The sequence below is a fragment of the Sceloporus undulatus genome, chromosome 2, assembly GCF_019175285.1.
Source record: "Sceloporus undulatus isolate JIND9_A2432 ecotype Alabama chromosome 2, SceUnd_v1.1, whole genome shotgun sequence".
Lineage (NCBI taxonomy): Eukaryota > Metazoa > Chordata > Lepidosauria > Squamata > Phrynosomatidae > Sceloporus > Sceloporus undulatus.
The window spans coordinates 213,225,639-213,288,531 of NC_056523.1; the positions used below are offsets into that span (position 1 = coordinate 213,225,639).

At 38.6% G+C, this 62,893-nt stretch overlaps 1 protein-coding gene across 3 annotated transcripts; it reads right to left on the reverse strand.

Moving 5' to 3' along the window:
- Window positions 1-7,532: 7,532 nt before the first annotated feature.
- HOOK3 (hook microtubule tethering protein 3) lies at window positions 7,533-59,163 on the reverse strand. 3 transcript variants are annotated; one of them, XM_042449770.1, is made up of 22 exons: window positions 59,078-59,163; window positions 52,556-52,628; window positions 48,551-48,601; window positions 47,553-47,685; window positions 43,765-43,832; window positions 39,149-39,211; window positions 37,179-37,262; window positions 34,820-34,983; window positions 33,146-33,286; window positions 31,978-32,179; window positions 29,950-30,060; window positions 26,376-26,463; window positions 24,037-24,106; window positions 23,467-23,607; window positions 21,922-22,009; window positions 19,456-19,461; window positions 16,788-16,822; window positions 16,242-16,324; window positions 14,650-14,750; window positions 13,394-13,498; window positions 12,134-12,205; window positions 7,533-9,361 (listed from the first exon to the last, which is right to left on the reverse strand). In XM_042449770.1, the coding sequence occupies exons 1-22, from the start codon at window positions 59,098-59,100 to the stop codon at window positions 9,221-9,223; spliced, it is 2,043 nt and encodes a 680-aa protein (XP_042305704.1). In that variant the 5' UTR covers window positions 59,101-59,163; the 3' UTR covers window positions 7,533-9,220. The 3 variants fall into 3 exon arrangements, with proteins under 3 accessions (XP_042305704.1, XP_042305705.1, XP_042305706.1); XM_042449771.1 differs by lacking the exon at window positions 19,456-19,461; XM_042449772.1 differs by lacking the exons at window positions 48,551-48,601; window positions 52,556-52,628; window positions 59,078-59,163 and having other exon boundaries at window positions 39,149-39,227; window positions 47,553-47,572.
- Between the last annotated feature and the right edge of the window lie 3,730 nt (window positions 59,164-62,893).

Genomic DNA, 62,893 nt, shown 5'->3' on the forward strand with positions numbered 1-62,893 from the left:
GGTATCCCTACAGTCGATGGCAGCAATGGCTATTATCCTGACTCTCTTTCAACCTGAGCTAGCAGCAGAACCAACCTGAGCCCTGTCCTGGCTTTGCTTCTTCCTCCCACTTCCCTGCAGCTAGGCAAGGCGTGTAGGGGGACGGGGCAAAGGTTTTTGCCATAGTCCCATCTGCACAGCAGTGAGGGATTCGCTCAGAGCTAATCAGTGATATGCAGCATGTGTGCGGGAAGTTACAGACAGCCGGTGACATCCACAGAAGAGGGGCGACACCTGGTCATCCCCACACAATGTCTCTGTCCTCATAAATACGCTAAGCTTTCCTCATGAGGAGAATGAGCCAATCACGTCGAAAGCACCTAACATCAGGGACAGGGAGCCACTGGGCTAAGAATTGATTCCACGAGGAGAAAGGGGTCTTTTAAATCCTCAAATCTAGGTTTCAAGAAACCTGTCTAGAGTTAGACACTCGTAGTGTTCAAAAGGAGGAAACTCCCATTCAGCCATGGCCTAGGTCATCCATCCTGCTGTTTGCCCGCAACAAAAGCAAAAAGCTTCAACCTGCGAACTATATTCCCCTCTTGCCCCACTGTTCAAGACAGGCTATGACTTGCATGACCAAAGGGTGTAGGGCTTCACCAGAAAAGGTCTGCTAAGCAAACCACAGTGCTGGTTCCAGTTCCTTCATATCATCTGAGTAGTGGTCCAAGGTGGAGAACCGTGGCCCTCTAGGTCTGGAAATAATACAGCTCCAGTTTCTCTCACTCTTGACCAGGCTTGCAGGAGTTGTCAGGACAGTCAAACAACTATTAGGCCAAAGTTTCTCCGCCTCAGTATGATTCCTATGGCTTAAAAGTAGAAGCAGAGCTCCCAAGGAAACAACTTGTCCCCCTTGCCCCTCCAGAGCATTTAGCTGCCAATACAGAGGCAAGGGCACACAGGGGTTGTGTGTGTTGTGTTGGCTGTGACAATGGGATTGGCTGCCATTTTGAAGGATTACGGGGGCTGGCTTGCTACCTTCCAGCTCTTCCTCAGTGCAGTCCTCTCACAACTAGTTGAGGACCAGTGGTTTTAAAATGCTCCTTCCTAACACTGTGGGGAGGGAAACATAACAGTAATGATACAAACACGTTCACAAACAATATACTTTCAAGTTGTTCTATCAGAGTGCCACATTTCTACATCTGCCTTAACACAAACTGAACCTACACCAGCACAAGCAGATACATAAAGAGCATAACGGAAAAAGAGCAGCTTTAAAAATTAAAAGGCAGTACAAAGCATTCCAAGTTATACTGTCAACAATTGTATATGAAAATAGCAATATTTCATAATAAGAAAGACCATTAGTGCAATCTGAAAGGAAATTAAAAGGGGTGAGGAGATGAAATCTGAGATAAATATGGATAATAACTCAATAGTAACTAAAAGATACTAGGTATAACACTGAAGTCAAGGAAGAACACTCCTTTGTATTAGTGATCCCATTCATGATCTTTTAAGAGCTGCTTGTATACAATAAAAGGTGGAAAAAGAAACGGCTAAAGCACTGCACAAGTTTGTTAGAGAGATGGGGAAAATGCAAAAAGGAGTTTATGCACATTAAGACATTATGCAACATCAATAATAAAATATGCATAGGTGTCAAGGCTTGGCATTTTAAATTTAAAAAAGCGGCAGGGGTCAGGCACCACTCCCTATCTGTTTCTCTAAAAGAAAAACGTCTCTGGACTTTGCAGGGGGAGAAAAGAATACATACATACATACAGCATTGAACAACATGGCCCTCTAGTGCACTTTTAAAATGTAACAGTAAACAAAGGGCATTAATAAAACAGGTTAAGTTCAAATGTTTCTAATTTGAGCACACGGAAGTGTTGCAAGGCTTGCATGTTAATACGGTTTGTTGGGGAAAATGTGTTAGGAGAGTAATGCAGCAGCAATGAAAGTTAAAATTTTAAGTGCTATAGGAGCTTCACAACCACCCACACCTTTTTTCTAAAAAATATGGATATGAAGACTCAGTGCCTTGCTGCCTGGGAAAGATTAGGACGTTTATTACTTTGGAGGGGAAAAAGGAAGGGCAGCAAGGTTGCACCAGACCTAGTTTCTTTGCTAGCAATTCCTTTCTTAGATGGGTGCCCAGGAATTTTGCAATGACAGCTTTAACTTCTTCAGAAAAAAGGCATGGACTGGACAGCCCTTGTTTGATAAACAGTATGACCCGGAAGACAGCCATCACAACAGGTTAAAATATCAAGGGAGTGAAGTTGCATTCATGTTGTAGGTAGAAGAAAGAAAGAAAGAAGAAGAAAGAAGAAGAAACACAAATACCAACACCCGTTCAGAATCATTATATGCTTTAGCAAATCTGTACAATCTATGAAATCTAGCTATCAATCAGATTTGTAAGCTGTAGATTTCTGATGGTTATGGAAAGGTTTCAAGCAATGCAGATTAATGCACTAAGAATTGAAAACAACTTTGCAAATATCCCATAATATCTGTCATGAATATGTTATAGCCTAGATAACTGCATCTAATCCAAGTAGCATATGGGCCATCCAATTTAAATCTTTTTGCCTGGTTGCTGGGGGGAATCTTACCACAAGTAAAACTTCTGCAAACTGCTTAATGTTCCAAAGAACTCTGATATAGAGTCGGGCCTTCATATCCAAAATTTTTTTTATCCATGGATTCAACAATCATGGCTTAAAATTAAAATTCCAAAAGTAAACCTTGATTTTGTCATTTTATAAAGAGACACCATTTACTATGCCACGTATTTAAAGGACTGAGCACCACAGATTTTGGTATCCAACAACAGGTCCTGGAATCAAACTCCAGTGTGCAAAGGCACACTGCACCTTGAAGAGGCAGAAAAAGTTAAAGATCACATTTGAGTAGAATGTTAAAATGTCCTGTGGCCCATGTTGTGCTTCTGCCACATCAATACCAACAAAGGCTGCCTCTTCTAGATGCATTCAAGCGAGTGATCTGCCTAGTAGGTTCTACAAGAGCTAGATCAAATTGACAGTTGCTGTATTTCGAGAATAACTTTTGTTTCCCTGATGCAGCACAATACACCAGCATGCAACTGAAATATGAAGACATTTTATTGGCAAAGCTTCCATAGACTATTTATTTATATCAGTAGTGTGTGTGTGGTGATTACGCACACACACTGGATTTATATCTTGCCTTTATCAAAATGGCCCATACAGACTGCCAAAATAAATTGCTTCAGGTCACTTTGGATGTATGGTGTTTCAATGATGCCTGCGTCCTAAGAGTCTGGAAGCGCACCAAAGCTGCACTCAAGTCCTTAGGACTGGAGCATGGCTTTGGTGCAGCTTCTGGACTTTAGGACGCAGGTATCATTGAAACACCATACAGTGGAACCTCGCCATAACGCGGGGATCCGTTCCGGATCCCGCCGTGTATGGCGATTTCCGCCTATGCTCGAGCCCCATGGTAAACAATGGGGTTTGTGCGCGCAGGCGCGTGCCCATTCAATTGAATGGGACACGCCACCCTTCCGACCCCGGCTTGAGCGCGTATGCTCAAGGCCCGCGTATGGCGAGGTTCCACTGTACCTCAAAGTGACTTGAAGCAGCTTTACTTGGCCTGTCTGTATCAGGCCATAGTGACACCATGTTCAAGTTGATCCATATTAGAAAATCAATGTAGGGACCGTACCACCTTACAGGTCAAGTTGAGCTTCAAGCCACAATCTCATATTAGAAATCATCTGTGTTAACAAAGAGGTTAACACTACTAGGGAGGGGACCTGAAGAACATCATGAGATAAATGTTGGCTGAAACTCTTAATATGTAAAATCAGGCTGAAACAGAGCATCCATACAATTCCTGTCTGCCAGTTCTCTTATGCAAGGAAAAAGGTGGGACATACAATCTGCTCACCAATTTAGCATGTGGCAATACACAGGGACAAGACATGGCCTTATGGGCTGGTGCTCCCATTCCAGCTTCAGGTCAGACAAAACATGGGCAATGGCATGCAGCAAATATTAATCCAAATAAATTATTCTTTTTAATATCATCTGATCTAAGGGTAAAAAGATTAAGATTTTCCTCACCTAATTAAATCTTCTTTTTGATTTGGTTTCTTTTCTATCCTGCCTTTTCCCTAGCATAGGGCCCATATAGGACACAGTAAATAACAGAATCAGAAATATCACACTTTTAGTGCGCTAGCAACATGTAAAATACCATCAGATGATATCGTGTTGGTTAATTACGAAGCCTATGAATACCAGGTGCTGTAGCTACATTTCAGAGGAAGGAAGTGGAAAATCTACCTTGAGTATTTCTTGCCCAGAAAACCCTGTGAAATTCCTGGAGTTGCCATAAATCAGCAGGCAACTTGAAAACACACACACATCAGATTTATGCCATCACAACTCAAACGTTTGGTCGCTGCAGAAGCTGAATGCACTACAGACTACACCCTGAGCTACATCCACCTTTTCTCGCTGTAGAAAATACCCAGATGTTTGTCTGCTGCTCCCTCCTTTTCCCACTGTCCTGGAAATGGCCAGCTTGAGGCGAAACAGCTGAGAAAAGGTGGGTTTGGGGCAGAATTGGATGGGAGACCATTGTAGTTCATCTATAGCTGGTCCCTCAACGTTGAGATTTGCAGCCTTGGTGGTTTTCTGATCTCATAAATATACTGTTCGTTTTAATTTCCAATATCCAACTGTAATTATGGCCAAATTCTATATCTGTAGTGGGTTCATGGAAAGAGTGTACAGAGGATGTGGACCACACTGGGTGACACTCCAAAGAAGGGTGACACCTGTTTTTGGACCCTCCCTGCCATTTAGGGCTGGAGGGGTGCATATGCACCTTTGCCAGCTGCTCTGTCCCTGGGCTTCTACTGAGGGCAGAAGCCGGGGCAGGAGAAACAGGGGCAATGTGCAACCTTCCTGCCCCGGGTGACACATAGTTAGTGATGCCATTGTATTAATAATAAATAATATAATAATAATAAAAAGTATGTCTGGTAATCAACATCAGTGGAACTGGGAATCACTCCCCTCCACCCCATTGGTCCCATGTCATGAAAAAAATCATCATGTTTCAGAGTCTGTTTTTTAGTGTTCAAAGGGCTGCAAGGTGAGATGGTTGCCAATTCTGGTGGAAGCAGAGGGACCGTAGAGGTACATAGCTTGGAGGTTAGTGTTTTAATTTATTTGACTCATAAAGATCTTATTCAGTGGGACAAAACGATGACATTTACAAAGTAGTGAACTGGGAGACAATACAAGAGGAAAGGAAATCCTGGATGGACAGAAAAGATATTACAAAATTGTGAAAGTTATCATATTTTAGGTGGTCAGTAAATTTTGTTCTCCAAAAGCTAACATACAAAAAGTAAATTTACTCTGAATAATTACAAGAGTACTGAGCCAGCTGTCATACAGACAAATGCAAACTACAATAGACCACTGAAGTCAGGTAACCAACCTGTATAACAACAGTTCTATTCAACTGAAGGGATACATTTACACATACTAGTATTGCTGAGAGATTTTCCTCCTATATATTCAAGTCAGAAAAAGATAAGAAATTCTCTATTTTAAACACTAGCCATTGCACTTGCCTGGCCTATTTTAACTTAAGTTAGAACTAGGGATGGGTGAAAAAAAAATTGGGCTTGCATTTCAAGTTCATTTACTAATTCTACATGTCTCATACCTAAAGACAATCAGAATCCGTTTGTGTCACTGAAATCTACAGATTTCTTTGTGATGCATATAGCTGATGGAAAAATATAGAAATATTGTTTTTCAGTTAAGAAACAAAGCAAATGTATACATTTGCAAAAGTGCACACAGCATGCTTTTAAAATGCCTTCTTTCAGAGTGCGGGCACAAAATTTTTGTGCAGACTAAAAATACAAACATAGTGTGAACATGAAATAAGAAGTGAAATCAAGCTTGACAGACTTGGCCATCCTGGTTAATGCACACTTTTGCAAAAAGTACAAACCAGCCACTAGCAATGATCTATCGCAGTGCTCCCCAAACTCTGGTTTTCCTGGGAGCCCGCAGTCAACTTTGCCAACACTCGGGAATTGTGGGAGCTGAGTCGAAAACATCTGGAAGACCAAAGAGGGAACCATGCTCTATCCAGAAAAATTGTGTTGTGGGATCACCTTATAAAATTTGTAAACAGAGTATCCATGGGATTTTCCATCCACCCAGAATAACCTTTCCTCTGTCTTGCCAAAAATCAGCACTCGAGGAAAAGCACATCATCCCAATATTGGATATTAATGGCACTTAATTTCATAACAAGTAACTTCCTATTAATTTCACTAGGTCTTTAAAAAACGGCTAACTTTTTCTGGATTTCTCTTGAAATGGATAATGTGGGAAAGCTGATTCCACACTTTTTTTACTATAAGAACACAGTCCATTTCTCAAATAACAAAGTAAAACCGAATGGAGCACTGAAGTGGAGAAGCCTTGATATTTCACAATGCTAGATTTGTAAAAGGTCCCTACCACTCAGTGTATGCAATTAACAAGCCAAAGTGGAAAAATTATCTGCTTACATACTAGGTGAGAAACACAGAAGAATGATAAACAAAATAAGACATGGAAAAGAAACAAAATAATTGCCAGCCAACACTGAAAAAAAGTCCAGAAAAGAATATATATATATATATGAGGAAGAGTTGGAAAAATAAAATGAAAGCTGATCTCAGACTTTTAAGGCAAGACTAAAACAGTGAGAACTGTTTTGTCAGATGTACAATAGACTGCAGAAAAAATATTACATCCCTCTGACTAAAAAAATTAATTGGGGGGGGGGGTTATGTAATAAAATCATGCGCTGAGAAAAATTAAGAATAGCACAACTTTTAATAACATAGAACTAAATCAGTTCTTGGAATAGCAGCTGTCATTACTGTAAAACAAATTTAACCTTCATGTGTCTTTATGTCACATTTGTTTGCCGGACCTATACAAACTAGCCTACAACGTAGGCATTCTGCAGCTTATACCAGAAGGGTTGCAAACATTTCCTCAAATTTCACCCATTTGCTATGTACAGAGTTTTCTCATTAAAACAAAACAAACAGATGGTTCAAAAAATGTCAAAACAAGTTTTTTTTTTGTTCTCGTTGTCAGGAGGTTGGCCCGTTTGGGGAAAATCAGAATTTCGTCCAGTTGATCACTGGAAAATGTACTGGGATCAGAAAATTCCCACAATACTTTGATGCATTTTAAAAGAAGACATTTGTAGATGATGGGTAAGATTAGCAGCGTGTTCTCCTGCAAACAGTGTACTCCTTGATAACTATCCAATTAAGCTGAAGGACAGGATGCCCATCTAACAATTTGCTAGTGTACACAAGACACTTTCAGTCTCCAGCCTTTTGCTATTAATTGTTACTGCATGGGGAAATGCCAGATTACCATGTGAATTATTCTAGGATTAAAAATATAGATTCATTTGCATGCTGGGGAAAAGGTGACCTACCTCATCAAAACCAAACCACACACAAGGGCCAAAAGTTGTACATTTTTACTTAATCACTGCTTTTCAAATGACTGGAATCAAAAGCCTTTTTTATATGCTAGCGTAGTGGTGAGTAAGGACAAAATTACCCCTTTTAAATTAACTAGTAGTAATGTGCATTCTTGCAAAAATTAATGTGAGAAGTTAAACATTTTACATCTAAAATGATAACATATTCCAGATGCACTTCCAGGTGAAAGGCATCTCTTCTACCCTTTCCCCTAAAAGGCTCTGGAATAATTTCTAAAAGTCAACATGATCACATTTGGAAGGATAACAGTTTTCTGGAAAGTTAGACATACAAAAAATATTTATAAATCGACAATTGTCAACAAAACCTCCCAGTTACTGTTAACAGTGAATCCAGATATGGAAATATCTTGAGTAATCCCACATTTCATTAATGGTGCAGTATCTGGAGCTCAATACTTGACAAGACCGGAACCTGAAGGGAAATGCTAGCCTTCCTTCACGAGAGAAATCTCTAACTGCACAGATAAGCATAAAAATTTGGCACAAAGAGACAGCAGGTTCTCATGTCAGAATCAGTTCACCTGGAGGCACTGATATCATCTGAAAGGCAATTAACAGAGTCCTCCTTACTGACCAATCAAAAAAAGTTGTCAGTGGTAGCCAGTAACCTAAAGACAGCACTCATGAAAATGTTTGACCAACATCAACCTGATATCTCAGGGGACGGAAACAGAAAACCATTTTCTACATGGCTGCTCATGTTATACTTTTCCTCATTTGTAGTATGTGGCAATATACTGAGTAGAATAATATCTATGGCCACATTTCCAAAGATTCTCTACCAGTTGGAGGAGTGTGTTAAGGTTATGGGTCAAGGAAAAGGATGGCTGCCTAGTTCTTGACTTGGTTAGGGTGCAATAGGAGGGGGAAAAGAAACACTAGCCATGAAAAAATGGTTGCCACGTTCCATCATACACCATACCAAGAATGGAAACAGATCTTCAGATGGTTTAAACCTGCAAAAGCTTAAATTAAAGAGAGAGGGGGGTGGGGTGGGCAAACGAAGACAAAAAAGCCTGCCTCTCTAAATTAAAGCTAAAACAAAAAGTAACCACAATTCAAGGCAAATTTGTGATCACGCTGAATCAGGTATGTGCAACCTCAGCTAGCATCCAGACCTTTGCAATTAATACATTTCATAATTATCACTGTTGCAAATTGCATTACATAATTTAAACAGTTCAGAAGGAGTAAGAAAGAAAAGGAGAGTAATTCCCTTTATACAATGGCAGCCTTGGAAAGAATGGCAACCACATTCATTGACAGGATATTTTAAGTCTGCTACCTAGCCATCCTCAGATTTCAGGTGAAAGATGACAATTTGTACAAATGGAGCAGAGGAGGAGAGGATTCCATTTCTGCACTTCACTAGGTGTTTTCCAACATTTTGGCACATTAAAAGGCAAAAGGAAGACTCCAAAAAATAAGACCGAAGGGAATTTAAAACACTGAAAAACTTTTCTTTACGTAAAAAAAAAAAAAAACCCTTCCTGAAATGAGAAGTTACGGTAACTGTAAGGACAGAGATAGAGAAAGGATGCTGGCTAAGTTTCCTGAAACGCTGTAACTTGTAACAGAAGAAGGTCTTGATCCCAGGATGGCTTCCTTTCAAAAGGCAAGGCAAGGTCTGCCTCTACCTCGCTGTAGCTGGCTGGACATGGCCAGGATATGCTCTCCTTGTGCTGGTGGCTTGCCTTTGTCTAGCCAGGAAGGACTGTCCTGAACCTGTACTAGCAAGTCTGTCCTCTGCTGCTTTTTTATGAAGAGTCATCCCCTGTGGAGAGGGAAAAAAAACAACATATATTAGGCTTACTTTACTCAGCTCTTTTCACTGGGATGAGCCATTGTCCTTACAAATAAAGGTGGGCACAGAGTGCTGAGGTGCAAGGATAACACTCACAAATTTTACTCATCAACATTTATGTAGCATGTTGCAAGAGTTCGAAGTACATCATTTGTATTATCTCTGAGAATCTCTAAGACCATCCTGCAACCTTGGTCAGCATGATGAACTGCATTAAGAGGATGTTGGACTCCTGCTCCCATCAGTACCAGCCAACAAGGACAATGATGCAGAATGATAGAAGCTGCAATCCAATAATACCTGGAAAGTGACACCTATGGGCTACATATTACAGATGGAGAGGCTGAAGGCAAGATACACTGGCTTGCCCAAGGCCATCTAATAAATGCAAAGAAGGGATGGGATAGTAATGGAATTAGTGACTTTCCGGATCGGTGCTACTCATAGTGGTGATCCATAGAGTGGTGCCAGTCTTTTCCAGAAAACAAAGAAACAGTTGTTGCCAATGGGTGCAAATATGGTACTAGTCCCTGGCCCATTAGGAAAGAACAATCACAGGCCTTCCACAACAGACAGCATGAGATGAACTCTCCTAGATGACAACTTTAGCCACTCCACCACACCAACTCTTAGAACCTCTATAAATTCTTCTGTGGTGAGCAATCATATGGTATAAAGGCCCTCTCCAAAGTTTTACAGGGCACATGACCTAGCACTCTCCCTTTGAACATAGACAAGGGTGACCCAACCGCAATTCATGGATTGCATAGAAGAAAATAAAAGTATTCCGTGAGTCAAAGCTTAATCCTCAGCACTGCTTTTCCTTTGTAGGTGCTAGGGTAAATTTGGTCAAGCAAAGAACAATGACCAGGCCACCCATCTGAGAAGTGACTCCCATATATCATTCCTGTTTCAGTCAAGTCAACTGAGCTAAGAACCAATTTTATCTTGAAATTGTAAGTTGGCAACTGCTCTCCTGAAAGTACCTTTTCAAATCACTACGATTTATTTATAATTACAAGACAACTAGTCCTTTTTGGATCAAATACATTTTACCACATCAGTTACTCCAATTCTTTTACTTACACATCTGTACATTTTCTCCCCCCCCAACACTTTTTTTGTTTTTGTTTTACGTACTTTGTTCTAAGAAATCTTCCATTCATTAATGCTGGGACAGGTATGCTTCAACATAAATCGGATGGCCTGACTTTGGGCAAGTAACATTCTGAGAAATGAGGCTAGCCTAATGTTTGGGTCAACAAACATAGAGAATGGGAAGATTTTCAGAGGCCAGTCCACCAAGAACAACAGACCAATGTCACATTTTATATTCCCTCTGCTTTCCCTATTCCATACTCCTATTCCTACACAATCCCTTCTAACATCTGGCTTAGAGCAAAGGCCCATCCTTACTAACTGTAGACAGTAAAACAAATGACCTTTTCCCAAGAATTAGAAAACAACTTTAGTAATCCAGGGAAGTTCTGGACTCTTAGATATTTTTATATTCCATCTTTCTGATAAAAATCACATTAAAGATGACTAACTTTAAGCTATGGTAACCAGTCCTTGGCAACTGTCTACTAGCAGCATTCTAGATGAGCCGGTGTTTCTACAGACTTCTCAGAGGCAGCCCTACAGTATGTTGCAGTAGCCCAAATGGGATGCAACCAAGGTAACATGTAACCATGGCCTGTTTAAGCATCCCCAAGAACAAGGATAGTTGATGTGCTGCCCGTAGCAATGCAGATGTATTGCTGGCTATCATTGAGACCTGGACATCCAGATTGAGGGATAAATGCTGAAGCCAGATGTTTATGAGCAATCTAGACAGATTGAATCGCTATTCCATGATCTGCCCTTGAACTAAGTGAACATTTTGATTAAGTTTCAGTTTATTCAGCCTCATTCAGCCAGCTAACTGACATGAAGCACTGGTTCATAAATGGAACAGCTTCTCGCATCTGCAAAGCAGAGACACCAGTGGCTGACATCAGCAGCCTATTAGCTCCACCCCAAAACTTTGGATGACCTCTATAAGTGGTTTCACATGGCACAAGACAAAACGCCAAAGAATCACACAGGTCTATGCCAGAGTATTGAACAGGAATGCCACAACACTACCCTGTCTCACCAAGTGGGACCAGAGCTACAGCAAAACAGTGCCTCCAAATCCCATTTTAACAAGGTGATCCAGAAAGATACAATAGTCAATGGAATTAAAAGCTGCTGAGATGTCCAGAAGAACCAATAGTGACACATGCCTGCATTCAGTTCCCACTACAGACCACTTACCAAGGTGACTAAAGTTGTTTCTGTCCAGCCTGAACCCAGAGTGAAAAAGATTAAGATATCCATCTATTCAGAAACATCAGAAATCCAATACATGCTCTAGCACCTTGTTCAAGAATGAAATACTGGAGACTGGGCATATCAATTATGGTGGGGAAGGTTTGGTTTTTAAAAAACAAAACAGAAAGAAGAACAGGAAGCTAGGGAGCTTGTTTGATTTTAATAATTAGGAGAGGACACTCAGTAGCAATTGCATTAATTGTCCAAGCCATTTCCTTATTTTAAAAGCTAACCAAGGTTTTGACATAATAATCTATTGAGCTGTCACAAAATTATTCACACCAATCTCCTGGATGTTTATTATCTCTTACGTTTCAAAGTTACATTTTTTTCTGGGAAAAAAATTAAATACTCAAATAATATTGTAAGGTTTGCTAGCTCACTTACCATATTGTACCAGGCACTGACAATGTATTTCTCCTCCATTTCTCTTTGACTCTTGGTTTTTTCATATTCTTTCTGATTAAGAAAAGCATAGAAAGTGCTTTTGATTATTTTACATGCACACTACAGGCTCTTACGCAGTGCTGCATGATTAAGTGCACAAAATTTGCATTCTCTTTGCTGTGGGAATTTAAGCTGGAACTGGAAACTGCAAACACCCGATTCCATGTTTGACTAGATTAAAGATGAAACATATATAGCGCGCCAGCATCATATGCAGGTGCAATATACGTGCATATGCTGAAAGCCACCTCGGAATAAGCCATTGTGTGCCCCGAAAGAAGTAATGGGATGCATGTCCATGGCATGTGCACCGAGGGCACGAACCCCATTATTTTTAATGGGGCTCCACTATACATGGAATTTCCCTTACACGGGGGGGGGGGGGGTTCCCCACAGAATGGATTCCCATGTAAGGAAAGGGCCCACTGTACATAATCAGTGGTCACAAGATGGAGATTGTTATTAATTAGGGATCACATGTTACAAGATTGTCTGTGTTTACCTTAAGTCTGCTTATGTACAAATTAACAGCAAAGTTGAAAAGTTCAGCCCAACAACAGACCTTCAAAACCCTAAGCTAACTATTAATAAGGATGCAAAGGGCTATTGCAGCACCTTTGACACTAAGGGGTGAAATGGACTGCCACTTTGGAGTGGCGTCTGCCGCCCCCTTCAGCGCCATTTCAGGGCTGCGGCAACTGCATGCCATGGTCCTGACCTGGGTTTTTTCCAGCCCCAAAAGAAGTGGCAAATGCCACTCCTTTTGGAGTCAGAAAAAGGGCGTTTTTGCAACCACTGCGGCACATCCCAGTGCTCCTTATGGCATGCGTCTTCTAGACGCTGCACCAAAGGTGTGCTGTGATGCCCCAGTGTGCAGTCGGTATGACGGCAGCTTGGGGGTGGAGTCGGGGCATTTGTCGTGCAGTCCCCGCGCCCCCTCTCCACCCCAACGCTGGTGCTTTTGGCCAGTCTGTTTAGTCCCTAACTGTGCAAAAGTAAATTGTAGCATGAGCTTTTGTAGACTCAATTCTACTTCTTCAGACGAATGGAGTGAATTGATGCTCAGGAAGGACCTTTACAGACTGTATGAATACCAATGTTAATAAGGATGGAATCCTGTGCACGCTTACCTGAAAGCCTCACTGAAAATCAGTAGGGCGTATTTCTAAGAAAACCTACACAGGATTGCACTGAAATTACCTCTAAAGAATGGAACATCCTTTCACGTTCTTGTAGTTGATTCTTCAGTGCCTGAATTTCAGGTGCAGACCCCTGGTTCTGCTTGGGATCTAAGGTACGGATAACCTATAAGGAGCAAGAGGCATATACTAAGTATACAACTCTAACTAGTAACATATGAAGAAGCTTCCTTATAACAGGTCAGAGTATTTGTTTAAGTAGTGCATCAACATCCAGGTCTTCAAATCCCTTTCTAGGCAGTCTAGAATGGCCGTCTCCTTGCTGTCCTTCTGTTGGCAGGCAGACTTTTCTTTTTAATTTAAGACGATTCTGAGAACAGAATGTTTTCAAAGGAAGGACTTTTAATAGGTGGCCTATTGATTTTAACTGTATTTTAAATAACTTTTTATTATTTTTAATGGTTTGTTCAAAATGTTCTTAGTATTCTTGCAAGTTTAATTACATTAACTGAGTCACCACACATGCACCAGACCTATACCTTTCCTTGCCTGTTGAAAGCAGCCTTAAGGGGAATAATGAATGCCTCACTGCAGCAAGGCAGGTTTCTATCTTCTTTAACAGACGCAGTAGTGAGACTGTATTACAGGGCTATAGTATGTGTAAAGTGGTGTTCTCTCTCTCTCTCTTGCTCTCTCTCTGCATGTTTTATTGAAAATAGTTTTAAATGTTTTTGGCTGCCTTTAATCAAGCTTTCAATAATAGTGATATTCCATTTCTTTTTAACTTTTGTAAATTAATGTTTTAACTGGATCTTTTTAAAAGTATTGTAGGCTACCCTGAATCCTACTCTCAGAGAAAGGTGGGATATAAATTCAATAAATAATAAAGTTAATGTGAATGAAGTTTCAACATTAAAAATACTACAACACAATGGTCATGGACTTGCAAGATCCCTTGCTAGGCCTAATTTATCTATTCCCTTCTTCACTGCATATGGAAGTAAATGACAATGTCAGGAGCTTCTGTGCTTTTTAAAAAATACCAGATCTCCCTTAGACCTAAATATTGAAACAATCTGATTAGCAGATTCAAAATTCAGGGACATGGAGTATCCCAGGTAGAAATGGGATCACATACTTCAAATATTCACTTCTAAATGTGGCAAGGGGGGGGGGAGCACACAACCCACTCTCAATTTCACCACAAATTAGAATTAACAATGGGAAGGCAACAAGCATATAACCTGAACAATTTATGAGGCTGCAGATGGAGGACAACTGTCAGCCCTAGCATAATGCAGAGTGCCAGATACTCACACTTTTAGCTTTTTCCAAGTATTTTTTGTATCGTTCCTCCATTTGCTTCATTTCTTCTTCTTTTTTATGTAAAGCCTCTTGTAGTTCTTCTATTCTGAGTGCTATATAACAAGAAAATTCTGTATTTCAGAATACTGCCAATGTTTTAAAGGTGCAAGCTTAAAAAACTGGATTTATTTATGAGCCAGTGCAGATTATTTTGTACACAAGTCTCAGTATTTTTTTAAGGGAATTCAAAAACATTTGCAGTGGGAGAGTCCCTGGCTTGCAATCATGCAGTAACTAGAAGGAACTCTAAGGGCTGAAGTGAATCTCACCTGCTCAAATATCAGTGAGAGCTTTTTAATTGATTTTTAGAGAATGGATTAAACCCACTACTTCTGAGTACCTTACACAACTAAAGTCATCTTTACATCAATCACCCAGAGTTTAGACGTCTGCACCCTGGATTTCTTCAGAACCTTATATTTGCACAGCCACCTAAACTATTACTTAGACATTAACTTTCACCAGGTAATGTGACTGAGATAGAGGTTAACTATACCAAAATATTTCACTTTTCTAGTTAGAATATGTTTTTTAAGGGGTATGACATGATGGTCCTCACAGTTAACAAGATTTGATCTCATTTCAAATAACATACGTATACACTACGTCAGAGGTGGGGAACCTCTTTCAGTCCAAGGGCCAAGTTCAAGTTTAGATACCGTATTTTCCGGCGTATAAGACGACTGGGCATATAAGACGACCCCCAACATTTCCAATTAAAATATAGAGTTTGGGATGTACTCACCGTATAAAACTACCCCTCTTCCAACGCACATCAAATAAAAATTTAAAAAATCAGATTTGATTTCAATATGGTAATTTAAATTCAAATGCTTATGACATGCAGCTACTTAGCAGGAAACCTTGTTGTATACAAAGCCTGCTTGGATTGGTCAGTTCTCCCTGCTTGCCCAGTGTTCCCTGTCTCCAACACTATCAGAGTGGTAGCTGCTTTCATACGATCGCCACATATGGCGGGGATGCAGCCGCGGCTGTTTTTGCGTTCCCCCCACTATATGCGGCGACCGCAGATTCTCCAGTCCAGCTCAGAAGTTTCAGCACCTGCCCTATAATATGACACCTGGCGTATAAGATGACCCCCGACTTTTGAGAAGATTTTCCTGGGTTAAAAAGTAGTCTTATACGCCAGAACATACAGTAATTTCTTTAGGGGCACACCTCAGTGGCAGGTAGATCCAAAGGCAAAAAATTAGGACTAAACAACAACACACACATTAGCTTAGGATCATTCTATCTGCAACTTTAGGAGAGGGATTTAAGTCTTTCAGAATGGAGGGGTGGGGAGAGAATACCAAAGCTGGGAAACTACAAAATGATGATGTCATGGGGAATGGAGCCCACTGAATGCCAGACACAGTTTGATCCCAAGATCCTTAATTTAGTGCTGCAGGTTGTTGCTTCACACACATGCACAACAAAATACAGAGCTTCAAACTGATAGCTAGGCTAGTTATTTAAAAATTAAATGCTTTTGCAATTACCAGATGATTATATTTTCAGATACAAAACAGAAAACTACTCACAGCTATTATTGTATCGAGGCTCTAAATCTTCAATGATGGCTCGTTTCTTTTGGAGCTCATTATTAGCTTCATGTAATTTTTCACTGTGAAAAAAAGTTAAATCCACAGTATAAGAAATTGTTTTTATTATTGTGTGCCTTCACCACGCTGCCTCTCATACTGCTCTACTAGAAAGGTACTGTTGTTTAATCAGCAGAACACTATTCGTATTTGTTGATTACTTCTAATGAAAAGGAAAGTGCAATTTTAAAATAATATCTAATTATTAAAATGTATGCCCAATTCCTAGGTGAAAATGATGGTGAAATTCATTCAAACAGACTTACCAGAAAATAAGAATCAAAGAACTAGTATGTTCTCAATTTTAAAAACCATATATTCTCAATAAAATGTTTAAATTGCAGTTCAAGCATGGCTTCTAATACGTTGTTATGCCACAATACGTTAAACAGCCTCAGTTTGTTCATTTCAATTATTGTTTCTTTATTTAAGGCATTCATACATAATTATTGTTATGAAAATAGTGGGGAACATTTTAATACTTACAGATGTTCATCAAGTTTCTTTTTCAGAATTACTGACTAGAAATGGAAGAAAAAAAGGTATTATTTGGAACATTCATACTGATATATGCTGACAATGCTAAGGACGGAATAAAACGATTCAAGCAAATGCATGCAAAAAGACCCAGTGACCACTTCTGAGAAGATTTGAAGATATGAAACATGGTGTGTGCAGAGAGAATGAGGTGCTTAATTCTTTCCCTCCCTTTCTCCCTCCCTCTCTCTCACACAGGCAGAAAACCAAAAAGCCAGTTGCTTTCCTCCCTTGCTATGCAACATTTGTTTGCAAGGATAAATATTCATCTGAAACTTTACGTATAGAAAGTGTTAAGCAATTCCCTGTCTCTACTCTCTTCCAAAGTAATTTTCCTCTAAGAACAGCCATTGGGGATTACTGCAGACATTTGCAAATGTATATATTTACATGATTTATAAATTATGAGCATTACACTATTATGTGTAAATAATGTATGGCATACATATTATAGTGCATATTTTACATAATAATATAAATATTAATATAACATATTATATTGTATCTTATATTTAATAAACATTTTTGCGTTGTTTAAATATGCTGTATTTTATTTTCTATCTTAAATACATTGAAATAACGTACACGTGAACAGGAATTTCATTGGAAGCCTGTTCTACATTACAGCTTCTAAACAAGGCTCTACTTACACTGGACCATCTGTGTGCATCTTTAGTAACCCACCTGACAGGGTGGAGGAATTCTATATTCCATGGAGGGGGTAACATGTGACCCTTGAGATATTTTTATATTGCAACTTCCATTATCGTTCATCACTGATGTGCTGGCAAGAGCTGATGGACTTGCAGTCCAATTATATCTGGAGGATCACATGTTCCCTGTTTCTACATTTATGTCTTTAAAAGTACAGTAACGGTAGCATTACTCAGGTAATGGCAGCAGCTCACAACAAAGGAAAGAGGGGCGGGTTACAAACCGCCACTTGGGACGTCCAGAGGACGTCCCATTTTAAAAAAGGGGCGTCTCTTCTAGACGCCTCAGGCTCTAATACGGACTCTGTCTGTACAATATGGCGCCGGCCATTCCACACGGCCGGCGCCATCTTTACATATCGGACGCTGTGCGTCCGAACATGTCGCGGCGTCTGTGACATCGCGAATGCGCCCCTGGCGCCTCGCGACGTCACAGAGGCGCTGCAAGAAGAAGCTCCATTTTGGAGCTTCTTTTTCAGTCCGTGCGGGAGCCTGCTGCGGCTCCTGCACTGAGCAAACGGCGGCGGCAGCAGACCGCCTCAAAGCGGCGGTTTATAACCCGCCAGGGTTTGGTTTTTAAAATCTGTACTTTAATATAAGACATGGCATTTGCTAAAAAGACTTCCAAAGTCTCTGAACATTTTTACCCAAAGCCTGCTTCACATATTACGCAATCCATACATGACAACTGAACATAAAAACTTATACATTACTATATGCAACATTGACATATGGGCTTTTTTGTTACAGCTGCACATGATGATGACTAGTAAGCTCCCTCACAAAATGAATGCTTGAGTGAAAACCTGCATGCATGATTGCCTCATCTAGAGCTATCTGAATATTGGGTCTGTGGCAATTTATACAAAAGTGCATTGATTTTGGGGTTTATATGGTATGAAATCTATGAATCCAAGGGCTCGTTTATATTTGCCTGAATAATCTGGACTGGCCCTGGCATATGCTAGCCCCGAATTCTCCTTTACCTGCTGTGGGTTTTTGGGTGGCCGCCTTCTCACACAGTCCCTGCAAGCTGGCTGTTGCTGCCACTGAGGGTGTGAGCCGCCCTGAAGTCAGAATGAGGTGCCAAGCCTTATTCTGACCTCAAAACAACTCATGCCTGCAGGCAGCCATCCACTGTCACCACATTTTGTTCCAGGTTTTCCAGAAAACCCAGAGCAAAAGGTAAGTCTTTTTAATGCAGGACAGGAGGTGGAAACACTGAATTGGGTCTGGGTGTTGTGTAAACAGCCCAGACCTAATTTGCGATTTGGGGTCTGCGTTATATAAAGAGCACAGTAAGCCCAGGGGAAATTTGGTGCTTATAAGCAATGAAGACAAGTCCCAACCTGACTAGCGTAATTGATACAGATTTAAAGTTTATATCATAATTTTTGTTTACAGGAATAATTTGTGAGAACATCCAAATAAATAAATACATAAACAATGTGAAGTTCAGCACCTAGACTGTTATAAATCATTTTATGAAAATATCTGTGAGGCCCCTTGGGTCCCTTTCCAGGAGAAAGGCGGCATATAAACGAAATAAGAAAGGAATAAGAAAACAGAAAAAGGATTAATAAAAGGATTACAAGGCATTAACTACAGATAAAAATATATAGCAGTTGAAACAGTCCTTGCAAATGACTTCACCTATTTTTAAGGGAGTGTGCAACCAACCTGCCTGAAACATTGCAACAAGGACAACACTAAAAAAAATAAATAGTTGGCACATTTGTGTCCCCAACCATTTGCTAAACAAATGGATAGCACATAGTATGTGAAAATGTAACATGAATAAGAACTAAAACTTTATCCATTTAAATGTCTCTGAAAAAGTCAGAGCCACAAATGGGTACTGATTGATTCAGAACAGGGTGAAGTAAATAGGAAGCCATACTCACAATAGCCTTCAGCAGAAACCCATGCCAAGAGACAAAGGCGACAGATTAGTACGAAGCAAAACAGCAGCCAACAGAAGAAACTATTTAGTATTTTTCTGAGAGAAACACATTTAAAGCAAGACATTCTCACAAAGCATGCATATTTTCTTCTCTTTCTATGCTCTCTACAATTTCTTCTTTCTGTCTCATCCTCTAGAGAGCTGCAAAAAGCTATGGCAAATGTAATTCAAGAATGTGTACGAATGCTATAAACAAGATAATGTTTAAAATAAAATACACAACCTTAGCCTAGAATTTTAAAACAGGAAGGTTGTAATCATTGTAAGCAGATGGCATGGCAACATTATGGTTTCCTGAAACTATCAGGATAGGATTTTGATAGGAATATATGGAAAAGCTACCAAAAGTGGTCAAGTTTGGTTGGTGAACACCTATCCTAACACTGATACCAATAAACCAAATACAGCCTATTTGACTCAAGTCACCAAATGCTTATTTGCATCAAACATTATTATTAAATGGTAGCCTCTGAATATTACAATGAACAGTGATTGCTTGTATAGTACATACATCTCAAACATGTGTATGCTACTATATATACTTGTGTATAAGTCAACCTCATGTCTAAGTTGCAGGCGGGTTTGGGGGCAAAAATCATAGATTTTGATATAACCTGTGGATAAGCCGAGGATAAAACTTTTGAGGTCAGCACAGCACTCCTTGAATCCATTCTGCAGAGAAGGGAAAGTGGCAATAACACCTCAGAGGCCCAGCCACTCCAGGTTGCTCCCGCCATTTTCCCATCCAGGCAATGCAAATGTTTGCCAGGCAGTGTAGAAGGGGTCAGTGCTTCCTTTAAGGCAAGAACTCAGTCCATCCATGAATAACCTAAAAGAAGCCCATCCACTTTCCCTGCCCCAGAAGGGAAGCATCAAAAAGCTGACACAATGGTGGGGAGAGCTGAGGGGACTGGGACTTTTTCCAGTTTCTCTCAACCTCCTCCAATCTCCTTACCCTGGCAGGAAGCACCAGAGGTACTGCTGCAGCACTAGGGATTTCAGAGCAGATTGGGTCTTTTTTCAGCTTCTCCTGACTACTTCTGCTCTCTCTGCTGCAGAGGGGAAGCCCCAAATCAGCTGGCAAGGAGATTTTCTTGTTGTAGTAAACATAGCAGAGGAGGTGAGGTTTCCTTCATTATTATTATTATTAACCTTTATTTATAAAGCGCTGTAAATTTACACAGCACTGTACATACAATCTTTTTAATTAGATAGGCTCTCCCAGCATGGACTAAGCTCTCAGAGGTTAGTTGGTGCCGAGAAAGCCTGAAAGAAGCAGCCACCCACCCTCTGTTCTCCCCACCATAGTGGAAAAGACCCCAAAGAGCCACTGGAGAGACAGCAGAGAGGGTGGTGGTTTCCTTCAGTGTCTCTCAGCACAGACTAAGATCTCAGACTCTTGGAGCTTAGTCCATGGTGAGAAAGCCTGGAAGAAGTGTGCATCCTCTCTGCTCTCCCTGTCACAGCAAGCAAATGCGAAAGAGCTCCCGTCACTGCTGCCACCACCATTTTTGAATAGGCATTAAGAAAGGCTAGAAGCAGTGCTATGGTGGACAGAAATATCACTCTGGCCCATGTATAAACTGACCCAGTTGGGGGTGGTGTGGGGTTGGGCATTAATTTTTTTAAATTATATCTGTCTATATATGGTACATCCAAGACAAAAAACAGGAGATTTTTATTCTTCATCACTTCTGGGTGCCCATGGTGCTTCTGCATGGTGTATTCACAAAACAGATGATCAGTCCCATTTGCTCTAATCACCTTCTTGGAAAGGGAAAAGACTGTCTCAACTAAATAACTTCTGTTCATTTCTCCTCAACCTAGTGGTTGAATTGATACTCTTGGAGTCCGCCACATCTACCCTCATTCTAATGCTTGGGAAGGGCTTGCTGAATACAATTCATGATACAGGAATGATAGTAATCCTACCAGATTAGTACCCCTTCACACAATACAGTCTCAGAGATGTTCCAAAGAACATACACAACAGAGGTATTATGCCAAGTATGATGCATGTCAAAAGACCAACCTTTATATCAAATAGGTTACCAGCTATTCAAAAGATGATCATTTTGCCACCTAAAGATCTGCTGCACCACTATAGTACTCCTCTGATTATTTTTATATCATTAAGGGGAGTAGTAGCACTGGCTGTCTTGGATCCCAAATTGGAAAAAAGGTGGGATACAAATAAAATGGAGACCTGAGTACATGATTTAATCTTCCATTTGCCAGTAACATTCATTTTGGGAAAAAGCTATTGTCACTAAAAATAATGTGAACTGTTGTTACACTTTTATATTTGAAAGTATGAAACCTGGCAGGAAAAAAAAGCATAGTTAGCATTAGAATAGCAGGGATCAGAATTTATTGGAAAATTGCTCATATTTTTATTTCTGCTTACATCTTCTGCTTTTGAACCTTGCTCCTGTAATGATTTCTGCAATTCTTCAACTTGAGATTGTACTTCAAGAAGCCTCTGATTTACAAGCCTGTAAATAATGAACAACATATTATCTTTAATTTTCTACTTATTTCAGTCCCCAAAGCTTAATTTTACAATTGTAGATTTTTGCAAAGTTTTATATAAATATAGATAAGCCACTATGGTCCTAAATTAAGTACCATTCAAACAAGAGGCACAATATTTATTTATTTATTATTTTTGTATATCCAGCCTTTTCAAGTCCATTGCAAGGGATGTAACAGATTGAAAAAATAAGAACACAGTAAGCTATTAAAAACAGGAAAAGTAGAAAATGTCAGTGACAAGAGACAATTATGGGAAGGCCAAGAAATGCAGTGCTACTTGAAAAATGCCTAAAGCCTTCCTATAGATAAAAGTCAGTATGCTGCAGAAGGCCAACAAGGAAGAGACAAGGGAGTCCTAAAGTTTTGGCAAGGCCACAGAAAATGCCCTTTCCCTTTTCCCAATCAAATGCAGATCTGGAAGAGAAAAAAAGGTCTTTCCAAGAAGCATATCCAAGTCTGCAAACTTTAAATATCACAAGTTCTAATAATTGGCTGAAGACCACACATTACAAACTTGTGCTAAAGCAAATGCACTACAGAAAGGGCTTTCTCTGGGGAAATATCAATTTAGCAAATTAAAATTCCTCCAGTTTAGACAATAAAGGGAGAATCTCCTCCACCACAGCATTAAAATTCTATTGAAGTCTCACCTCTGCAGAATCTCACCTAAAGTAAAATCAAAGTCAGCCCCCTGAGGGCCTGTCATGCAACAGAGTAAGTTAGTCCTCCCATAAACATCAATTTGAGCAGCCTGGGATGAATGTTTGGGTAAAAAGGCTTTCTGCAATGCTAAATTATGAACACAGCTTTACTGGGTATAGCAGTACTTCAAAGAATAGACAGTAGAAAATGGAACTGATATGTTAGTTTACAGAATTTTAGAACCAGATTAGAAAATACTGAAGATACAGTAGGGTTGTAGACCTACTTTATTCAACTGAAGGGGGCCATCACACAGTACAAACATAGGTGAAGGCTATATGTCAACTCTATAGTCCCCTAGCAAACAGACAACCTTTGAAGGAAAGACATAAATATCTGCAAACGTGTAAAGCCACATGCCAGGGATTGTTAGCTATGGTACCTAAACATGTTCACAAATATTTGCAGACACAATGGCCTCCCTTCAAAGCCTTCATCATTGATATACTCCTATTCAAATGTTATTATGTTACCATAGGTACTTTTGTCTTCCCTTGAAACAAACAATGTGGAATTTGCTGGAAGAAACAAACACATTTTTCATGTCATGTGATCCGTGAAAGATACAGAAGATTATAGTATACCTTAAAGTAGTTTGTTTCTTTTTACTTAAAGCAGAGCTTACATTGTTTACCAAAAAGCAAACCGTGCTGACATACAGACAGAACGAGGCCCACCAGGTACCATGTTGAGAAGGAAAACAGCCCTTTCCTACCTATTTTCTGTCTCTAGTTCATTCTTTCTAAGATTGGCATCATCCAAAAGGCTCTGCAACAAGGCAATCTTCTCATTATCAGATCCTTCTTGGTTAAGCTTTAGCATCTTATTTTCATGTTGAAGACGGATAAGTTTTTCCCTAGAAGATCACAATAAGAATCATTATAAAATATCTATCATGAGCTACAGAGAGTACTACTATTATCAACCAAAGCATGAAGAATATTTTAATCCTCCTACAACCAACTGGCTGTTTAAAGTCCTGACTGGAATTAAAGATGTTTTTAAAAATGATTTTAATTAATATATTTTTAAAAGATTTAGCAAAATATATCCAGACATTTTGCCTAACACGAAAAACATTTGAGTACAGTGGACCCTAAAAAATGTGCCTTGGGGCCACATCTCCGCTGAATTGGAGTGTCTGAAATTATTTTATGAGATCTTAGGAAAAGAAAACATGTTACTGAGATGAGCATGATATAATTGTAAATCTTGGTACCAACAACACACTAAATGAAATACAAGGCTCAGTGCACGCCCAGGAAGATGATATGTTTAAACTTACTTGATTTCAGGGGTAACAATTTCTGCTGCTAAACTGTCAGATGATTCCTGACCTCCTAATGGCAACAATCCTGTTTTGAGAATAAGAGAGAAAAAATGTTTTAGACAGCATATGGCTATAAGAGGCCATGACTGAACTAAAGCTAAGTACTTTAAAATACTACTGATTTCAGTGGGAAAAATGAAAGAACATGTTTACCATGCTTATCAAAAGCAGTGAGACTCAGGAGTTCTTATGTCTGACCAGAACATCTGTGGGTTTTGGGATTTGTTTATTTTTAACAGAGTAAGCAACACTTAGACAAAGGAGAATTTTTAATTCCACCAGGAAGTAGACTGGCAGTTTTCAAATTCCTGGTTTAAAATGGCACCTCTTGGGCTAAAACAAGTTGGGGGAGTGGGAGACATGGCAAAATTGCCCCTATGCAATTAAAGCAGCTGGAGAGCAATTGTTTGTTGATGTTAACTGTCTTTGAGCCAACCTGGACTCATAGCAACCCTATCGAAGAGACATGTCCAAGACCCCTGTCCTCTATAGACCTCAAAATCTGCCCTATTTCTCCATCCATTGATTTAGGAATTCCAAATAAATTTATTGTTATTGCTAAGCATTAGAACTGGGTGTTTGTAGACATTTAACAGCAATTCTCAAGCTAGAAGAAGACTAAAGGAGAGTGTCAGAAAAGACTGAAGGTGAATACTCACATTAAAGTTACCAAAATTCATTTTTATTTACCACACCTTGCCATAAGCACAGCTGATTAGCCTCACTGACTTCCTTATTCTGACATTCACCAATGTGTGAAAATTCACCAGATACTTAAAATAAATAACTCAGATTTTATTAATTTACTATACATTGTTAATATCTACCAAATCAGGCTGGGAAATGTCCAGCAGAAATGAAGTCCTTCAAACATATCACTCCACATTACATAACCATCTAAAATCACAGAGTGGGAAGCTGACTTATTTAATTCTTTCATTTATAACCTGTGTTTCTCCTAGTATGGAACCCAAGGAAACTGAGAACAAAACACAACCAATATGACCTTAGTACACTATAATCTGAACTGGGCTACTGGGATTGTGTTTTCCCAGGTGAGTAAATATCATATACTTTATTATCTATGGAGTCTTAACGCTGAAATAGATGGCCCTGAAGGGGAGCTTGATGCTGCCCCTTTGAACGCCAAGTTGGGGCCGCGGCAACTGCACACTATACCACCAACCTGGCTTTTTGCCGGCACAAAAAGAAGTGGCAAAATGCCACTCCTTTTTGAGCTGGCAAAAAGCTGGCTTTTCTGCCACCATCGTGGCTTTGCATCACTCCTACAACATGTGGCATATAAATGCTGTGCTGCCAGACTGCCACAAAGCTGCCCGCTATGTAGTTGGGTGGGCAGTGTGACACTGGCTTGGGGCGGTGTCAGAGTGTGCAGAATCTAAATGCCATGCACTGACACTGCCCCCAAGCCGGCACAAAGGGGTGGTCTGTTTTGCCCCTAAGTTAAAATTTTATGTCCCACAAAGTCAAGAGCTGTAACTAAAATAAAACAAGACAAAATGTAATTTTTCAGATATCCTGAGATATTTATGAATTTCCGAATTACAGTACAGCTCTTTGGCTTATCCTATTGTTCATAACTAAGATGAACTCAAAATCAATGGATTCAATTTCCTGATGACATCAGAGATCTATCTCCACATTTTTTATTACGCTAGGAAAGGGGCAAGAAACTGTGGTAAGTCCAGGGCCACATTTTCTCCTACTCATATCCATCAGGGCCACATAGACTGCTAACAACGCCAAACCCTCAAAATATAATTTTAAAAGATTTAAAAAGCCGCCTCTGGTTTTGAAAAATGGGCAATTTGCTGTTAAATCGTAAACAGTGCAGGAGGCCCCTGTAGCTTGCTTAAATTGTGAATTACTGCTCTTGGAAGTTTCCATGAGAGCCACTTAAAAATGTACTCTGGGGAATCTAAAATGGTCAAGGACTGTAAGATCAACCAACAGGTCAAGAGATGCCCCAAGGGCACACCTTGCCTACTCCTGCTCTGGAATAATTAAAAGCAATTTAGTCCTCTTCTTTTATTCATTTATTCCAATATGAGCCAAAAGATGCAAAGAGCAATACAGATGCAATTAAAGAATCATACACACAACACAGAACAAACACTGAGCTGGAAGCCATAATCATTATTTAAATCTGCTCCTAGACAGCTGTACCAAATCATTTCTTGAAATAGCAGAGGAAGTGGTTTTTCAGACCCTGTAGCTCTGACATTCTTCACAGGATTTTAAAGGAAAGAGACTATACACATCATTTTCTTTACCTGAAGTAGTAAGCTGCCCCTCTTGTGCTTGCACACATCGAATTTCTTCAATAGTTTCTTTTAGGGAATCTCTTTCCGTTCTCAACCGCTACAAAGAAAGGAAAAAGCAAATACTTGATTATTAGTCAAGTTCATAATGCAGAAGTCATGATGCCAAAGCAAAGGCATAGTCAGCAGACCACAAAAGCTTGAGTGAAGACACTTATTTTAATCTGATATCAAGTGACTTGCATGTCACGACTGGGTTGCCACTCCTGAGAAGACCCTTTCCTGCTTTCCCTGGTGTTACTCCCACTGACTAGAGAAATTCCATTAAAAATTCCAGAAAGACAAGGCGAAGTGAACTAGGTAACGTGATACACTTAGGAAAAACAACATGAGTTGTATGATGGTGGGATGAGGTAGAAACAGTACCACTGCTTTAAAATAAGATATTAATAAGCTATTGCCCCCAGAGTAATACTGGGATGATAAATGGTTTAGAACTGATCATATCTAACACTTTGCTAAAGAATAGTATTATGACCTCATCTTCCTAGATGTTTTGTAGAAAAAAAGGAAAAACTGAATGGACGAAAGTGTCCATTAATCCAAGATTTCAAATTAAGTTCTTATACTTGTCAGAATCCCAATATTAAACTACACATTATGAGTTGTGGGACTTCTGTCAAAAACTGTATAACTTTGTTGGGATTCCCCTCTATAGTAACTATTTTAATTTAACCTGGATCAGCTATAAACAGAGAAACTGTGTTATTTGAAAAGGGAAAAGATTCAGAGATATGAAAATATTATTATCCTAAACCTAAATTCAATTGCTAAACCAAAACACAGTAGATCGACTACATTAGCAGCATGGACCCTAAGTGCTGATTTACCATTCAGCAATTGATACAATGTGAGCCATTAATCTTTGAGTTACAGTAGAAACAATAATACAAAGAATTTAATTATACTGTTTTGGAGATACACATCTCTAGGTCTTGGCTGAAGCATGATATAGAGTTGCTTCTCTCCATGCTACAAAAAGAGCTGTAGGATTCTGCTGAATGATGTAGACTGTGGTGCACAGAAGGGGGAAATCCCTCATGATCAAGTAAGAGCACCTTCCATTATCACAAGACTAACAACATAGACAATGTACACATAGTATATTGTACTATGGACACAACGTGCATAGTGTGCATTGTTGTTGTGTGCCTTCAAATTGTTTCCAACCTCTGGTGTCCCTAAGGCGAACCTATGACAGGGATTTCTTGGCAAGATTTGTTCAGAGGAAGTTTGCCATTGCCTTCCCCTGAGGCTGACATTACATGTGTACTGGCATGTAAGTGACAGAACCCCACAGGAAAGAACAGGATAAATGAACTACAAAGAACTACCAAACAAGATTTGCAACACTTAAGAGACAGAAGACAATGTAAGAACTGGGTCATGGAAGCTTTAAGTGGAAGAAGAAGTAAGTAAAACTAAGTATGAATGACAAATTTGGTACCTTTTGTATTTTCCTCAAAAGCTCAGAAAAGACCCTTGGAACTAGTCAGATAATTAAGTATGTTGCACAAACATAACAGTATAGAGACATTTCATCAAAATTTTAAAAGACAACATAATTTTAAAAAAATAATTATTATAATTTTTTAAAAGATATAATAAAGCTTACAGAAATTAAGAGGAAGGAAAGGAAACACAAAAAGAAAGAAAAAAGAACAAGAAGGAAAAAAGTATAAAAAGATGACTTCTTTATGATAGTTATAAATGCATACAGTTGTTTTTGTTTTGTTTTTTTAAAAAATAAATGCATACAGTTGCAGGCAGACCTCCATATCTGCAGGGGATCTGTTCTGAACCCCCACAGATACCAAAATACATGCATGTTCAAGTCCCATTTTTCTTAATGGTGGTGCAGTTTGTGCATGCCCACTAGCGCGGCTGCATGCGCCCACTGCCATTAAAAAAAAACAGAAGCTTGCCATCTGCTGATGGTTAAATCCATAGATGGCAAGTCTGCTGATATGAGGGTGGACTGTATTCATATCTCTCAAACTACAAAGCATGATCCCATGATCTTTAACAATATATTTTCCCATTGATCGATCAGTGAATTATGGCCAAAATTCTTAACTAATTTTGACACACACTTAACTTATTCTTCACTTCATATCTGATTCTTGGTCCCCCCCCCCCCCCCACACACACCCTTACAAACCTGGGCACTTCGCCTTGCCATTGCTTAAGTGGTACATCAATTATCAAAACAGCTATTGTCTGAGATATAAACATCACTCTTAGAGAAATATTTTTTCCATCCCAAAATTTCTCCAATTAATTCAGTCCCTCACATTCAAACAGATCTTTGTCAATTCTACTCCATACCTTAACATACTTATTTTGAAACAGCACAGCATCCATATTCATCTTAACATCGTCCCAATATTCAACATTCAACTTTTTGCTCAACTTTAAAAGCCAGTCCATCCATCAACTGAGGCTGATCTTCCAATACTAATTTTCAATTCTTTGTTTACCAAAAGAAAAATAAAATCTTTTTCTTTCCCTTTAACGTATGGTTTCAATTTCACTTTTTAAACTTTCCACTTTGTCATCATCACATTGCACCATAGCCCCAAGCAGCATTCAGAGCTTCTTTAAATTCCTTAACCTCATTTTTCCAATCTTCTTTCAATACTTCCATATCATCCTTTCTCAAATACTAATTTCTCAGATATCTGATCTCTTCCAACAGCTTCTGTAAAATTTCTGGATAAGGCTCCATATTCCATGGGTCCAGCAGTTACAGGTTAAAAGCAAAAGGCAAATGTCTGATGTTTTAAGACTAAATTCAGTATCTTCCAATGCCACTGTCTCATTGTTCTTAAATCTTATCACCTTTAAACAATAGACTTTCTCTTGGAAGAATCCTCTTCATTCAATTATATCCAGTATTCCCAAGATAAATTCAATGACGAAATAAGAAATCTTGTATCTTTTAAAGTTGTCATCTCTATTGGTTGTAAAACTTTAAGCCACCTCTTGCTAAGCATTTTGCTTTCTTTTAGCAAAAAACTTGTAAATAAGCTTTTCTTTAATCAACTCTTGTTTACAGAAAGAAGTTGACTAACCAAAGCTTTATTTTTTCTGCCAGCAGAATAACTGTCTTCATTTATAAATTAGATCATTAACAGTGATTAGGAAAATGAGGAATTTGCAGGTCCAATATCTTTCAGAGACTCACTAAGCAGCTTGAACTTGATATTTATGCTATGGCTCACTACTGCTCAAAACTTGCTTCCGAGAGGTGTAGATTCACTGGTTTCCTTACGAGAAGCAGCAATCCTGTGTGGTTGTGGGCAATCTCACACTCTCTTCCTTGTCTGGAGGCCTTTCTTGATGGTTAATTAACTCTAACTAGCTAGTTATTATGCTGCTTAGCTATCTCTGCTACGGAGCACAAAGCAGAGTTCTCAACTTGCCATAGTCCCCACCCAGACGTCCCACACAGATAACATCAATTTCAAGATATAACATTACTTCTGTTAAATAAAAACAAGAAAAGCAATACTGACATACATACATCTTTCTCTTTTTGCAGACTGTCTACTTTTTCTTTTAGCATCTTGTACTCAAATTCTAATTTGTCTGCTTTCTTGGATTCTTCAGACAATCTACTCTGGAGTTCAACTACCTGAAAGAACAAAATGGGCTCACAAATCACCAGTACAAGAACAAACATATGTATATATTCACAAGAACCAACAGCACTATTTAGACATAATAATAAACAACGGTTTATCATTATAATTATTATAAATAAAACTAGACAAATCTCAATCTCATAGCCTACCTTCCTGACTCCTTTCCTAGCAAAACCTTTGTTACACTAGAGTTACATGAGAAACTAAGGCGGGTTACAGACCGCCATTAAAGTACAGACTCAGTCCGTACTAGGGTTAGGAAGGTGCGGTGCTTCCGCACCCCCTAACCCTAGTAAGGACTGAGTCCATACAAAATGGCGGCTCCCCTTCCACAAGGGGGCCGCCATGATGACATCATGATCGCGCCGCCTCTACACGGGGCAGTGCGGCCGTGACGTCGTTGGTCCGCGTCAGGGCGCCTAGGGCGCCCTTTCCGTGGACCAGGAAGGAGCTCTGTTTCGGAGCTCCTTCCTGGTTTGCGGTGGTGCTTTGCTTCGCTAGGAGCAGCTTTCAGACGACTTGAAGCCCCAGGGACACCCCTTTTCAGGCTGTGGGGAAGAGGCGTTTTGCTGCTTCCCCGCAGCCTGAAAAGCGGCGGATCGGGGCCTCAGCGGCTGCCGTTCTAACAGCTGAGGCCCTGATACACCGGGGAAAGGGGCGGGTGCAGCCCGCCCCAAATGGGCGGTCTATAACCCGCCAATGATATAAAACAGTTTTTATTTATGATTTCAACTTACTACAGTTTAGTATGATGAAAATCTAAACCGACTTTTTTTCAACTATGATTAGTTGAAACATGTTAGTTTCACAACTAACTGTTCCAAAATTGTATAATTTCAACTAACCAGGGTTTATCTGGATTCAAATATCAATTAAATTATTGTTAGTCGAAAGGAGTTCACATCAAGAAAAGTAGAGGGGGCCTGTATGAGCCAAAAGCTGACTTGGGTTCACTCTTGTTGCCATAAATAATTATCACTGTTATGCTTAAACAAAGCATGTGTTAAATTAAATTAAAACTGACATTTATTTTGCTGTATAAATTATGATATACAGGTTGAGTCCCTCTTATCCGAAATGCCTGGGAGCAAAAGTGTTTTGGATTTGGATTTTTTTTCAGATTTTTAGAATATTTTCATATACATGTCTTGGAGATAGGACCCAAGTCTAAACACAAAATCCATTTATTCTTCATATACATCTCATACCCATTGCCTGAAGGTAATTTTATACATAATATTTTAAATAATTTTGTGCATGAAACCAAGTTTGTGTACAATGAACTGCCAGAAAGCAAAGGTGTCACTATCTCAGCCATCCACGTGAACAATTTGGGATTTTGGAGTATTTTAGATTTTGGAATTCTGGATAAGAGATACTCAAGCTGTAATGATGATGATTATAACAAATCATCAGTAAAATCTTGACAATGTGGTTATGTAATCACTTTCATTTCTGTCTTTCATTTTCACTTATTTACTAAGTGAAGTTAATCAATCTAACTAACTGAAATTACTAAACAGATAAAATCTAATTACTACTCAGTCTGTTGACTCACTGGTAATAATGCAGGGAGATATAAAGAAAAGCATATTCATGGAAAGGAAATTGGTATCCAACTTACTGTACCTTCATGTAATTCAACCTACAACCTACAAACTCAAGTACACTTTACAGATCTAGGAATTAAAATCTTAATAGCGTAAATGTCCAGCTCTCAAAACATTACATCACAAAGAGTATATTTGGGAAAGTGTCTTTATGCATATGTGTAGTTAGTTAAATTGGCATAAAAGGAATTTTCTGGCCATTTGCCTGGACAGGGAACAGAGGAAACTGTAAAGTGACAACCATCATGTGTGCTCTCTGAATGTTGGTAAATTCAGTTATTTGATTTCTGTGCTCACCTGTCTTTTGTATGTCTCCAGCTGACTGCGGGCTGCATTGGCTTTCCTCAACTCTTCTTCTAAGCTTACAGTGTTTTGCATGTACATTGTGTTCTTCTCTTCTAGGAGTTTCACTTGCCTCCGTAGATCCCCAAGATCTTCCAGTTTCTTTTTGTATGAATCCACCTGGCCTTCTAACTTGGACACTTTGTCAGAGGAATGTCTAGAGGAAGAGGTTGTTGTAGAAATTCAGCAGTCAAATATCCTTTGCAAAATGCACTTTTATTTTGTCCACATACATAGACTTATACAGACTCATCCATTTTCAAATAGTTGTTCTGTTCTCATTTGTAATTCATGTTGTTTATATTTTGCTGTCAGTATTTTATTTTACTCCCTTAACAATCATACTTGTATATCCACAGAGAGAGAGAGAGAGAGAGAGAGAGATGCAGATGTTACAATTCACCCCTAAGTAGACAGCTACCCACTTTTATAAGCAATCTTAAATTTCCTGTTACAAATATACCCAGCTTGTTCTACAAATTTACTACTTGCACAATGCTTTAATCAAACTACATCCAACACTGTTACTGAACAAACATGTGTTGATGGAAGACATTTAGATGTAACGATGCAAGCTGGAAATTAAATGCATATAGGACCATAAGTCAAGTCACAAAGCACCATATGAGGAACTCTTACCACTAAGCTTCCCCCACCCCCCCCCCCCCCCAAAAAACAAATAAAAACAAATGTTTCCTTCAAGAAACATAAAGTACCTGGGACTTCCTTTTGTAGAAAAGGTGCATGATACAAATGAACAGCCATTTCTGACTTATGAAAGATACAACCACATATCATTTTGTCCCAGAGAAACAGGAGAGATTGAAACAGTAAACTGAGACTTAAGACAAGGGGGAAAGTGCCCTAATAGCATGTAAACAGATAGCTTCACTGGTTATGGATGTTTTACACAGTGTTTAAATAAGGTATAAGAGATTTCTAGCAAATAATGTAGCTAGTAGAAAAATTATTCTTATAAAAACGTTTCTCAATAATGTGACAGATGCTTTGTGATAGTGTGATGCTGCAACCGAAAAGGGATAGAACTATAGAAATTGCAAGACATAGATGAAATCTTTATGAGAAATAAAAGGTATACATTCTAAATAATCAAGAAGTTTACCTTAGTACATCCATCTCATCTTTTAGAGTCTGAGCTTCTTCAGCCAGATTTGTTAATTCTTCATTTTGTTGCCGCAATTCTACAATCTCCTTTTCTAGTTCTTCACAACGAATTCGATAATCATCCTTTGCTGCTTCTAATCTGTAATAAAACACGAAAACAGATTTTAAAAATATAGCTACTTTTAACCATAAATCACAAATCTAAGGCCTGTTACAGACTGCCAAAATAAAGCTGCTTCGGGTCTCTTTGGAGGTAGGCTATTTAAATGATGCATGCATTTTAAGAATCCGGAAGCTGCACCAAAGCTGCACTCAAGTGCTTAGGAATGGAGTGTGGCTTTGGCACAACCTCCAGACTCTTAGGACCCATGCATCATTTAAATAGCATACCTCCAAAGAGACCCGAAGCAGCTTTATTTTGGCAGTCTGTAACAGGCCTAAGTTTTTACTCCACTCCAAGGAAGGAGTGGAGTCTCCTTCCTTGGAGGTCTTTAAGCAGAGGCTAGATTGCCATCTGCTGGGGATGCTTTCATTTGGATTTCCTGCATGGCAGGGGGTTGGACTGGATGGCCCGTGCGGTCTCTTCCAACTCTATGATTCTACATACATTAAGGTACTGAAAACAGAACACACAGAAGTAACACATCTGTTAAGTAGCACTATGCTCGACGATACTATTTTGTTAATAGCTGTGATTAAAAACAGACAAGAAACAAACTTTGAGCTACTGTGGTCAAAACTTAAAATGCTTTGTTACACAGTTGTCTCTAGCAAAGACTACAGGAACCATAGTTTGACAGTCATGGAAATATGCATTCAGTCATTACATACAAATTTCAGGGTGTGTTATAACATTGAAGTGTAACATTTCTGTCACATGTTCTTTATAGTGAGGAAAGACGAGGGGAGTGATACAACTACTCGGTGATCCATATCAACTAATGAGCTTCCAGGTGACTACCCCAGAGCTTCATAACAAGTCTACAACACGTGAGAAGAAATCCAAGGTATCAGAAATGACAAAGAACCTGTAAATGCACTGTTTTCAAGATTAATAACAGTTAAAAGGTATTATTATCAATTTCATGTTTGTGTCATGTTTCATGAGAGAGTTCAATTATTTTTATTGCTAAAATCATTTGCAACTGGGAAAGATTTCATGAACTCTGATATGAACAGCAATGAAAGACTGAAATCCTTATTCTTTCCATGTTACAGGTTGGGGAGACTAGGCTCAAAGTCCTGGCTAGTTACTCTGGCCCTCTCGTTGTTCCCTACTGCACTAAATTAATTTCCCCATTGAATTCAGTTTGTGGGTGCCCTCCTGGGAACCTAGGATTTTGGGTAACAGTGTTGTGGGGTAATTTCACATTGTATTTTGCCTCCCCAGACTCTTTTAGGCCTAGGAGCCTAGAAGAGAGCCATTTGGGATCATTAAAAAACAGAGGGTTTGGGACATAGCATAGCATGACAGTATGCTACAGTTCTTTGAATTCTCACAGAGAGCCAATGCAGCCCATTCAATTCCTAGCAATTGCCCATCACGTTTAGCTCCTACTTTTATGGTAGACAAATCTAATTAACTTTAATGATCAATAGAAATGAATTGAGTATATCTAAGAAACAAGGATACCTAAAAGATTTGTATTTTAATCTATTACAGAACTCTTACCTAAAAGTTTCCTCTTGGAGTTGTTCTAACTGTGACTGTAGCTGCAGATGTCTACGTCCAGCTGGGCTGTTTGGATCTTCTATGGAATCAGACTGATTCATGCGTTCCATCAGGACTTGGTTCTCTGCTAGCAAACTACTCTTCTCCTCTTGCAGTGCAGCAACCTACCAAAATGCAACAACAATTGACAATGTATGTCTGAGAAAGTACATTGGCACCATAAATAAAACTGAAGAAAAGAAAGTATCAACTCCTAAATAAACTACAAGTTATATTAAAATGCATCTCTGCCAGTATGAGCTTCCTTCACTGGCCAAATAGTACTTCACCTTGTGCATGTGTATATGCATACAGTTTCTAGCAGAATTTATCAGAGAAGAAATAGAACCTGATCTGAACTGGATTTTTATGACTGTTGTGAAATGGAAGAGATGTTTTATTTATTTATTCATTCATACCTATAGGAATTTAAAGCCTTAGTTTTCCACTCCCCAGAAAGGAGCTGCTCAATGGACTTCAGAAATCTCTAGAGCTAGATACCTTTGGCTGAGCCCGTCTCCACCAAAAAACAACAACAACAACAACAACTACACATGCTTAGTACACTTCCCATCAAACTTCCTCAGTTCCATGACCATCAGAGTGTCCAGCAACCAAGGAAATCAAGCATACCAATACAGCAGATGTAGGTGGGTTTCATGAGTTTACAAATGACCACTTGAAGAACCATAGTTACAGGTAAGCAACCTACTTTTCTTCATCATCATCTCTGTGACTCACACGCATGGGAGATTAGCAAATTATACACACCTAGATGGAGGGTGAGATTATGCTTGCTATGACCGAAACACAGACAAGCCAAAGGAAGGAGAATCGCTAGCCTGAACATTAAGTCTTGAGTACTCTGCAAAAGTTTGTGGCTGAGCCCAAGCAGCTGCTTAACAAATGGTCTGTATGGGCACACAACCCATGAACAGAGATGAAATGGAGAAAGCCCTTGTGGAATGAGAACAGATAGAGGAAGGCTCTGGCTTTCTGAAAGTCGAGATGGTAGCAGCCACCCATTTGGAAATGTGCTGCAAGGAAGCTTCCAAATTTGCCTATGAGTTCCATAGCAAACAAAAAGTCTAGGGGGTTTTCTGAAATGTTTTGTCCAGTCAAATAAAAGGCAAGAGCACATCTGACATCTAGTGTGAGCCAATGGAGGAAATGGGTAGAGGAGAGGACCATTCTAGATGAAAAGAAATGAATCTCCTAGCATATCTGACTGGGAAGGCCTCTTGGCACAGTAGCGAGAACACTGATAATTGTCCACACTGGCAAACAGTGCGGACTGGCAAACACGTTTGGATGGCTCCCATGGTTGAAGCTTCTTCCACTCATGTGATTGCATTTGTCATCTGCTGAGAATGTCAACAAGAATGTTTTCCTTCTCTGGAAGGTAAACTGCAATAGCAGTTATGTCCCTCATAATGCACATATCCCAGAACTCAGAGGTGAGATAGAGAAGAATCCAAAAGAGAGTGCCTCTTTGCTTGCTCATATTAAAAAACAAAACAAAATTTGTCCTGTTGTCTGCTGTGACCTGAACATGACATCTGGCAATGAGGGATTCGAAGGCTTTGAAAGCTTTGACCGCAGAAAGTAGCTCAAGAAAGGTGATATGATTCCAGCTAGAGTCCCCATGTGCGGTCTCCACCTGTGTATAGATGCATCCATTGTCACTATTATCATGAGTTTCAGGATGGAGAACATAACACTCAGCCATGACCATCAGAATAGAGACATGTCTGCATGTCCTTCGCTCACATAGCCTGAGCACAATGCATGCAAAGATCAGCCTCCACAATCTGGCACACTCTGTCAAGAGGCAGACAGGCTTTGCCTGACCAAAAGTCAAGAATGGCACCAATGCATTGGATCAGTTAGACTGGATGGAATTGTGACTTCCTCAGGTTCAAGAAGAGGCCAAAATTATAGAGCAGAGACATAGTAACTTGATTTGAGAACTTGAGACCAGAATCATGTAGGCGAAGATGAAGGCCATGCGATGCCCCTGAGATCCAGAATTAACTCACCTGCCCACCTGCTCTATTTCCTTGGTTGCTGGCCACTGTGGCAGACACAGAACTGAGATTTGAATGAAAATTGTACTATGTGTGGTACAGGTGGGAGAGGGCCCTCAGCTGAAGACTACACTACTGTTTAATGAGCACTACTGCTCATATTAATGCTAATCTTACAACTGTGAATATTACATGAGAAATCAATTTCTACACAAACCTTATGCTCTACATTCAGATTCATCATACCAAGTTGCAAATCATATTTCAAGTTTACTGTATAACCCTCTTCTTACCTGCATATCCAGTTCATGACATCTCTGAGCAATTTCTTCTTTGGTTGCTAAGGCTTCATTTAATTCTTCTGTTGTTTTCTTCAACTGTGTTTCAAAACATAATGCAATTTCAGTTACTAAAATCACACAATAACCAATTTTTCTTGGGCTGTGATCCAAAGAAATCATTCTTCTATGAAGAAAGGAACTGCACACTGATAATTTATCTGCACATTCTCTCAGTCCCAAAGAGGTAAAACATTTGCCTTATTTGGACTTAGAGAATTTGCAGATAAATTTGAATATTAGGTGCGGACAACTATTGAAGAGAAATATGTGAACCCATCAGGTGCATGCCATTCCTTACTCATAACTGAATGACTTATTTGGATTATAGCACACAGCTGCTGTAAGAGCAACTACTGCCATGGCACAACTACAAATGTAATATATAAAAGAGAAATAGCTTACATATAACAAAATGAGCACTAGAAATTGTAAATACCAGAAATAATATTTTGCACACTTTTTAAAGTTTTTCAAAGCCACTTTTCTTTATGAATGCAAGGAATGAACTGTTTCAACATTTCAACTGCCCCCCCCCCCCCCCCGCCAAACAACACAAAAGACTGGGAAATGAAACACAAGGAACACACAACAAAGGTAAAACCTGCCAAACTCCACAGCTCTATTCCAACTAGGGATAATACTATGCTAATTATTTTTAGGGGCAGAGACAACTGCTTTAATCCAAGTTGTATTACCCATCTATCTGGCTCAATAAGGTTCCTCTAACAGTGGCAGCTCCTTAGTGTTTCAGCAAAGTGATCTTCTCTATTACCTGATACCTGATTCCTTTTTACATGAAGAAACAGAAAACTGAAACTGGCACGTTGTCTACCACCAAACTACCAGCTTCTCCCCAAATGAGTGTGGATTGTCAAAATTTGTATGTACATAGAGGAGCATCATTTACTGTAGGAGCCATCAGCAAAAATGACCTGAGAATGGGTAATGACTGATACATTGCATCCTAAAGCTGGATAAGTGTGATGGCTCAGAAAATACTTCTGTCACATTAAACAAATTACACTAATAATTTAAAAATTCAGGGTAGTTCCATTTCCCCAATGTTGTAACTGCTTTGATTTATTTCTCTCACTCAGGGAAAAAAGGCATACAATATTTAGGTGCAAATGCCATTTCTTTTCAGGTATAAAATAATATTTTTATTTGTGAGGAAGGTCTATTCCAAAATTATGGACTGAAATATTAACCAAAAGACATAGCCTAGATACAAATTTACCACTAGACTACCATACTCAATTCTATGTAAACATGTTTATTAAGCAACACAAGCTACATTTCTTTATAACAAGCAAGTGTACATTTACACACATTTTATGAGACACACTTGTTGAAGCTTGCTAGTTTACAGGGCGTTAATAGCTTTTGACAGAGCCAACTTGCTTGTTCAGCTGGGAGAGAAGGGGAAAGTGCAACAGGTGAACTCAAAAAATTGACTGGATCAGTATGAAGAAATACTGCTTTTAAAATGTAATATCCCTCTCAGTTTTACTATGTCTGCATTTCCACCCTTGCCCCTTTTTTTTTACTGGCTCTTTCTATTTAGCATTGGAAAGCAGAACATGCTGCACTTTGGCCACAACTTTGGAAATCAGGCTTAAAGTACCAAAAAGCTGTATAACACAGATAAGGTTGCTGGAAATGGTGAAGTAATTTGTTGATGCTACTTTCTAATTGGCAGAACCTTTGAATCCTTTATAGTTTGCATGCAAGTTTACAAGCCAGTAAGAATGATGCACTTAACTTTGTTTGCTGCTTACACTGAAGTTTCCCAATACTCTAAAGATATGAATGTGAAAATGCAAAGAAAAAAAAAAGCTCTAGTTCAATTTTACAATTGTTTAGGATAACTGCCCACTGAGCTCCACTAATGAAAGGAAGAAGAAACATCTGGTGTTAGATACCTGACGATCAAGATCAACGTAAGCATCATTTCCAGCAGAGACTGGAGATTCTTTACTCATCAACTGCAATTAGATTACACTGGATTAGAGAAAGCAAAAGGTTTATTTGTATTCGTTTATGAAACAGGGCAATCTAAAATACAAGGAAGCTTAGGGCAAATTCATGTATACCAAAAAAAAGGCATAACTAATCAATCAAGAAAGTAACTTACATTTGCTAGTTGACTCCACACGTACAGGCAATCTTTTGCATACATTTCTGAGGAGCTGTGGAAGGTGGAGGGGGGGTGACACCTCTATTTTTAATGCTAGAAACTCTCAACATTCTTCTTGCATTCATGACACTTTTTAGTCCCTTACTATTCCATAACCAACTTTGTATATTTTCCCATATACACATCCTTCTCTGTACACTGAATGTTCAAAAGTGTGTGTGTATTAAAAATAATCAATGCTAAATTTCTGTAAGTAAATCAGAATCTGTATGTACTTATATGCATTCCTGAATTTATGTAGTGTGCTGATCAAAAGTGAATAGAACCTTAGGGGACAAGATCATAAGAAGACACATTTTTAAACTTTTGGACAACGAGGCTGCCAGGTTGTTAGCAAAGACAAGTTGGTAACTTATAACATATATTGGAGAATGAGTGTACAAATAATACATTTTAAAAAAGCAATGACTCCAATAGTGAAAGATAACGTAAAAGATAACGTGAAAGACACAGGCCGGGAAGATGTGAAGTGTGAAATTCTGCCCATATATTGTGCAAAACGCCTTTACACTTGATTCTGCACAAGTAAAGGAGAAACAGAACTCAAACAGTGGCTGATTCTAAGATATCATGTATACTTTACCCTCTTATCGTGTGTATATTTGCCTAAGAGTATATGAACTGCTGCTAAAGCAGACAAGACTTAGTTTAATCAGGTCTTTAACACTGGACCCTTTCAAACTTTCTTGTCCAAGGTTATTGAACAAATGTGTATCTAAAAACTATTCAGAATGCAGTGTGCCAATGACATGAAGAACACTTTCCTAATTTGTAGTGCTATTATTGAGATTACCTATTATCTTATTTTCCAGTAATTGATGTCTAAATAACACCAAGATTTCTAGCCTATATTTATTCTAGTCAGTAATACAAGAAATTTTGTATGAGACACTCCTCCACGGACCATCGGTAGCTGTTCTTTCTTGCCTGCTTTAATTTATTTCCCACCTTTCTCCTTGCACAAGACTCAAAACAGTCACATCATTCACTAGTCTTTTTTTTAAACTACATAATGGAAGCAATTTAAAAAATATGTTATGCCTGGCCAGTTTCATGAATATCAATTCTTTCATCCCAAACAATGAGCTTTTCTCGTCTCCTGATATGTTTATGATTGAATAAATCTCCCAGCACCTTTGTTAGGTTTACTGCACTTTGTCAGGAGCTGCAACTCATGCTGCCTGTTTCATGTCTCTCAAAAAGTAGGGCATTTTCTAAACTTCCTGCTTCCCACAGTTTTAATGTTTTTGAATTGTACCACTGAGGATGACAACCTTGAACACAAAATAGAAGAACAGTACTTTAAAAGCAAAATATTGAAAAGCACTTTCACTGTTCCATAACACACTTTTCCCATCATCAAATGTGTTTCAGAATCTTTCTTTCCCAGCCAAAATGTAGAAGAACCTCAAGTGCTATGAAGCGAGGTCTCACACTTGCATGTCTCACCCTCCTGCTGGACAAAATCCAAGGAGAGAGAGAAGCTGCTTACTGAGTCATTATTCAAGAATGCTCTCTGCAATATCAAGATTACAGTAGTTTCACAGCACCTAAAATGTTTCCATGCTATATCCTTTTTTCTGTGATTGCCATCCTTTGACCACTCAGCTTTTACAGAGAATGCACATTATATCATTGTTATATTTTATTGTTTTCTGTATAAATATGCCATAAGATGTGAATAGAGTCCAGCATTAGCAGGACACTGGATTCAAAGACCTTTGAGATACTTTCCAATTCCAATTCTATTATTATTGTATTCCTTACTCACCTTTCACCAGGGCTCTAATACTATTATTTTGCTAGGTAATACTACCATGTCCCCAGGGCCTCATTTGTGATGATTTTTCCCACTGACAAAATTCAAATGCAGAACCAACCTTTATAGCATAGACGGGCAAAGAGCTATCATAACTTTTCAGGGTGTTATGCTGTTAAGTTGTCTGCTTCCCTTTCTGCAAGTATAATTTATTGGCTTGATTCCTGTGTTCTGGAGTGAAAACAGGATCATGAATAACTGCTGTAGGTTACCTCAATGCCAGTTTCTCTTTCAGAGGAAGCTTTTATTACAGGCTGAGTATCCCTTATCTAAAATTCCAACATTTAAAAAACTCCAAAATCCAAAACTTTTTGAACTATGTACCTATACTGTATTTGTGAGGCTGGAGAGAGATGAGAACATCTGTGAAATGGCAGAAAGCGAGGATTTGTGCCATGTACTATGCTTGTATTCCCGCCATTTCACAGATCCTCAGTCTCTCTCCAGCCTCATTATGTATATGCAAATAGATATTCCAAACTAAATTTTAAAATCCAAAATACGGAACATTTCTGGTCTCAAGCATTTCACGTAACCTTATTTTTCATGATTTTTAACTTTTTAAAAAAACTTTAGTTATTGCTTTTTCTCATAGTTTCTTACATTTTTAATGGCAAAATAACAGGGAGGAACAAAAGAAACGAATTAGAAATTAAACTCTCCTCTACAAGAAAAAAAATTGTTAGGTCAAATCAGGTAGACAAAGACACAAATCAGAAGCTGTGTAATTAATTCCTTGATCTGGAGTGAGAAGAAGCAATAAACAGAGGAACAGCTTGCAAACAGGAAGATTTCTACTGGCATCATAAAAGGTCTTTCCTGATTAGAACTTACTTGTAAATACACAGGCATTAAAGAAAGATGGGAAAGGACAGTGGTAGATACTGTATTGCCATATAGCACAGGTGGGGAAAGTGTGGACTACAGTCTGCAGGTGGCCCCCAGGCCTGTTTTTGTGGCCCCTAAGTCCTTGCAGAAAAAAAAATGCCACAAACACAGGGGATATCGTGCTATGTTTTTGCCCTCCTCAGACCACTTTAGGCCCAGGCAAAACCACTTTTTTCAACAAGAAATGACTCAAATGGCCACCTTTCAGTTGGAAAAAAATACCTCTCCTAAGTCTAAAATGGCTCTCGCTGGGCCAAAAACAAGGCAAGATGGGGTGTGGGGCGGTTGCATCCTTGAAGGTCCCAGCAGAAGCAATGCAACCCTCTAACCCCCAACTGTTGCCCATTCCTGCTATGTATTAAATGCTACATCACATCTCTACTTTTCAATTTCTAGCTAACTGCCAGAAAGGAATGTTTCAGATGCTCTGAAGGCTCTAGTGTAAGAGCACACCTGGAGTCTTTGCCGTCATCTCTGTGTGCTACGTAACAATGTACTAAGGTTCACATTGTCCTCTAGGGATACAAAGTGGGGCTCTGATGGTTAATTTAATAAGAGCCACTTTGAGTTCCAGTTGAGAAAAAAAGCAAGATATAAATGAAAGTAAATAAGAAGAAAAGGGAGAACCTGGGTGTTTTCTATGGAATCATTTGATTTAAGGCTTGCAAAATATACATTAAATTACCTGGCTTCCCAGTAAAACCTGTGCAGCACTAACCAAACAGTCGTGAAATCTGTTTCAGCTATAAGGAACTACCAAAATGGTGTAGAGAAATGACAAATGAGGTTCCTTTTCCAGTGTCTCCTAAACTTCAACTGAAAAGACCAATTTGAATAATCAGGATTCAAATAAACTTTTATTTAACATACCTGCAAAAGAAGGGTCTAAAATTATGTCTTAAAAGAAACGATTGTATCTTTCTCAGATGTGCCTAACAGTCATCTTAACAGGACACTGTTTTACACCACCTTCCTATCTCTCCCCTCCACCGCCATCCTGCCTCAACAGGATCAATGTATTAGGCTGCTAAACACCATAAAAACTGGGATCTGAGACAGCCAAATGTGAGCACTTTTCAGTCCTATTAATGTCACCAAAAGAGACTGAGCATATGTTTAACCTCCTACTTAATTTCATGGGAATTAAAAGTACTGTACTTAACTCAATTTGTACTGGTCCTCTCATTTTCCTGCTTATTTCAATGAAACAGTATAATCATTATTTTTGACCCCACTGCGTTCAATGGGGTTTACTTCCAGTAAGCGTGTATAAGGTTGGGAAGACTCACTTCAGCTGCAGTCTTTAATGGAATTAAGGTCTATAATTAAGCCCTCTACTGCTAATTAGTCAATAATTCTGAAGTACTGTGGGAACCACAGGGAAGGAATGACAAGAAGGGAACCTAGTATCATATCCAGAAGTTTTAATCTTCTAGATTTAAAGAAAAGTGGATTCTTTGATTAAATCTCTGTCCTGTGCTTTAAAACTGCTATTCTGCCTAGCCAGAGAGCAACAAAATTGTCTTGTATCACATTCCAAATCTTTTATGCGAATTGTTTCTTTCTGGTAAAATGAAAGAAGCAATTGCAATGAATGCTATATTTCTTCAATATGCCCTTCCCCAACTCCTTACCTCCTGAATTGCTGTCATGACAACATGTTGAACAGACTCTTCCATCATCATGATGGTCTGGATATACTCTGTAACAGACATTTTTAGCAAGCAATCATTCACAGTTGCTTCCAAAAGATAAACAGTCCTAACTTCTCAAAACATGAAAACATCCACTTTTATATATTAATGGAGTACTTTGCTTTCCAATTGTAAATAAGTCCAAAGCTATGTAAAAAAACATATACTTCGACATACCAACCGAAGTGACTTCCCCATGACACAATGTGGTACTATCCCTGATTCAGCACTAGTAGCTTGATAAATTGTTCTTGTTGTTCTTGTTGTTGTTGTGTGCCTTCAAGTCATTTCTGACTTATGGCGACCCTAAGACAAACCTATCATGGGGTTTTCTTGGGAAGATTTGTTCAGAGGTTTGCTATTGCTTCCCTTGAAGCTGAGAGCATGTGACTTGCCCAAGGTCACTCACTGAGCAGGGAATAGAACCCAAGTCTACAGAGTTGTAGTACAACACTCAAACCACTACACCATGCTGGCTCTCAGCTTGATAAATGCATATATCAAATACAAGAATGAGAACCTTGCTACATTAGATAAACACGGTTTAATTTTGAGAGAATTGGAGCCACTTTGACTGAAATTCATACTTTCTTAGTAAAGATCACCTCTCTTTACACTGAAGTTTATGGAAAAAGAGGAGAAAGGAATAGACGCTAACTAGGCAGAAGCTTCCTGAAGCAAGTGAGTAAATGTGAAAGCAAGTGAATAAATAATATACAGTGTTGGAAAACAGCCCTGAACAGTCGAGTATTGCTGAGATGGAAAAGATCTTTGCACATCCCAAATCTGGAAAGAATGTGACTATCATGTGGTTAAGCACTTATTCTTTTAACAGAGAAAAATAGGTTTTGAATACTTAAAAAAAAAACATTTGAAAGTAAAAGCAGCTCCAGAACTCACAAGATTCTCTACCAAATTAGTGCCAGCTACAGTAATTTTCACATTCCCTTACCTACAACAGGAGTGCTGTCATGATTTTGAGGACTAGTTCCAAAACAGACGTTACAAAATCAGTCTAACCAACAACAACAAAAGAAAAGTCGGTACAGGAAGAAAAGTCTGTTCAGTGGGACTTTGGTATCTCTTGGGGTTTGGTTCCAGGACTCCCCATGGATATTGAAAACTGTGTACTGTATGCTCAAGTCCCATTAAATACAATAGTAACACTGCCTACAGCAATTTTTTAGCCAAAATGAGCTACAAAGTTAAGGTCTCTTAGGGTGTATCCACACTGCAGAATTAAAGCAGTTTGATACCACATTAACACTATCATGACTATTCTACAGAATCATAAGCACAAGCCAGACAATGAGCCACCCACCCATAATACAACACATGAGGGAATGAATGACATGAAAGCTATAGTATCAGCCACAATCATCTAAAAAGAAATGGGGGCCAGAGGTGAAGTTGGAGAAGGAAGCAACTTTTTTAAAGATCCTATTAGTATGTAATAAGCCATTCTCAAAGTTGTCCAAACATCTCATTTCAGTCCAAGTTAATGGGTTTATCTCTGCTGTAATTGTCTTTCTATTATCTTTCTTCTCACAGATTTCAAAGTGGGGCTCTTTTATTGAGCACACATTTAGAAGATATTGTTTTAGTTTTTCCAGTCTAGTTATTATTTCTGTTTGTGTAGTCTGGGATAGACCTGAAAATGATTCAGTTAGCTCCTCTTCCTCTTTGGTAATTGCAAGACTTGAAAGGTGAGATGATTCAATAGCATTAAAAGGTATACTATCTTTCTCGTTGTTAGATTTATTTGAATCACGTTTTCCAGATTCAGTCTTAGTTTGGTCTTTTATATTCCAGGTTTTGTTTGGAAGAATAGTAGATACAGTCGGTATATGTACTATCAATGGCTGAGGAGGAGCTGTGTTCGTAACGTATCTGGAAACAAAAATACCTTCCCTTAAAAGTAAAGTTTTACATTTGCATATTAGGGTGACAAATTTAATTTCGCTAAATGTGATCAGGGCACATGCACAACAATTATTGAAATACAAATAGGTAACCTGTAGGATATTATTGACAGTAATTTGATTTGGGCATATTTTTTCCAAGACTGTTAGTAAATGGTGTTTGCGTCTAGCCTGTGATAGTATACCAAAAGGTTTAGGGAAATTTGACAAAACAATTTGGTACTGACTAAGGATATACTGATGTTCCTTTTTTCCTTTTAAGTTTGTAGCTTTTGTTGCATAAGATAGTTTATTTATAGGGTGTTTTATAGGTGCTAGATTCATTTCTACTAGTTGGTCTGTTGAAAGGCTTGAGATGATATTTTGAGGAGGATTGTCAGTCAGTTGGGTAAGTGTGGTTCCCTAAGTGTTTATTAATTTTGAGATTGGACTTTTCAGTATCTAATGTAATTTGTATTAATTCAGATGTATGAGCTGTATTAGATTCTTCAGAATTAAAAGAAAGAATAGAGAAACAACTCAAACAAATGTTTAACATTTTTAAAAAAACCCAAAATCTCTGGGCCAAATTAGATATTATACATTGTTCTGTGTCTATCAAGTCATTTTTCGCTTATGGTGATCATAAGTTGACCCTATCACAGGGTTTTCTGAAGTGTGTGACTTGTCCAAAGCCACCTAGTAGGTTTCCATGCCCAAGTAGGGATTCAAACTCTGCTCTCTAGAGTTGCAGTCCAATGCTCAAGCCATCACACCATGCTGGTGTGGTGTAGTGGTAAAACTATTCTCTAGGGTATTTTACACCAAAGGTAGCCAAATAGAGGAGAATTAAAGGGCAATGTAGTTCTTCCTGATCAAAACCAATAATGAGGGAGTCACCCTAGCCCTCCATGGAAGAAAGTTCCACAACTTTCTGCTGTCACATAAAAAAGCTCTGAATATGATCTCCACTAAACTCACCTCCGTAGAAAATAATGAATACTTTGGGCAGGTTCATATGAGAGAAAGCCAACTCTCAGCTACTCTGCCTTTAAAACATTTTGAGTTTTACTCAAAAAAGTACTACTGTGAACTGGAATTAGAAACCGAAAAGGATACCAAGACTAGCACAATATACTCTGCAAGATACATATAGACACAAATGTGGCTGCTATGTTTTATACTATCTCTTTTTGAATGCATGTTACTGTAATCTAAACATGATGTGATTATGGCATGATCTACTATGGTCACTTGTAAAGGAAGGGACACAGCTCATGAATTAAATAAAGTTGGCAAAAGTACTCCTGACAGTCACCTCAATCATCTGTGTGCAGAGCTGGATGCAAAGCACTTACAAGCTGCTTAATCCTTCAGTGAGCATTCAACTTCAGAGCAACTATACTCCCAAACACATGTCAGCCTTTCTACTAAGAGGTCTACCATCTTGTTACTTTGACTCTCAGTTTAGTCATCCACATCTAATCTCTTATGACAGCCAGATAACAAATATGGACCTCCAGTCTTCCTGGTGTTACTTAAAAGGGCAGAGGGAGGATGAACTCCCATATATTATTGTTGTTGTTTTGCCCTATTTTACATTTATTTTTCAGTGTCTGTAAAATAAACATCCTAAAAATAAAGACACCTTTTAAGATAGCAAAGGTTGTATCCCACTAAAATAGTTGATACAAAGAGCCTTGCTGATTTCCAGGCAACACTCTCAAAGACACTTGAAAAGCAATGTTGCATCTACTCATGTCAAGATGATCTCAATATTCTATTTGTCCAGCCTGAATGAATCCTTTAAATTAAAGCTGAGTTTACCTTGTTTTTGTTCGCAGTTTACAGCACAGCCCAAAATAAGCTGAAGCATTCTTCCAAGCTCAGCAGCATCTGAGTGCTCTCCAATTAAGTTGACATCAGGAAGGATAAAATCATTTATTTGCTGCCCCAAAATCTGCAAAAACCAAGATAACAGTGAAACCAAAATGCAGATACTGGATACAGTTTAATGAGTACACATTGCCAATATCTGGCAAGTTTCTAAGTTTAAGATCCAAAGTAGACCAAGGGTGAGGAATGGGTAGCCCTCTAGACTTTAGCTCCCATTATCTGCAGCTAGAATGGCCAGTGGTCAGAATTTTGGGGGTGGAGTTGCTTGAGTGGACACATAGACAGCAACAGGATTAAGCCACCAAACTCCAAGTGAATGGTAAAGGGTGGTGTTTATCTATGGTGGAACAGAAGGCAGGAACAGATAAACCATCACTTGCTTGCACATTTTATTCTGCAATCCATTTAATCTTTCAGCTGGGGGTTGACCTCTGATCCCTCCCTCTCTCACTGAAGTAGGTAGTAGACACAGTTACTAATCATGTCATTCCTGGATGGAAGATTCTGGAGAAGCTAGCAAGATCCAGTGGGATTACACTACTGGATCCTGGCCACAGTCATCACCAAAGCTAACTAAAGCCACACGTTAATTATTAAGAGATTTCCCAGAAGTGTTAAGACTATAAACAAAATTGATCTGATGAGGAAATTATGTGATGAATGAAGCTGTTCAAAAACAAAACAAAACAAAAAAGCCTGCCAACAAAGCTCACCAGGACTTTATAAACAATGGAGAAAGCACATTTGGGGAGAGATTCCCTTTCTACAATATTATAAATTAAGAGTAAGACTTTAAAAAGAGTATCTAAAATCTTTATAAATCAGTTTGCTGGCCTAAAAATCTGGGCCTTGTTCATACTGTGCAATAGAACAATGGAAATTACAATGAAGTAGAATGTAACAGACAACATCAACTTACTGCACCTTACCTCATGGTTGTAATCCAAAATTCCTTTTAATATTTTCTTCAGGTTGCTCACCTTTTAGAAGGGAAGGGGAAACAAATAAATATACAGAAACTGGGGTAAAAGATCACACAGGAGCCCAATCACACAATGAAGTCTGCAAGACATCTTATTTATAGCTAGAAGCAGGAGCCCCTGCCGTCTAAAGCAGCCAATCAATAAGATCACAAAATTATGATTCTGTAATTAAATCATTTTCTGATTTGCAGATTTCTCTTCTTATATTCATGGGAACACCCTCAAAAAAAAAAAAAAAAAACCAACAGACATGGGGACTACTTACACCAATGGGTTTGTGAGTTGGATCTACACTTTCATGTGCTTCTCATATGTAATGATGATTTCGTTCTGCAAGTCAGAATTCAAAATGTATTTTGTCTCACACTGTGCGCTATGTGTACAAAAGCACAGTTTCTGAGTCCTTTCTTGGCAGTATCCACTTATTCAAATTGGCACAGCTTCAGAAGCAGTTTCTGACACAGCAGAAGGAGCTACTTCAGCTTGGGAGTGAGAAGAGCAACAAGTTCTTGTGCACATTAACACCAGATGTGTCTGAAACCACATCATTACATTGCCACAGGCTTAATATTAAATCTAGATTAATGTCCTTTCTATTCATTTTATTAACATTCTTCAGACTTTCCTAAATAAATCATTCAATTTAGTGGTTTTGTAACTTAAGAGTAAAAATGCCATTCCCCTTCACCCTCTTAATTTTTTCATTAGTCAATAATAACCATTATTTAAACTTGCTTTCTTCCTTGAATACTCTATATACTCATGAGTCTAGAAATTTTAGTCCAAAAATTGACCTGGGTCAACTTATTCATGTGTCAATGTAAATACTATACAGTAGGTCCTTCGTATCTATGGGAGTTCCGTTCCAGACTCCTCCACGGATGGCAAACTCTGCGAGACCTCAGATCTCATTCTCCTCAATGGCAAGCAACATGCATTCAACCATGCTGGTGCAGTTGCATGCATGCACTGTCCCTGAGGAGAATTGGCAGGGCCATCCACGGATACTCCAATCCACAGATGGTAATCCATGGAAAAGAAGAGCCGATTGTACTGCTTATCAAAAAAGGAATCTGAGTAGAGTGATAAAAGGCAAGAGCTTAGTCCGTCCTGAGATAACCTAAAAGAAGCATTGGACCCCCCCCCCTACTCTCTCTAGCCTTTTTGAATGCCTAGGTGGGGAAATGGAAAAGCAATATCATTTGGCAGTGATGTAATAAAATGTTTCATATGCTATGAAAATAAGTGCAAACATTGTTGAGCATATGCATTCAGCTATAAACATAAAAAGTGAAGATTCATTATCACACTCACAGAACTATCAAGCAGAATTTAAGGAGCACAGCTCAATAGGAAGATGATTTACTATGAATTCTATACCACTCACTGTCTAGATTACAATTTTGCCTCAAAGAAACAAGATGCAGTAGCTAAAATCTGAAAAATTAAGTATTGTGCACATACAGGAAGCCAATTTTTGGTAATCCATTTTAAACTGAACACTGAAATGTTAAATTTCCAAATTCAAAATTTTACTAAACTGAAAGTGGTATCAACATAGTATACAGTATGTTCTTAGACAGCACAAGACCACAGTTGAAGTCCAGGTCATCCATGATACCAAATGGGAGCAATGCTGTCCCACATACTATACTTTTCAGGGCAAGGGGATGCTATTAATTGCCTCTGTTCTCTAAAAAGGGGGGGGGGGGAACAAGCTATCACATTAGTAAGCAATGTAACACACGGCCTGGGCATTAATCCCACTGGCAGATCCTGCTGTGTGTACATAAAACAGAAGAAATTACCTTGGAGTCCCCCTTGCAACACTACTTCTGTGATGCTACAAGGAACCTATAATACTTTAATTGTGTTACAAATATCTGTGTTTAATGGGAAACAAATATAATTCTTTACCTATTTAAATAACCTTAAATTGCCTACTTAAATACCCTCAAATATACAAGTGAATGTTTACAAGTCACTTTTGGAACATACAAAGAACAGAAGCATCTACCTGAGCTATGCACTTTTATTTTGTTAAAGGATGGCCAGACACTAAAAACATATTTCCATTATCAGTAGCATTTCTCCTTCAAGCTGCTTTTACACTATGTCTTACAAGAACAGACATTTAGGGCATGTGGACAAGAACCATCAAGAATTCTGTGGATCAATCACCACAAGGCTAGATCATTCAAAAAAGCAATTAATAATGTATTGTGTCATATGTGACAATAATACAACAATTGAGCAAAGATTTCAGCAAGCACCTTTGAGACTTTTAAAATCAATAAATGTGGAAAGATGACATTTATAAGTGCAGCAGTCCTTCCCACTGCTTGATTTAAGTGGCCAAGAGAAATCTGGGATTCGAAGGGGAAGCTCCAGATCACCAGGTTAGACTCCAATGGGTGAAAAATACTCCAGTGGAAAGGAATTTTGATCTTACCCTTCTGCAAAAATCCACTGTAAACATAAAGAAGATTAATTCAGTCTTTGTGCCTATGGTACACCAAGATAGTCAGCAAAAAAAGAAAAAAGAAATAGCCACTTAATGGGGGAAATGGAAGGTGGCAAGAAAGGACCATCCCCACACAGCAGAGCTGCTTCTTCTTAGTTGGCAATTGGGTCCCAACAGGGTGTTTGGATTGGGGAAAAGAAATTTGGCATTTAGGCTTCCGGTTGTTGATGCAGAGTGTAGAAATAGCTTGCATGTAACTATGGAAATAACTTGTATATAACTATGATAACCAAACTCTACTTTGTTTCTAACTCATAATGCAAATGACACAATGAATGAAATTCTTCTAATTAAATCCACAGGACAGGATATTAAGCCACTAGTATGCCAACAGAAAAAATTAAACTAGAAATACCTGATCTTAAAAAAAAAGGAAGAATAAAGATTACAGTTGTATAACTGAGTAACAGTTAACCACCATAGGCTATCCCTATTAACCAACGAAGTAGAAACATCTTAGGAATGTGATTCTTCTACAGACAACATTGTCAGCATTGACTATAACGTTTTCAAAACCTCATCTGGATCCTACTGATGGCAAAAACCAAGCACTACTGGAAAAGACATGCCATTTTGATAGATAATATTTGGTTCTGTATGGCTTTAGCCTCAAGAACCATGGTTGAGAAACGAGCCTTTGATTATACTTTGAAATGAAGGCCTGAAGGAAAGACATTTTTCTCTTTCACCATTCCAAACACAAGAGAAATATCTACTCTGCATTTTCCAGGTGTTTTTCCCTCAGGGCTTCACATCAGTAGAATACAGTATAAAACTGTTTGTGGAAGAAATTGGGAAGTACAACCAAGTCCAGCACCACATATCAAGATGTCTAAAATATCTGCCTCTTTAGGCAAAGAAGGAATATTATTCTATTTGGGCCTGTTTGGCAGATGAGAAAGGGCTTTTAAGACACCAAACAGATTTCAGTCTAGTTGAAGAAATGAGAAAACTTTGGCACTGGCTTCAATAAACCCATAGTAAGCCTCTATAGCAGTTTTTGGGCTCAGTTTTCCATCTAAGACCTCACAGGAACTGGGGTGTCAAGAGGACTGAGGACCACAGAAACATTCTGAAGGTGCACACCCCTCCATTAAACCCTCAAATTAATAGAAATGCAATATAAGTGAATTACACTGAAATGCCACAGAAAATCAATCCTAGGCAGAGAATAGATGAAATATGAAATGGTATTGGAGAAAAGATCTTCAGAACATAGAAAAGTTAAGAAGGAATTAATTACTATGTGTTTAATTCATCTTGATCTTTAATTCAAATTATTATTATTATTATTATTATTATTATTATTTAAATTTTTAGCCCTCCCTGGCCCTTCAAAAGGAGCAGGCTAAAACCCCACATACACATATAAATTGAAATGCTTAGTGACTTAAATGACAAACAATATAATTAGGCAATTAAAATACCTTCAGCCTCCAATTGTCTCCTACTTCTGTTTTGATTCTGTTTAACCAGTTTTCATCAAAGTATGTTGGATCTCTGGAGGGAAAAAGAGCAATATGTTGAAGAATATTTTGCGAGACACACTTACAGATTCTAACTTAAACTGAACAACTACTGCTTAAAACTATTCTGCACTTTTTCCTATTTCCGGGAATACATACTATGTATTGTGTATTAAACATTTAAATTTCATCCAAAAGCATTAGATTCTTAACATCCTATAATTTCTCTATTGCCTACAGCAATGGTTTTCAAACTGTTTCCCAAAGAATGCTGGGGATTCCTCAGCAATCATGCATTACTCAGTTACAAGATCAGCAATAATAACCTTAAACATATGGATATATATAATTTTGAGGTTCCCCTGCAATGCACTGGAGCAGAGAAATACCGTGTGTTTTTTCAGGACATGTTATTCCCAGGAGAGGAGCTGAGGGAACTCTGCTGGTCTGGCCAACGCCCAAGTTTGCCTTGCAACACTTCCCAAAATCCTCTACTACGCATTGAGTTTCTATTGAAGATAAATAAGATGTTTTTTAAAAAAGCAGAAAAGTTGATGTAAAAAGTGTTCCAGAATCTATAAAACAGGGCTGTGGGATATGTTGTCCTTCAGATATTGTTAATCTGCAACCTCAGTCAGCATAGCCAGTGTGATGGGAGAGTCAATCCAATTACACAGAGAGTCATAAATTCTCATCTCTACTGCAAAGTACGAAAACCGTAAATCATACTAATTTCACACAGTACAAGAAAAGAGGGTTTTCATAATCTGTACAAACTCATTCCTAGATTCAGAAATGCACTGAAACAGTGTCATAAAAACTCTTTTTAAAAATCATGCATTTTTAAGTTTCAAAAGCCCTCCTGTTTCATTCCATTAACTGTGCAATTATTAGAAAGGACAGCATACTGCATTTGAGTACCTTCACACTTTACTATCAGTATCAATAAGAAAAATTTAGAAACAATGGACAGAATTCAAAGTACTATGCAACTAGTTCAGTCAGACTTGTACTTCTTGAAAAGTAGCTTCAACTCTCTCTCCTCCCACAACTTATGGTGAAACACTTATAAACTTCTTTGACAGAGCTATCTGAGAGTGAAGGCTGAATGTCTCACAAAACTACAGTTTGCAGACTGCCAGGGTAGTTAAACCAGTCTCAAACTGGATTATTTCTGCATTATGTAGGACTATTTTTAGATACATAAATTTCAGAATCTATCCAAAATGTTTATATTCTTTTGGGGAGATTATGAATACAGTACATGTGTACTTCAGCTAATGAAGAATGTGTGTTCCTGAACATTACTTCCTTTGGAGAAAATTTAATACCAAAGGCAGAAACAACATGGAAGAAATGGGATAGGGTGCTACACCATTAATACAAACAAACAAATAAACAAAAGAAGCAGCACTTTAACAAATTGGAGCAAATTATTTTATTCAGAACTAACAATATACACATATGAAATGACATACCGAGGTCCACTAAACCTTCCAGAAGTAAACAAAAACATTTTAAATCTTCTAGATTTACCTTAAAGCTTTTGGTGGTTGAACATTTAGAGTTAGGATTGGGGGGTGGGATTGTCATGGATTTTGGTATTCATGGGGGGGGGGTGTCCTGGAACCAAACCCCAGTGAATATGAAGGGCCCACTGTGCAGAATGAAACTCTATGCAACTGGTTAATGAAACTGTATCAAATAAGCATTCTTAACTTTCTCTCTCTATGGAAATAAAATCCTATGCACAAGGGAATTTCCAATATGGCAGTCATATCAAACACTGGATGACAGTCAAACACTTAGCTTACCGTCATACAGGTACTATATTCATTTTCTTTTCTTAGGACATTCCTGGCCCCCATGCTGGTCCATATGTACCGTATATACTCATGTATAAGTTGAGAAATTTAGTTTAAAAATGGGTCAATATTACTTCTTTAGCCTCTCCCCAGCCGAGCTGCCTCCTTAAGTCTGACCCTCAACCTATCCACAGGTCATATAAAAATCCACAATTTTGGCCCCAAAAGTTGACCTCGACTTTTATGTTAGGTTGATTTATAGTCAAGTATATACTGTACCGTACAGGGTGAACTGGGAAGATGCTGTGTTATACTGTACGGCACTTTGCTTTAGAACACACTATGCCACCCACTAACTTACACTCAGTTCTTGGGCTGGTTACCTTTTAGCCTCACAGTTTTCCTTTGTATGGTGTTCTGTGACTGACTATACACACCATGGTTGCTGTTTTGAGAGTGGGCAATGCCCCTAGCAGCCATTTGGTGGTGATTCCCGTGACACCTTCTCATAATTCCAAATATGCTCACCAGTTTAGAAAGGTTGAGGTGAAAGAGATTAACAGACTGATTGCAATGAAAATGAACATTCAGATTTTCACTTCATCTTTATTCTCTAAGAGGGCCTCTCCAACTTCCAGAAGCAGAGGTACCCTTTTCTCTTTAATTAAAATCAGAAGCACACTTCACTCACACTGGGAAAGGTTCACTTTTGGGCGGTATAAACTTTGGAAAAAACCCACACACTGAAGAGTCCCATCCTGCCGTCTTATTTCTACATCAATCATTGATCCGTGTGTCAGCATGAGGCAAGATCAAACCACTGTCTTATTCAGAAACACATCAAGCAGCCTTTTCTGCAGTTGCAGGCTCAAAGAAGGCTTTTTAACATTTATTTCTATTGGCACACTAATACTCTCTGGCAAACAGGTCACAAATTACTGATCTAACACCCACCTTCCTTGTGTCATACCTTTCTTCTCCTAGAAATGGGACAGTTGGAGTTACCAATCTCCTGGTCACTCTCTTTTGCTTAGAAAAATCTTGCTTGCTTCTTGACTAATGGCCAGTCTACATGATGAAAATTATCTTGGTAGAATGAGAGTAGAATGTGATCCGGCCATGTGCAATTCGAACATATTTATCTTATTTGGTGGGAGGGGGAGTGAAAAAGTCTTCAAACTCCAAAGGGATAAGAATCAATGTTTTTACAGTAGTATATGGAAGGCTATGCATTATCCAACATATGGATGTCCGATTATTTGCATGGCAGTGCATTTTGGCAGAGGGTGGGCAGGTGGGTGTTTCCCTACTCCACTTCTGAAGACAATAAAGGCATATATCAACAACTAGAATAATCACATTTGTTTATGGGTCAACAAAATAACCTAAAATAATTTCTACTAAGTAGCAAGTAAAAATGCCTCTGAAAACAATGAACAATGTTTTATTTTATTTTCCACCCAAGTTGCAGCCTATTTCTGAAACAGAATGAAGGAGAGGTGCAAACAGCACAGAATAGACTGTTCTCTATAAGCCAAAATCCTCTGCAATTTTCTTTCTGCAAACTGAACATTGCCCTCAGTTCCTTGAGAAGCTACAGCCAGGCATCTGTTTTCAAGTCCAAGGCAAAAGAAAAAGACTATGAGACAGTCTTTTCCTTTTAAAGAAATCAACTTCCTGGAGTGGCTGTTGTCAAAACCCGGTCTGATGTTGTTTCTAAAGAATTCTTGCCTCCAGATATCAAAACAAATTTGGGGAGGGAGGGGTTCCTTTGGAGGGGGTCTCTCTGGTGTGGAGAGTTAGCAGTGTGTAGTATCTGAGTGTAACACTGGGAGCCCAGGTTTCAAATCCTCATTCAGCCATGGGAATCCACAAAGAGTGACCTCGGGAAAGTCACATTCTCTCAGCCTCAGAGGAAGTCAAGGCAAACCTCCACTGAACTAAATTTGCTAAGAAAACCCGATCATTCATTTTCCTTAAGGTGGGTCATATATCAGAAACGACTTGAAGGTACACAACAACAATTGTGGTACGGAAAGCGAAAGATCTGTCTACAAGTGGGGCTGGAAAACGGGAGAACGGAGTGAGGGAAATAAAAAGGAAATTTGAAATTAGATCAGCCTTTTACCATCCATTCAGTTAATCAATTCACAGAGTAACTTCTTGTTCCTAAGAAATCCACTAGCAGTTGGAGTGAAGTGGCATGGAAACTTATTGACTGGATGCATTTGCAAGGAATATATTCTTAAAGTGAAGGATGCAGACTGGATTGTTGAACAGCAGGAAGATATTGCTTTGTGTGGTGAGCAAAAGGAACGAAGAAGCAGCTTTGCACATGGAAGAGGAAGGAAACAAACTTAGCAGCAGTTGAGAGAAACTGAAAGAGATGCTTCATCCTCACATCTGCCATATCCCCAGGAAAGGAAGAAAAATAAACTGAAAGTGTAATGGTATCCTTCTCAATCAGTGTAGCTGCTCAACAATTAGACCTACATTCTGTGACCTGATATGGTTGTCTGTGAGTGAATGCTTTTAACTTGATTTTCAAGGACCAAGAAGCTCTTCCAATTTCACACACCACTCTCTAATTTGTAATTAGAACTCAAAGCTATAATTTATTTTTTGACTAATAAAATATCAGCACAAGGCTGTTCATAATCTAAGTTACAATTAGTGAGGCATAGCTCTTGTTTTCAGTGATGAGTAACTGGATGACTGAAACAGAGATCACAGATCAGATGTCAGGAACAAACAACTCCCCTGACTGGTTTGGCTAGCTTAAAGAGTGAATGGGCTAGCTTGATTTGCATTTATGGAATAGTGCAGAGAGAGCATATTCCCAGACTGTGTTAGTAAACTTTGTATTCTTGTCCAAATGTACATATGTCTACGAAACGGTGGGTTTGTGAATAGAACTATGGCCCTAAACCTGCACTTTTACTGAGTGGATGAATATATGGTAACTGTACCTTCCCTTCCTAAGCAGGTTTGTTCCTTTTTATTTTACACTGGCCCCTGCTTCCTTTCACTCTTCTTCTTCCTCATCTACACCCTGCATACTTCCATTTTTCAGTGTTATTCAATTATACCTCATCCATGTGATCACAGGGGAAAGCACAGTGTGACCAACGGAGCCTTCATCTGTGACTTCTCTGCCCCTTTATTTAGGTATCCAACTACATATTTAGCAAAATGGTGTCAGTGGAAGTCTGCAACTGCTTATCACAAAGGCACCAGTCATCCTTGCAAACAAGGGAACACTGAGTGATTCAATGCAGTTTGAGATGACAAAGCATTTTAAAGGATCTCACATATAGGGATTACGTTGCAGAACCATCACAGTCTACAGATTGAGTATCCCTTATCTGGAACCCCAACATCCAAAACTGTTCACATGGTTTGCTGAAATAGTAACACCTTTGCTTTCTGATGGTTCAATGTACACAACTCTAGTTTTATGAACAAGATTAATAAAAATATTATATTTAAAATTACCTTCAGGCTATGCTTACAAAGTGTATATAAGACATCAGTGAATTTCATGTTTAGACTGTCTTCAAGATATTCCACTATATATATATGCAAATATTCCAAAATCTGAAAAAATCCAATATCCAAAACACTTCTGGTCCCAAACATTTAAGATAAGCAAGACTCAACTTGTTAGTACAGTATTAGATTCCCCCCCCCTTTTGATTTTAGACTTTATGCAAAGCTGCTTATGATAAGAAAGTGAGCAGATCAGGAAGTACAGGACATTATAAGAGAGTATTTTCTGAGTAAACCTACTAGATAGATCCTTTAAAATTTACACCTTCAACATCAAAATACAAAACCCCATCATAAAACATAGAAGATGAACTATTTAGCCATCCTCAAGCAATTTAATGTCCTCAAAACAACTAGACATAATACTGCAGGAAACAGAGCCTCTCTGTTTGTAACAGAATGCACATTACGCAAGCAACAGCACTTTCTCCAACATTGCCTTGACAGAGCCATGACACTGAGAGTCAAACACTGCCTTCAATAAAGGAAGTCATTACCCACGCTATTTTGGAAGAGTAGCTAAATGGAGGTAGAGTACAACTGCAGTACAGACACTCAAGGAACACCAATCCTGTGATTCTTTCACTACAGCATAGTTTACTGAACACGCAGATCTATCTTTATTATGGATGTTTTGCATAACTGGCATCAAGGGGTTAAGAAGCCCATTCTTCCCTTCTATTGCTTTCTCCTGTGTCAAACTGCAGGTTGTTTCAAATTTTCATCTATCTTTTTCTTTACTTCTGTATGTTATACCAGAAGATATCTTAAATATTATTTTTACTCTATAATTACCGTATTTTTTAAAAAGACTACCAGGTATAGTTATTTAGCTTACTGTTAAACTGATGTAGTCAAAATACTTCTGTTAAGATAAACACCCTTCCAAATTGCATCTTTGTTCTGTGAAGGAACACTGACATTTTTAGTTGTTTTCTATGATCAAAAACATGGACATTTTAGCATGAAATGAAATGTACTATTGACTACCAAGTGTACTTAAGATAAAATAAAAACAATACCATTTGCTTTTGCCTTTTGGGTTCTTTTTTTTTTTGCAGGGGTAGAGGAGTCTAAGAAATCTGAATAAAATGAGTTATTTACAGTGATGTACAAAATGTTCTCTTACATCTTCTGAAGTACTTGAGCCATCACAACTCCACTGGTTAAATCTTCTACAGTCTGGCATGGTGCTTCAACATTAAATGTTTGGATCTGAGGAGGAACATATATATTTAGTCAGGACACATCCACAGCATTATTCCAAGACATTGTGAGATTTCAATAATGGTACAAGGTACTTCCCAACTATAAAACACAGTAGAGAAAAGTCACAAAAGTAAACACTTTAGCCCCAAAGAATAAATGCAGTATGATAATTGGTAACCAATGGCCTGTTACAGATTGCCAAAATAAAGCTGCTTCAGGTCTCTTTGGAGGTATGCTGTTTAAATGATGCATGGGTCCTAAGAGTCCGGAGGTCGCACCAAAGCCACACTCCATTCCTAAGCACTGGAGTGCAGCTTTGGTGCAGCTTCTGGATTCTTAGGATGCATGCATCGTCTAAACAGCATACCTCCAAAGAGACCAGGAGCAGCTTTATTTTGCCAGTCTGTAACTGGCCAATATTATAAACAAAAAGCAGGTAAGTGTAGTGACTGTGAACCAGGAAAGTTCTTAGTATTGGAACTGGTGACTAATATCTGCAGACAGATGTCAGGGCTCCAGAACATGTGGTGTTATCATTTTTGATAACCCTTAACAAAAGAAAAACAGCTTTACAATACTCCATGCACACTGCTTTTATGGTGATAGATCCTATGATTTGGAAAAATTCTCTTCAATAACTTGGGAGGGGGGATTATGTCAAAGGTTGGTAGTGCAATGGTTACAAAAATGGAAGCACTTTACAGGTAAGTACTTTGCCAAACTTGAATCCACTGTGGGTTGTACTATATGCAACAGCTTATGTTGGTGGGTTTTTTTTTAAGTCTAGTTTCATACAGATCTCATTTGACTGCAAATTAATGGGAAGTTCCTGCAGGATCTTAAGGGTTATGCACTTCCTCCCCTCACACAGAACAGATACCAGAAACTCTCATTTGAGAATTCATAAAACTGGAAGTATACCAACCCATATTATTCTGTTAACCAAGTGGCTACTCTGAACATAAAACTAAAAGAAGAACTCCTGTTTCAGAAACTGAAATCTATTTTTGGTTAGAATAACAGTGTAATAAATGTATCCATCTTCAAGGTTTTTTTAAGCAAAGGCAGGCAATGTTTCCAGATCCAAGATTTTCCACTCTAGAGAGTAAAAGTATTTAACCTTTTTTTCCTTTAAAACAGGAAGTTAACACCCTGGAAAAAGGATGGGAACACAACTTCAGCCTGCCCATATTAACCCGGATGCTAAATTGTTTCGTATGGAAACAGTTTTAGCTGAGTAAGTCTGTAGACCTATAATCACTTAATCCACCCTAACCAGTTCTCAAAATGTTCACAAACAAGTTAGAGCACTTGGGTGGACATGAAATGTTTCACCAGCAGCCCAAGTAAATATAAGCTTAACTCATGTCTTGCCTAAGTAATAAAAAAGGAAAATCTTTAGATGTTTTAAAAACCCACCCCACCCTAATTAGTTATGTAGAGCACACCTTGCACAAAAACATAACAATGGAAATTTCCTTTCAGTTGTTCACTTTTGACAATAACATTACTTCAACTTAACAATACAGATGTGCCTGTCAAGGAAAGTCAGTTGCTTTTTTATCAGTTGGAGTACCGCTGATGAAGTGGGCTTGAATGAACAAAAAAATCTGTTTTGTAAAATCCATCCATTTCTTTCGGCCTCTACTGCCAAGACTCTGGTCCACGCTCTGGTCGTCTCACGACTAGATTATTGTAACCTTCTTCTGGCAGGGTTTTCCCTCTCTCACTTCTGTCCTTTAATTTCTGTCCAGCATTCAGCTGCACACATTATCACATCCGCCCACCGCTCTGACCATATCTCTTCTTTATTACCATCCCTTCACTGTCTCCCCTTCCCCTTCTATATTCAGTATAAGCTCCTGTTGCTGGCTTTTAAAGCCCTCCATGGGCTGGCCACTCCTTATTTATCAGACCTTCTTTCTTCTCACCTTCCCGCTCAGCCCCTCCGTTCTAGTAGTCAAGGTCTGCTGTCTCAGCCTAGGATTTTCTCTGCCCCGTCCCAGATTCTTCCCTTTTCACTTGCTGCCCCTCACTCCTGGAATCTCCTTCCCCCACGAGAAGCACGGGTCATCACTTCTTTAACTAGTTTCAAGTTGAAGACCATCTTGTTCAGAGAAGCGTTCCCAGGCATTGCGTGACTATTACTTGTTATCTGACATTTTTAATTTGTTCCCTGCTTTACTTTATTGTACCCTTTCCTGTATTGTTATGTATTACTTATATGTATTATGCTATTATTTCTTAGACTGTACACCATGGGCAGGTTTACTCTTATTTATTTTATTGTTTGTATGTACAGCGCTGTGTAAATCTACAGCGCTATATAAATAATTGTTGTTGCTGTAACAGATGAACACAACTACAGCAATTCTGATTTTAAGTTATTTATTTGCTTGTAGTTGCATCTTTCTCAGGATATGGATTATGTTTTAAAATATATTATCATTTGGCAAATAAATGTTTGCTATCTCCCTGCTCATCTTGTTGTGTCCAGCCATCCAACCACCTCATGCATGCCTTCTCCTACTGGGCCCATTCAGACAATGCAAACTTAGTACAATAATGTACAATTTATCACCACATTCACAGGATTCTCCCCTCTCCTTGTATTGATTATTTCATCTTTTCCATAGTTTCTTGTGACCTCTGAACCAGAAGGCATGATTTTAGTGATTCCTAGGAATAGCACAGTGATGGCGAACCTATGGCACACGTGCCAGAGGTGGCACTCAGAGCCCTCTCCAGCATAGAGTTTGCTAGAGTTTGTTACTAGAAAGCCAGAGGGACATGGCACTTTGCAATAAATAAGTGGGTTTTGGGTTGCAGTTTGGGCACTCGGTCTCTAAAAGGTTCACCATCACTGGAATAGCATATCAAACCATGGTTCAACATCATGGTTTGCAGGGATTATTTAAACCACATTATACCAGTCTGGGCACTATAAGAAATTATGGACTGATTAACAACCCCAGAAGTGCTAAGTTATTAGAGAAAGGGGAGCACACAAACATAAGAATCATTTTGTCATATAAGCCAGGGTTATGGGGCTATGACCATCTGTAACACATATAGGGCCCTTCTCCTCTTTTTAACCATTGTTAAAAAGCTATTGTAAAAGACAACTTTCAAACTTTTAAAAATTTTATTGTCTCTTTGGATCCCGATCAATTTCCAAAATAGGCATGGCAATGAAACGAGAAAAAAATTTCTGCACTGGTCAAGCTTGAGCAGTACTTGGGAATTTAAAGGCCGTGCCAGAAATCGAATGATTCAGGGTGATTGCTACCAAGCACGGCTATACAGATTACCTTTTGTGGGCCCTCACAGCCCAACAAAGAAACAATTATCTCTTACTACAGTACTTAGTAAATTGGTTAGTATTTATTCAACATTCCCTAATCTATTAACATTTAAAATTACATTCTCCTAATCAATTTATATATTTATACAAGCTTTTGCATAGTTCAGTTCTAATTGCTCTTTAAAAATATAGTTCAACTACTTAAACTGAAGCTTACCCTTATAATTTTAAAATAAGTTTTAATACTGTCAAATAAGTTAGAAAAACTTTTTCCAAACATTATGCTTTAGCTCAAAAACAGTGTTATGGTTCAGATATGCAGGACACCACAAACCTCAACCAAATAACCATATTGCAAATAAAAGTATTCCTCATGGATTGTTGTTAATTACTAACCACATACTATTCCATAAATCAGCAAGCTGTTTTCCC

Bases quoted from the DNA above. Each gene is read 5' to 3' on its own strand.
- HOOK3 (XM_042449770.1), bottom strand. From the start codon at position 59,100: ATGGCTCAAGTACTTCAGAAGAT. The intron at 30,061-31,977 runs GTGAGCACAGAA...TTGTTCTTTCAG, and splicing joins TGGAGACATACAAAAGACAG to GTAGTTGAACTCCAGAGTAG. The intron at 16,325-16,787 runs GTAAGTATTAAA...TTTTTTTCACAG, and splicing joins AAGAAACTTGATGAACATCT to TGAAAAATTACATGAAGCTA.